The sequence below is a fragment of the Cornus florida genome, unplaced genomic scaffold, assembly GCF_030987335.1.
Source record: "Cornus florida cultivar Cherokee Brave unplaced genomic scaffold, ASM3098733v1 CherokeeBrave_3.0.0_Hap2_Chr11, whole genome shotgun sequence".
In the NCBI taxonomy this organism is placed as follows: domain Eukaryota; kingdom Viridiplantae; phylum Streptophyta; class Magnoliopsida; order Cornales; family Cornaceae; genus Cornus; species Cornus florida.
The window spans coordinates 68362158-68434246 of NW_026775581.1; the positions used below are offsets into that span (position 1 = coordinate 68362158).

Sequence of the window (72089 nt, forward strand, 5' to 3'; positions counted from 1 at the left end):
CGGCGCCGGTCATAATGTTAACATCCTGGGGGCAAACCCTAACTTCGATGTTGTCAGGAAGTCTAAGTCTCATACGAAGAACATCCAGATCTACAACCATGGTGGAAGTGCTAGAAGAATCTAAAAGGGGGTAAATGGAAGCCTGCCGAAAGTAAAAAGAACGAAACTAACCTCGGAGGACTGCAAGATCGCTGGAAGAATGACTCTTGAAGGATTTCACCAGAAAAAGCTTAGCACTGTTCTAGAAAGAGAGAGACTTGGCTGATGATGGAGACGGTAAAGGGAAGTGAAGTGGAATTCTAGAGCATTATAAAGGCGAGGGGGCCCGAGGGCCGAAGCGTCGGGAAGGCGAGAAATTCCTCGAGCCCCGGAACATTGATTCTGGATCTGACCGTCCGCTCCCCCACGTGGTTATCTCGAGCCGTCAACATCATGATGAGACGCCATCAATAATTACCCCTTATTAAATAGGGGGCAATTATGGGGGCAGTTGAGGAGGCCACGGACGACATGGGCCGGATCCGACTCGCAAACACAACATTCAGTTCGTACAGCTGGGTCGGCCCATATAAAGACACTGCCATATGGGCCGAACGGGAGTAAGCCCATCAAAGGTGACCAGGGCTTATGGAGGAATAGGCCCAGATCCAGCAATCAGTAAATATCTTGTAAATATCTTGTAAATATCTATAAATAGGATATGGAATGGAAAGGAGAGGGATCTTTTTTGGTTGAGGTGTAAGAAAGTGTAAGAATTCTAGAGAGAGAAAGAGGAGAAGGAATTTCTTGCATCTTCAATATATATATTGATTATTTGTATGAATTAGAAAGGGAAGAAAAAAAATGGTTAGACACTTAACAATCTCAATTATTCTTCTCCTGACTTTTCTTTTTATAGGGAGTTTGAGAGTTGAACACATAAGATTAAATTTATGTAAGTAAAGAATGATGGTATGATAACATCATCATATTTAATGAGGTCATAATGACATTATCCCTCACTCATATAAATTAATGTGATACATCTTAAAGGTCGATCTATTTTATTATTTTGTACATAAAAAATGAACTACAAAAAAATATATACGATTATTTTATTATATTTTTTAATTTTGATTTTACATTACTAGTTTTGTCCCAGCCAAATTTTTTTTTCAGGATCCGCCCCTATTAATTGACTAGGACTCCCAATTCTTACCGCTTAGACCATAATCAGGGCATAGCCAAATTTATTTATTTATTTTTTGGGGTCAATTTATAAATCAATTGTAATATATTTTTTCTTTATGGTATTGTTCTTATTACAATATATATTGAGAAAAGACAATCCAAAAAAATATAAAAAAACAATTTAAATAAGTAGTGATCAAACCAATTATGAAAAAAAAAATAAAAAAAAAAAAATTGAGAGGAAAAGGCAAGTTAAAAGGAAAAAAAAAATATTGTTCTAGATTAAATTTTATCCAACAATTGGTTTAATTTTTCAAAAATTCAAGTTTTAGTTTTTTACTTATTTATTACTTTGATTCTACCTTGCAAAAACTATTACCATGTTAAAATATTAAGAATAAAATGTAACATTTTAGCTAAATAGAATGCCACGAATTTAACTAAGAGGTTGGCTCAGGTGGATAAGTTGTTTGGCCTTAATGTCTTAGGAAGCATCATATTTAAGTTTTGACTTTTCTTGGCCGCAAACAATTTCTTAAAGAGGGTGTGTGAGTACATTAGCATGATAATAATATTTAAAGAAAATGATTGACAAAGAGGTTAATACATTTTTTTCTTTTCTTTCTTAAATATGTAGAGCCGCTTATGTTTTTGTGACATATAAATATTTATTTTTATTTGGGTTGTTTGAGTTTTGAGGGTAGAAAAATATTTATATCTAAACTTATAATATTAGGGACAATCAAGAATTATGAATTAAAATTTTTGGTAAGTTTTAAACGGCCCACCTACACCTCTATCTCCACACTAACCATAATACAAATCAGCAGTTTTTTGTCAATTGAGTTAATGTGTATATATATTAAGGTAATTGATACCAGAGCTCAGTATTTTCTTTTCTTGTTTCTTATTCTTCCTCAAATCATAATCCCATTCATTCTCTTCATTAAACTTAATCATTTTTTCCTCTTCAGTCCACTTCTCCATGACTCGTACCTTAATATATATAGGCCTCTCTTCCAAGACGGACTATGATAAATTACAGTAGATAATTAAGGAACTCTCCACCCAAATATTCTAGATTTTCTCTTTAATGTTTTAGAATCCCTTATTCCTCGTTATAATCTTCATGCAGATGGAGAAGACTCCAGAACTCAATTCTACAACAAATAGACACTGATATATACTACTATTAGAAGTTTGTGGACTTTTTAACTTTTATATACATTTTAATACCTTTTTAAAACGGTTAACTGTTGCACTATTCCACTCCAAAATCATATATTTTGCTTTTTATTATTATTATTTTCTTGCAATAAAGGCACCCACCCACATGCCCTCGTTAATTTGAATCCTCAACCTTTCACTTAGTGCCTTTTTAAATTCAAACACCTCTTCAAATATATTCTTTTTTTACTAACCAGACTTTCAAATAATTAGTTGAAACTCTCTAATTATGGTTGGATGTTCTTATTATTTATCACTGAAATTCTGATTAATAAAAAAAAAAAAAAAAACTTTTGATTCAATCCAGTCACCTCCTAGTATAGCAAAAATACTCTTCAAATTCTAAAATGATATTTTTAACTAACCATTTATTTTTTCAAACTAGCAATATTTTTTTTTTTACTAAACATGTTTTCATATTTTTTTTTTCTAAAAATCTTGTATTACTAACCGGACTCAAATAGTATTGAACACAGTTCAATGCTGCAACGACTCAAAACAAAAGTAAAAACACAAAACAATTGTAGAATGAGCCCTACTTAGACCAAAACCCTATTTGGAATCTTCATTTTGTGTGTTAACTGTTTACGAGGAAGAAAGAGTAAAAAGCTTTTCTCAAAGATGATTAATTATTGTGTGCAACCTCTTTTAAATTTACCCCATATTTCTGCATTTCATTTTCTTCGACTTCCTGGCAAAATGTTAAAACAAACAAAGCCTTACAGGTGTATTGCAAAAATAGAAAACTTTTGTGAGAACAGAGCAGGGATCGTGTGTGGCACCCACCATTGATGCACAGAGCATAGCTTTACAGCTATTTGCAGTTCCTCTCTTCCCTTAATATTGGTATCTTGTATTTCACTCACAATTTGTAAGTTTCTTTCAAAATTTCCCTTTTCCTTTGTTTTCCTTCTCTTGGAAGGAATTGGGGTTCTGTTAATTTATATTGCTTAAACAAAGATGCATAATTTATTTTCCTGTTTGTGAAGTAAATCTCTCTTTACTGTTCTTCTGTATGGACATTGGATTGGTTACAGAGAGCTTTCCGTCTGGTGTAGCTCTCAACATTTTTTTTCCCGGGAAGATAACTTATTATCTCAAAAAGGTTTCAGATTGCTTGAGAAATTTGAGAACTAACTTGGGGGAAAGAAGCAACATGAGTAGTCAAAAGAGACACTGGAAAAAAAAATGTTGAGAGCTATACCAGACGGACAGTAGTAGCATTATCATTACTTATAGGAAAAATGAGATGAAGATCAGAAGCAGACTCTTCCATCTCACCAAGTTTCATCTCCATTGAATTTTAAGAAAGTTGTAATCCCTTCTTCAGCTTTGCCTTGGTGAATTTAGCCATTACCCCAAATTGATGGAAGTCGTATATGTATGTAGCAGAAAATTTTCTTCAACTTACATGTTTTTCATTAGCATGACCTAAGGATATAACATCTGCAATTTAAAGAGAGCTGCAGAACTTGTTTATTTAACCCTATTTCTAGGCTAGCATCTAGAAACTTGATTCTACAAAATCTTACACGAATTTATACAAACATGCTTTCCTCTCTCATTCTATGGTGAAGAATTAGTTGAAAAATCCAGGGGTGTCAAATGGGAAATTCGGATCAAGGTCGAGCTGTGGATCAATGGAGAAATCCAAGTCCACAATCGGAGAATTGGTAGCTGAAGTGGTGGCTGAGATTATCTCAGTCAGATCAGACTCTGATCTATGCTGCTGCAGATTATGCACCCATCGGTTGCTGTTCATCTGGCACGGAGACACCGAGAAGAAGTTTGATCCGGATGTGGCCGGAGACACAAACGACGAAGAGTAATTCTCTAGGACTACATTGTCACCATGGTGAACAAGTGTTGGAAATGGGAAGTTTTGGTTTTCGCTGTTCATGAATCCGAATGTTGAAGGAAAGCTGAAGGTGGAAGCCTTCTCCTTGTTGTTTTCCAAGTCCTTTGTATTGACTCTCAAGTTTGTTTGTAAGTTCAAGAGCATCTCATTAGGTTGGTTTTGGTGTTGCTGCTGATGATGACTAATGTAATGTTTGATTTGCCTAGGTTCCTGTTTTTCGGGTGATGGTGGTTGGGGAGCTGTGTGGCGGTTCTGGTTGCAGGTATGCCTCCCTCGGTATGTGATCTCGAAAATGGTGGGATCATCGTCGGAACGTTGCACTTGCTTTGTAGCCCAACAGTTTTGAACACTTCGGTATGTGCATCTGTAATAGCTCCTGCAAAAATGAACAACTCTGAATTAGGTTTGTTTCAAAGTCTTTAGAGCTCTTTAAAAAGTTGATAATCCCCTTTCACTATTCAGACAATCCATGAATGGGGATACTATGTGACTATGTGTAGTGGGAATAGACTCACTTTAATGCTATGCCAAGGAGAAATGTGACACCTTTTAGATGCTTTGTTGACATTGTGGGAATAGACACGCTTTAATGCTATGACAATTGATGACAAACAAAAATGTGTCTCCTTTTAGGTGGCTTTGTTAAGTACTATGATGTATATATTATACAACTTTTGTATCAGGCACTCCAAGCAGGACTACTTTTGTATCAGGCACTCCAATTGAGTGGTGCTTGTGACTTTCATGCAGGATAAGAGAACAGACTTCTCACCTGGGATAATTGGCACCTAGAATGTCTTTTTGCCCATACTTTCTCCAACTGTATCCATCATCATTGGGACCTTCCAGTCCATTCTCAGAGCAAATTCTCACTTGCTCACTCCAGGTAGGCATTCCCTTTCTGCAACACCAATTCAAAGAGAAGGTTTAGCAAAAAGTATAAGATTTATTTGTTTATTATTTATTTTTTGCCGCTAATGGCAGTGTCAGGTCTCTAAGAGCACCTCATAATTCACCATCAGACACATATAGTTCCCATCCCAAATGGAGTTTGGGAGTTTGAATTTTGTTGGGGCCACCTCTAGAGAAATTTCCCGATGATTATTCGGTGCATGTGGAACTGGGGACTACATGTATCTGGTGGTCGGGTGCTCTAAGAATCCTAGCACACCATCCTTGACAAAATAAAAAATTCCTCTGCAGCAAAGTCCTAGATTAAGATAGACAAAAATTAACTACAAAACCATGGTTTTAGTATTCAAATTCACCTCTTCTTCGAAACGTCTTTGAGTTCCTGCTGATCCTTGAAACCCCTATCGAAGTCCTCGCTTCCCGGACTTCCGTCTACAGAAATGGAAGACTCCGGCAATCCGGTGGTAGTCGGTGCTGCTGCTGTCTGAGGTTCTCCCACTGACCCACTCCACTTGAGAATCAACAGAGCCTTCTCAAATGAAGATACCATCCTCTGCAGCAACAATTCTCGAGTTTCGACAGAAGAAGTCGAATTCAGATGAAACTTTAGCTGCTTGGCCAGCTCCATTCCTTCAGTCAGCTCATTGATCAGTGTCATATGTTCACAACTCCAACCACTCTCCATCTTGTACAAGAATGATGACAAACTTTAGAGTTGAAGCATATATCTATATATATGTGTGTGTGTTATTAAGCTAGACAATTAGCAACAAATTTAGAAGCCAAAAGGGTATATTGAACACTCAATTGCTTGAAAATTCAGAAACTACAAAGGGGATTTGTGCATAAATTTAGAAGCCAACAAATGAATTGAACCGAGAAGTGTGGATCATGTATGTGATGTTAAAATGAGAATGAGACAGAGATGATGAGAAATGTGAGTGATGTGTGAAGCTCTGAGGAAGCAGAGAGTGAAGCATTTGAATTTAAAGGGAGAGCCTTTTTTGGGTTGGAAAGAGAAAAAGTGGGATGTGGAAAGGGTATGAGAGAGTTGAAGTTTGACTGAGAAACCGAGTTTTTCTGCATAGACCGGTCATTGGTCATATGGGTAGTATAGGAAGAGAAGAGAGACTAATGAGTGTGTGGATGTCCGATTGCTGACCAATTCCAAGTCCAAAATAGTCTTTCTCTCTCTCTCTCGCGCGCGCTCGCACACACATATAAGAAGCAGAGAGAAAAAGAGAGATGCTGACCAATTCAAAGATACCCAAAAGGTCTAATATATATATATATATATATAATTATATCTTCTGATTTGGCATTCATGAATCATGAGGAGAATAATAATTGAAATTAAGAGAGAAGAAAAGATGGTCAGAGAGATTGAGATTAGGGGGTATCGAGTAGACCAAAGAATTTTCAAAGTTTACTACGCGTTCCTCCCTTATTAAACAAGCTATTACTATTGTTTGTTGGAGAGAGAGTGTGGATTGCTGACGTGCACGTGTTGCGTCACCATCAATCTTCATACATTGCACAACACTCGTAGAAAATAAGAATGTGTCTTATTTGCTTTTTTAATAATTATCATTATTTCAAAATATTAGTTAAAAAAATGTATTATCTTTCAACATAAGAACACCACTATAAATTACACTGATTTGCTATAATTACATTAACCTCATTTCTAGTTTGCGAAATTACACAAATCTTTCTTAAAAATAAAACTAACTTACACGGACCTCCTTCTATAACAGTCAATGACAAATTTTGCTAATGTCATGTACTTAATAAATTATCATATTACCCTTTATCTATTTCCTCTCTTTCACTCTTTCTCTATATTATTCACCTACTGGCCAACGACCACCCCCAGCACCCAAGGACGGATTCAAAAAATTATGTGAGTGGAAGTGACCTTTAAAAGCAATAAGAAAAAAAAAAAAATTCAAACCATTTTAATGACCTTCTGTGTAACTTATTTGATAGTTAGATTGATACTTTCAGTGGTTTGGGCCATTAACCCTTTTTCTTTAAAGAAGCCTAATGTGGATTTGTGGGGGCAATAGTGCTAATTTTCAAACTCTCTTACTCTTTTTCATTACTCAATTTCTCTCTTTATATAACACGTATATACACAGAATGTAGCCAACCACCACCGCCATCACAATCACCATCACCACAAGCACCATATCCTCTCTTCCACTCTCTTTACTCACTTTCTCCCTATATAAGATGTATATACACATGATGTAGCGTATAAAACCCATATGGATTTGGGTTTTTAGTATCTATTTTTTTCGACGAGCCAAACCCAAGAACACCCACATCAATCTCTCCTCACCACTCTAACCCTCTTTCTTTCTATATATTATTAACTTATTAGCCGACCACCACCACCATCACTATCACCACCACACCACCACCATCTCTTCTCTCTCACTTTCTTAACTCACATTCTTTTTATATATAACATGTATATACATAGAATGTAACATATAAACCCAAATGGATTTAGGTTATAATTAGTACCCATTTTTTTCGACGAGCCAAACCCAAGAATACCCACATCAATCTCTCATCACCACTTTAAGCCTCTTTCTCTTTCTCTTAAATCGATGGCATTACCGATCGCGTACAAGGCTAGGGGATTCGCTGGCTAACGAGTAGCGGTGGTGAGATGTCGGTACAATGACAGCAACGAGATCATGGAGATTAAGGCTCTTCACCAGAAATCATGGAGCTTGAGGCTTTCTGAATACTGGTTTGGTTGGTTGTTGATGTTTAGAGCTTCTCGCCGGTGGTCATAAAGTTCAAAGCTCGCCGGAGTTCTTGATGATTACGTTCGGTACCTTCGTCGAAACTATTTGGTGATTGAGTAAAGTTCGCCGAAATTGTTAAGGTCTTTTCTAAAGCCCACTTCTTATACTTTAAAGCTTCGATTGTCTCGTCAATTGAATTTCTGGTCAGAGCTTTTTTTTCAGGGCCATAGTTAGAACTTATTTCTTCGCCGAAATCTTCATTGGTACAATTTTCTCCTCCGAAGCCTTCAACAAATGCTTGAGTTTGGTTGACCTTAAGGTTTCAACCTAAGGGCAATCTAGTAATTTTGATTATTATAAACCATTAACAGTGTTTTAAGGACTAATGTCTACATTGAGTATTTGTGAGAAGTATGACAAATTCCAAGACTTAACTCAATTGGGAAATCAAATGTAAGTCAAAGTCAAGCCATACTCACATGATATATCCCAAAGCTCGAAGAAAAACTTAAAGGAGCAAAGGATAAGTCAAGGAGCATTTCAAGGGACTTGGGCTTCAAAATGAAGAAGTCAATCCAATACTCAAAGAAGAATCCCTAAGAAGCTAATGATCAATGTTGATGCTTCAACAAAAGGGTAGATAGGTTTGGGAAGTATATAGAATTCAATGTCAAAGTAATTTATGAATCCATTTGAAACTTATCTCTATTTAGATCATGCATCATCATCATACCACCATATTTGATCCTTAGAATAGGTCATAGACTTCATATATATTTCATTCTTTGACTTATGATGTAAAGGAATGATCAATGCACTTAAAAGACATTTATATGGCCATTAGAGGAGGATCAACAGACTGATGAAATAGATATGAGATGTGCCAACCGACTGATGGCCCAAACAAAAAGTTGGGTTCCTCAAAACATTGTTTTAGCCGGCCGAAGAAGGTTTATTAGCCGACTGATCAAGGACTTTCGGCCAACAAAAAGTACTTCATCAGTCGACCGACACTCGGCTAGTTTTGAATCTAACGGTTACATCAACATTTATTGCTTCTTTGAGAAATAATAAAGTATTGTAAATCTGCATGTCCCCTAGTTGGACATATTTACCCTTAAATATGTAAAAAGATAATGTCACCTTTCCAAAAAAAATCACAAGAAATGGAAACTGAGCATGTGAATGTGTCTAACCTAAACCATGTAAAAATCTAATATAGCCTTCCCATATAAATTCACATGCCTATGACCATAATTTTTACAACACAATACTTTTTGGGTGCAAATCCTCTAAAGTGATTTTCCCTTCGGTCACATGCGATGCACCCTTAAGGGTGTGTTTGCCTTGGAACAAAAAAAAAAAAGAAAAAGAAAAAGAAAAAAAAGAAAACATGGCCCAAAAATGACCACCTCATTTAATATTAAAACCAAATCTGTGGCCTCGAATAGTAGTGAAATAATGTGAACCATAACCCTAGTTAAAATGCATATACCCATTTAATACTATTATACCATGATTAACCCTAGTTGTATAATAATATATATTTCATATACATGATTTAAACCCACCTGTATAATACACCAAACCTAGTTTGAAATTCGAAAAAATAAAACCTTTTAATTTCCCTTTGTTCTAAAATCATATGTATTACAAAATTATCTGAAATCCTATGGGCTAAGGCAGCCATTGCTTAGTACTTAAAGCTCTTCTTCGTGAATTAGCTACTTGTTTCTCCACCTTTTCGGCACCTAAAAACGCTAATGAAATCGAGAACGAAATTCAAGGGTTTTCGAATAGACATAGCAGAGAGGGAAAAAAGAAAAAACACAATCTTCAAGTTACCAATAACAGGATTTTCCAAGTTTTTCAGAATTTTGTCAATTGGGAACCGGTACCACATTTGGGAACCGGTTCAAGAACCTTAGCTTCGAAGATTTCATTTTGTCCTTTGGGAACTAATTCCACATATGGCTACTGGTACCAACTGCAATACAGTTTAGGATTCCAGTTTCTTGTTCTGTTTAAAACTTCCTAGTTGGTTTAGAATACTATCAAAAGTCCTATGCACGAAAATCCCCTTTTCTTATGCATAATTAGGTCTTTGAATATTCTATATAAACCTTGATTTTCATCTAGGTTTGTACGGCTTTTGCATTACAATTTCAAATTTCATAAAAGCCTTAGAGAGATATTTTTGCAGAAAATCAAAGTTGATTTTTCTGTGATTCTTTCTAGAACACACACATAAACACAAGAGTGAGTTTAGAGTATTGTTCAAATCCTAATCATGATTAAAGTCTTGCATCTACAACGATAAAAAAAGCCAATCTATTACTTCTTCTACAAATTCAGATATTAAAGAACAGAGGTAAAAATGATCCCACTTTGAAAGGGTCAAAGCATTCGAGGAGTATTATTTGATCTACCAGTAATCCTTCTACAGAGATCAAGAGTAAGCTTGAGGTCAAGTATTGTTGGACGGGACGTCGCAAAGCCAGATGATTGTCAGCGATTGGTGTTTAGTAAAATGATAGGGTGTGAGCCTGGGTTAAAATCCATTATACTTTATTTCAAACATAGTAGATCTGTTTACTTTGGACTGCACAGTCCATGAGGTTTTTTCTGCGCAAACAGTTGGTCTATTTTACCAATTGAGGTTTCCTCGCTAAAAATCCTGGTGTCATCTTTAACTCTATTACTTTGCTTTATTTTATCTTGCATGTAATTAATCGATTAATTGCTAAAATAAGTAAAGTTAGAAAGACACCAATCTGTTTCTAAAAATACAAAACTCTCTAAATCTTCCGTTGCATAAGTTCACATATAATACTATATACTACATATATATGATTTAAACCCACCTGTATAATACACCAAAACTAGTTTGAAATTCGGAAAACAAAACTTTTTAAATTCCTTTCGTTCTAAAATCCTCTGTATTACAAAATTATCTAAAATCCTATGGGCAGAGGCAGCCATGGCTTGGAATTCAAAGCCGTTCTTCGTGAATTAACTACTTGTTTCTCCACCTCTTCGGCACCTGGAAACACCAATAAAGTCGAGAACGAAATTCAAGTGTTTTCGAACAGACATAACAGAGAGGAAAAAAAGAGAGGAAAAAATAGAGCATTTGCACATCAATTGAGTTCATCATTCTAATAAAATCATAAGACACTCATTGCATATGCATAAGAACACAAATATTAAAATTTGTGAAGTATCATAAATTTTTTTTTGCAAAACTGCTAAAATGCGGGTGAAATTTTGTAAAAGTATTTCCTACTGTTAATTTAGAAATTTAGAAATGTCGAGATCTGATTCATCTCTTTGATCCATGTAAGTAGGGATAAAAATAATTTGTGATGGATATTTGTTATATGAAAACCATTGGAATAAAATTATAAGGCAATTCATAGAGATGTATAAGAATTCAAAATATAATAAATGTGTGAAGTAATATACTAAAAATTATGCAAAAGTACTATAATTCAGGTGAAAGTTTATAAAAACATTTCATATTATTTATTTAAAACAACCCTTTGCCAAAATAGATGATTTTATTTAGTACAAATGTAAAATTTGGGTTGAAGATACCAGTTCTATTATTGTCTCTTTGGCTAAGTAGTTGGTTTGGGTGGCCAACATTCATAGCTAGAGTTGGAGGATTAGTAATGAAAGAAGAGAGGAAAAAAAATAATTTGGGTTGAAAACTTGTTACATGAAAACCCATGTGCTAAACAGTTCAATTTTCTCTTTATATAGGTACCATGCTTAATGACTGACTTGTTAGTACCCATGTTTTGTGATTACAATTCCTTTTCTCTCATCTTCTAAGAATTTAATATGAATATTGCTCAGCCACAATTATATCCACACATAATAAAATTTAATATGAATTGAATTAACAATTACATAAAGTTGCCAACCCTAATTGAGAGTGGTTGCATATGCCTTCGTAATCCAATCCAGTGGTCAGGACGGAGCTAAAAACTTTTTTCAAGGGGGGACTTTCCATATTCTCATTAAAAAAACATCTATATTAATATAAAATATATATAGAATATAAGAAAGGGAGAAAATCTAGGGGGGCACGTGCCCCTTATCCTTAATAGGCTTCGTCCCTACCAGTGGTTGGGTTGTCTCTCGTTATCCTTGGGAGTCCGGTTTCGAACCTCCGTGCCTCTAACTTCTAACATAACATTCTTGCCTTACCAAAAAAAAAAAAAACCGTTGAAAGTATATTAACAATTACAATTGTAATTTAATTAACTATTACAGAATGTTGCTTTATGAGTAACTTTATATGATCTACAAGTCCAACCAGCAACAAAAGTTAAATAAATTAGATATGCATCATATAACTACTGATTGTGTAATATAGATATATCTGAGAGTGATTGGAAGTAAATTAATAATGATGAATCTCATGTTTTGTTCTGTTAGAAAGAGAATTGGGCCAGTATATATGGAAGCCAACTTGATTTTCCGATCAAAGTTCATCAGGTATTGTTTTACATAACTTATGTATATAATATATATACACACATATAAATGGATACTTCAGTATTGAGAGCATTTCAATAAATTAAACAGGTCCGTTAGTACATTTGAGGGTCTATCTCTAAGTGGGAGGTCCGTGTAGGTTAGTTTCATTTTCAGGGAAGTTGCTTATAATTTCGCAAATCATAGAAAAAGTCCATTTAATTTTGACAAATCATAAAGGAAATTTGTCTAATTTACACTTATTTATATATAAAAGAAAAATGATTTTCAAAGCGAATAGCTAGACCAAATTATTTTTAACTCTTAGATATATTTTTAAAAACCAATTATTTTTACTTTAAGACATGTAATTAATTAAGTTAGATTATTGGGTTAATTTCATTGACACCCCATTAGACTTGGCCAAATATCATATTGAATCATCTTTAAAAAATAACTATCACTTGCATTACAAATGTTTGCTCCATTTTTCACTTACACTCCCAAAGTTAATTTAAAAGTGTGTTAGATACATTTTTGTATGTAAAATGATATTGCTATTTTTCTAACTATCTGATGATTTGAATAATGGTTGAAATGACTTGAATATCCTTTGACCTTCATTATATTAATTTAAAATTATTCTTTATATATATATATATATCCCATTTTTAAAACCAACCAAATTATAATTATTTTTTAAAACCAAATTTATAATAATTTTTTAAAACCAACTAAATTATAATTATAAATTTATAAATACTTTTTAAAAATATTCTTTATATATATATATTTCAGGAGAAAAGAGTGAGATGAAGAGTTTTGGGGGTGACAGAGTAACAAATGAGGGCAATTTGATTATTTCAGGCTTTTGATATTTTGAATTAAATAGATTAAAAATTGTCATTTTGTACATTTTTAACGGAAAAAATAAAAAAGAGATTAGTGTCTAAGTGATAGTTAATTTTAAAAGATGTTTGAAGATAATATTTGGTCAAATAGAAAAAAATGTCAATAAAATTAACCCTAAATTATTTAATATATGAAATAGTCTTAAGTATCGTTACTCGTATTAAAATAACTAAAAGTAACATTATGTTTTAAGAATATATACTCAGTTCATGAAAATTCGCCAAACCCATTCCACCATCCTCATTTCTTATATAATTTAATTTAGATTCTAAGTTTTAGTCTAGAAGCACGGTGGCACCTTAAAAGTTTTAGTCTAGAAGCACGGTGGCACCTTAAAATTGACATTCGTCCGGTCAAATTTAACTTTGTTCACTTTTTCTTTTTTCTTACATTTTTCGAGTCTTACTCTTCTAATTTATCAGAACATAAAATAAAAAAGAAAAAAAAAAAATACTATTGAGAGCCTAACTCAATTTAACACATAATAAGATTTCAATACTATATGCATTTTCTCCATGATAAAGTTAGAGCACATAATAAGAGGGGAGGAGTTCGAGCGTCGATGTGGGCAAAGATGTGTGCGCGTGTTTGCTTAACTATCCAAAAAAGAAAAAAAAAGAAAGTAGACGATGTAGAGAAAGAATTGTTTAAGGAGACCGATGTAGAGAAAGAATTATTTTTCTGAAAAGAGAAGGTAGGCAAAAATTTATCGTAATTAAAAATGATTTTAAAAAATTAAATATTAAATAAAGAAGACCAACAATGCGTACGTATGTGACATGGATATTTATATTTTCAGTCCAAGTGAAGGGGGTTGTCTACTTCACACGGATCTGGAGAATCAGTAGCACAGCATCTCAATTGAAGTGACAAAATTGTTTAGATACGAAAAATGTTTACTTCTAAAAACTTGGACTTTTGAATCTTATTTATCTATTTATTTATTTATTTATTTTAATAAAAAACTTTAAAACAGTTAACAGGGAAGACTTCAGAAATAAAATATTTTCACACATCTATATTGTTCTAGTTAAAATGAGTTAGGTTAAGAATGAGGGAATAATATTTTTTTTAAGTGTTTGTGTGAGAATTAAGCGTTTACTTTTTTCTCATAATTTTCGATCAATCTAGGTCACACCGAGTAATTTTCGATTAATCTGGATCACATTGGATAATGACACTTTTTTTATATTTAAAGTTTATTAGTTGCATAATTTCCCGTTCGGCATGCGTTTTGTTTCTATTATTTTTGTTTTTGGGCTGTTATAGTGTCGATTTTGATAACAAAAGCATGTTTGATACGGCTTTGTTTTATTTTACACAGTGTTAAAACACTTCATGAACAGTGACTCAAAACTAAAATATCAAAAAAATATTTTTTCTTATTTTGACAACTGTTCATGATCCAAAATCATACACAGTGCTAAAACACTCCGATATTTTCACAGTAAAATATCGTTTCCAAACATACTTTTGATTTTTTTTTCAAGATATTTTTACAACAAAAACACTGTTTATATATTATTCAAAAATAAAACGGCTTACCAAACGTATTCCATGACAAGATCAAATAGTATAGAGATTGTAGTTTGAAAATTTCAAACCAAATCAGGACTTTTGATGATTTTTATTTTATTATTATTATCTATTTATTTATTTTTGGGTTCCTTCAAAACAGATGGGGACTGACATGATTTTTGTTGTTAATTGCAATGGTGACAAAATCAGAACGTCTCGCTCTTTTCAATAATCAATCAATGTGTAACCGTGTTTTTGTGGAAAATAAATTGGTTTTTGTTTGGGAGAGTGAAGAGGATGTGTGTGTTGTTGGCACTTTAATCTGATCCAAAGGAGCAAGTGGCCACCAAACCTACTTATCCTTCTAGATTTGTGACGACTATGTGATGTAATCATAGCCCTACCACATCTCTTTCACATTAATACATTTCTACCCTTTCTTGATCAAATTGTCTTGATAGGTCAGTGTTCCGAGTCCCCCTCTTTCTAGTTTACTTTAATTTTTTTACTTTATTTTTTTTTAAATCATGGATAAAGAACCAATACATATAATATTTACGAATTTAAAACAGAAACAATTTTTCTGCTTTAGAGTGTGTTTAATATTATTTCGAAACTTGTTTGGTAACGTAAATTTGTTACAAAATTTTTGAAAACAAAAGCGTGAAAGCATATTTGGTAAAAAGTATTACAAGTTTAAAAAATTGAATAACTAGTTAAAAATGCTAATTTAAAAAGATTTTTTATTTTTTATTTATTTTTATTGAACAGTGCAGAAACAAACAAAAATATCATTTTGATACTTTCGATTTTGACCTCAATTTTAGAAGCGTTTCGGTACTATTCAAATGATAACAAACATTGCTAAACATGCTTCGTACTTTTAGTTTGCTACAGTACACTAACAAAAGTAAAAAACACAAAACAAAATCATTAGTCAAACAGGCCATTAAAAAAGAAATTACATACTATTAGGTGAGTGATATGCTAGAAAACAAGTATTAGGGCAATATGAAAAAATAAAAAATAAAAATAATAGTTCAAAGGAAAATATTTTTTTTCCAATTAACCCAAAAAATTAATAGAAATTCAATTTGGGCCAAAGGCCTAAAACCAACCCAAGGCTTGGCCTGGCCCATCAAGGCTTGCAAAAATTATAGGTCATATGTTATATATCTTTATTAAGTTACACTTATTTAAGTTATAATATGAGTAATGTCTTTTCAAAAAAAATAAAACAAACCCGAGCACTGTGATTACTAAACATTTACCCAAAATCAGCCTTTTGAAGGCCCAATTGAGGGCTAAATAGAGACCCAAAATTTGGCCCACTCGCTACCAAAATCAGCATCATCCTACATTAATTTTGACTTAGTATTTGACTTCTCAAAGGCCAGCGAGCTTGGACCTGGGCACTTAAATCATGGGCCGTCTGGGATACTTTTTTAGTGTAACCATTCACAAATGAATTTCAAATGTTCCCACCACTCTATTTTCGACACATTTACATTTGTCAATTGTAATGTGTTAAAAAACAGATATAATATATTGAAAGTAAATATAATGGGTTGAAAAGTATACAACACCTATACAACGGGGGATTACAGCATAGGATTCGAGTTCGAATGGAAATAATAAATAAAACTACTTTTTTGTGAAACGGACTTTTTCTGAGGGTACAGGAAGCCCCTCTAAACAGCCCCAAGTGGACGGTCATAATCCAAAAGAAAGAAAGAAGGAACAATTGCGCACCATGATCGGTTGAAAATCAACATAAAAAAATTCCATCAGAAAGAATGCAAAAGGTACTTTATAGCTGGAAAAGGAGATTCTTATGCAATGGAAGTGTAAGGAGATGCACTAACTCCTTTGTGTATAAATTTTCCAGACAATTCTTTCCACTCCCAAACAATCCCCAAAACCAAAAGAATCACTTGTAGTTTCAACTCCATGGCCTCAATGCAGTGTCAAAAACCAGCCAATCAAACCAACCATCATCCCAAACCCTCCAGTGAGACCCTTCATGGGGATAATGAACACAAGCTCTGCAACAAAGTGAAAGAGATGGCGAACTCGGCACGCAAGCTGTTCACTGAGCATAAACACCAAGAACATCACACACACCATACTTCCACTACTGAGAAGAAAAAGAAGGAAGGGAATTGCATTCCCAGGCTGTCTGATCATAAGAAGAAGGAGAAACACAAGAAGAACAAAAAGAGCAAGGAAGGCAAAAGTAGCGATGGCAGCAGCAGCAGTAGTGACGGCGAATGCTGTCCGTGAGAAGGCAAAGACATGTCTTATGAACTTATAATTCTAAAAACAAGTAGGACACGAATACAAAGTAATTAATCTTCTGTACAGTATATGAGGCTCTCTTAACATCTTTTTGACAAAGTTTCTCACATGGCCTAATAAGCTTCTAAAAGACACAACTCTTGTCTTGCAAATTACTGTGTTCTGAATTTCATGTTTTGTGTATGCAGGACTGAGGAGAAGCATTGTGAAGGTTCAGCTACATGGAAATGAGAGGAATAAAGCTGCCAACCAAGACTATAAGTAAAAATAAGCTATAATTATCTATGACATATGGCTATTGTTTAGTAGAAAATTGATTGATTCTACAAATATGTTGTATACCATATAAGAATAAATGATAATCCTCTTTTGTACCACCTGTGTTATGAACAAAATAGTATAAGTTTGGCATTGAGAAGGCCAGAAGGGAGTGATCATGCATGACAGACAGACAAACTATATATCGATAGTCCCTTCCCTGCATTTAAAGGAAATTTCCTATTGTTTATAATTAATTTGAATTGTTGTTACCACAAAGACACCTGGAGAAAGTTAACAGTCATAAGGCACATCATAAGAGAGTTTTGGAGGGAAAAAACTAGGGCAAACAAATGTTATAGGGAAGGCCACAATTAGATGATCTAAAACCACACTTATTTGGTACAAAATTTTAACCAAGCATAGTGATCTAATGCTCCATCCTCAATGACTAAGATGTTTCAGATTACAAACTTGAGCAATCTTTACAAGACATATGCAACACAAAAGGCACAGAAGGCAGAAAGATGTTAGCCCAGAAACACCAAAATAAGACAAAATATACACATTAAGACCCGTTTGATACAACATGCAAAAGCACTTGTGCAGTAGAGGTGTCACCTTTTTGCTATAGACCTGGAAACAAACCCTGCAATGGCCTTAACAGCGTGATCTTCAGCTTCTTCTTGGGTGGACCCCTTTGACTGCAGATGCTTCTTCCCAATCTTAAATGAGTGGTCGCCACCTTCAATCACATGCAATGCATTAATAATTTTCATCCTCTTCTGAACAGCTTCCAGCTTATCTAGTGGACACAGCCCATCTTTGCTACCCTTCATGAAACAAGATCATCACATGATAATCAGCACAAGCAAAAGAAAAGGATAACTTAAGAGTGCAATTAATACATAGTGCACTTATGAGTACTACGAAGCCAGAAAAACACAAAATGACCATTGCACTTGAAGTAAAATGAAATCAGAATGGTAAACCAAATGTAAAACCTCAGGTCAAAAATTCCTGAAACCATTATCATATCTTCAAACTTAAATTTGCATGAATGCTTGAACTCTATGATCAAAGTGCCATCAGACTACCCAATTGGTATTAAGTAATGTCAAAGCATGCTTAGCCATTGTGTTCATACCTGTTGGTATATTGTCTAATTTACTTAGTTTCTTAATGAATAATATAAGTAGGTGTTTTTACCTGAACAAACATAATAGGTACAGTAAGCTGCAACAATGTCTCATCTCGCACTGTTCCATTCATGCCCTGAAATAGTATGCAACTGGGTCAAGAAAGATAGTTTTGTTAATAGAAGCAATGAATCGTAATTGCCATTTCCTTTATACAACTTGTCAAACATATTGTACACCACCAATCTCACGGGGAGGCGAGGCGTTCTCAAGCCAAGAGACCTACCAGCCCATGAAGGCTTGGAGGCATGCCTTCAATGCCAACACAAATGCTGATTGGCATATAATAACAAGTTGTTTAGCACTATCATGGTACGTCATATTTCTAATCAGAAATGGTTGACTGTACCCCACCACAAATTTCTCATCATTAAGCAACATTTGGCAAAGCATAAAGAAGTTTTTTTAGTTACTAACTTCCTATACTCCGTGTATTACAGTTTTAATTAATTTTTCAACCTTGACCTGGGCATTATAAGGTAACAGGTATAAAAGAAAATTAAACCTGTCAGGGTTGCTCAGATGGTAGGGTCTCAGTTACTACCTTGAGATCTCAAGTCCAAGTCCTAGTTTAAGCGATATCCATGATTCTCGGTTGATTGCGGATATCCAAGGTTTATGTTGTAGACATGAGCCCAACGGGTGTTTCGTCGGAATAGTTCACTAACCAATATATATATATATATATATATATATATATATATATAAAAGAAAACTACCTTTACTAATCAAAGACCTGAGACAAAAATGTGCTAAGCAAAATTTGGAAGTAACCTCACTAGCTGTGGGTTTCCTTAGGACAAGCAAGCAGATGTAGCAAGAAATAATGCTACAAATATATATATATATATATATATATTTTACACACTGATTTATGCAATAATCAATATGGTATTGTCACCCATCTTGTTGCAAAGTTATCCAGACTATACTACCAACTTGAACAGCAATATGAAAACCAAAGATAATTGGAAACAGTTTAGATTTTTGTTTTGTTTTTTTGGAATCTACATCACAATATAGCCCAGCCAACATTATGCAAGCACTTTTAGTGAGCTAATTCTCACTTTTATTTACATGACCCAGATACGAGTTCTTATTAGTTATCATAGCACTTCTACAACAGAGTAGATATCAAATGCTGACAGGGATATCTAAGAAATACATGCAGACTAGGTGGAAAAAAAAAAAATGTGGATCCACCATCAAATCAATTCTTTGTAACATGCAACAAAATAAAAATCATTCTAAAGCATTTTATATGTACCGAAGGCCAAAACTTGGCGCAAAGACAGCAAAATCATTATAACATAAAGTGAGATCCCTGTATAATGGCAAACCTTTAGTGGATACCCCAAGCAAACTACCACTGAAGCATCAATGTCTTTCTCACCGGCCACCATGCAACTGACCCTACATACACAAAAAAAAGATAAATTAAAAATTAATAGAGAAGTAAACTTTTGCAAGGATTATTAATTTTTTTTGTTTGAAGCGTATCTTATATTTGTAATCCATTTTTTTTAATCTTTAATTTATTATTTATATTTTTGCAGGTATGCTCCAAAATTGTTAATATTGCTTCAGATGGATGCATAACTTATAACTGTGTATATAAGCCCATTTCATGTTGATTCCTTTCAGAGAAGTAACAACAGGCAATGGACTACTTCATCTGAAACAAAAATGGAAACCTATAAAAATTTAACCCAACAAAATAACACACACACACACACACACATATTAAAGAAACTAAATTTCACAAGGTTCCAAGTTCTGTCCAAATTTTGAGTTTGAGTATAGCAGGCCTTGACTTCCACAAAATTCCAAAACAATATTTTTTCTCATGAACCTTGACAGATATCATAAACACTATTTTAGGTTATGATCAATTCAACTTTCAATCAAAAGAAGAAGTATCATAGAAACAGAGACTCTTTAGTAAAGTATAAGCAGACTAAGCTCTTCCACAGCATGCATGCGTTCTTCCTTGGAAAAATATAGTGACTATCATTACCTTGAACCCATGGACTTTCCAACCAAAACAAGTGGATGACCAGGATAAGTAGCAGCAGTTTTTCTGACAATCTCTGAGTGAAACTCAACTAACTTTTCTGCCTTGGGAGGAGCCCTGCGCTTCCCACCAGAAATGTCTGCCAAAGAGAAATCCATTAAAATTTGTAGTCCACAGCAGTGACAAGCACTCCAAAGTCCGAAGAGGCTCATAAGTTTAATTTCATATATCATTCAGTCAGTCATATAGGGTCATTTCTAGGTGAAATGGTCAAACTTGAGCTGACTAGCATGGAAAGTACAAGTCAGAGAGCAGCCACTTTGTGTAAAATAATGTAAAAGGTTAACTTTGCCTATTTGTAGTCCACAGCAGTGACAAGAACTCCAAAGTCCGATGAGGCTCATAAGTTTAATTTTCATATATCATTCAGTCAGTCATATAGGGATCATTTCTAGGTGAAATGGTCAAACTCGAACTGACTAGCATGGAAAGTACATGTCAGAGAGCAGCCACTTTGTGTAAAATAATGTAAAAGGTTCACTTTGCCTCCACTCCACCCATCCCAGCACCTCACGTAGTGGGGACAAGCAATGGTAATGGCCTTTATTCAATCAGTCATATCAAAAATCAGATAACCCTTTGAATGAACGCATTATGTAAATCACAAACTTTAATGAGCGTCATAAATCATTAGAATATCAGTTCTCCAATCAGCTTCAGAAACCAATATTATACCAAAAGAAAGCAAAATAAAGCATTTGATTAACAAATAAACTCACATGGGTAATCAAAAGTTACTATTTCAACAGCGTCCAATGCCTTGGCCAACATTTCCTTCCATCTGAATAAAAAGTAGAAATGTGAGCTTTTATAGGAACTTTATGTAAATCATACCGCAGATGGTTTTTCATGTTCGAATTTTTTTATGACAGATGAACTTTTTCTGAATAGCTTCAGTTATTGTAGTTGTTTCTTTCCCTTTCCTGTGTTTCAAATCACCAATAATTACAATTCCACAAGTAGACAATCAACAATAACATCTACAAACATATAGTTTGACCATTTATCACTTCAATGCCCCACAACTAAAGAATAGAGGATCAAGAAGGGTGCTAATCATTTTTCAGTAGGAAACAAAATCATGTATATAATACACCAATGACCAATCCAGCCAAATCAAGTTTCATTACCAGAATCATGTATAGAAATTATTCGCCGATAATAAGTATAGACATTTACTTACTTATCAAAAAAAAAAAAAAAAAAAAAAAAGTATAGACATATACTTGCTTGTATACATGATTTCAGGGGGACTTTGTATCACCATACGGGCATATGATTTAATTAATTGGTGTATGTTAATGCTTGTTAAAAACTTAAGTTTTATAACACAATCTTTCTGTTACATTTACAGTTCTTTTTCCTCTTTCCCATTTTCTGCTTCTTAGCTTTATTTTCACAAGCCCATAACTCTATAGTTTGCTGTTAGTAACAGATGGCAGAAGAGTCTTTAGAGTGGATGGGTGAACATAAGCCCAAGAGGCCAGTCATGTTGTGTAGTTTTTAGGGAAAAACTTCAAATGGCCATAACTTTTGATTCAAAAAGTGTTTCAGGCCTTCTGGAAAGCTCCAAGACTAGCTATACGATGTGGCCAGTTTTCTTCAAGATATCTGAAGCCACTTTATGTGGTTGCAGTTTTTAGGTTTTCTTTTCTTTTTTCTTTTTTCTTTTCTTTTTTAAAAAAAAAAAAAAATTTATTTTTCACTTTTGGTAGCTTTTTTTTTAATTTTTATTTTTTTCAGGGTTGATTCCAACTCTGTTTTGTCTCCGATTTTAAGGAAAGTCAAAATTCATGATTTTTGGTCAGTTCTCAATATATATATATATATATATATATATATATAGAAGAATTTGTACTAATTTAGTAATTTGCTATAAGATAATCCTTTAGCAGTTATTGGGTTTTCCTTTCTTTGCAGTAAGGTTTGGTTCCCAATGTGTTCTTATCTTTGTCTCAATATTCTGCTACTTCATTTACCACAATATATACACACTGTTTAAGAAGGGATGCTCCACCAAGAATGAATCATAATGCTAAAGTGTGGTTGACTAGAACTTGTATGGGAAGAAAAAGAAACAAATACACACACATTTGTATAATGTTTGAGTTCTAAAGTTCTTATCACATTTAGAAGTCAAAATTGTCAGAAAACACTCCACCAAACTAAACAAATAATAGACCTTAACGCAGAACAAAACAGTATCAAACCAGTGGGGAAAAAAAAAAAAAAAAATTCTATGCTACTAAAAATTAGTCTAAAAAACCAATCTTTAAGCTCAAATTTGAAATTTATGCAATTCAGGTATCTATCTAGTTAGGTTATTTAATTAGAGGATATATGTATACATTTACACACACATATGTGTGTAGAGAGAGAGAGAGAGAGAGAGAAGAACAGGGTACCTAATCATCCAATCGGAAGATGAAGGGGCACCGGCACCGTGAGCGAAGACCACCACAGGTGAAGGCTTCTTCTTCTCTTTTGCTTCTTCAACTTCATCATCATGTTCGTTCTGGTTCTTACGTCTACGCTTCAAGGGACGTGAAGAGGCCATTCCTCACTGATCGATCAGAAACCCTAAAAAATGAGTCTTATTGAGTTGAAGCTTTTATCCATGTAATCCTCTAATTTCTTAATTCACTAGTTTACGCGCCAAATATTGAGAAAACCAATATATTCGCGCGCGTGGTAAATTGGTCTGGGCCGAATGCCTTTTGCGCATTTGGATTAGATTGAGCTGGACTTGGATTTAAGTGTCACTGTTGAGTTTGGGCTTTTTTCCCAGGGTAAAGCACAGGCTACAGGCCCAGCCCAAAATTTTCATTTTTTTATTTATTTTGGGAGAACCATATTCGAACTCTTTTATTATTATTATTATTATTATTATTATTATTACTTTTTTATATTTGCACTTCAAATGAATTTTTTAATAAATTAAACAAGAAAATGTTTCTCAAAAGTGGGGAGTGTATGCTTGAGTATTTTTTGAAGAAAAATAGTGTCAGTTTTTTTTAAAATAAGTATATTGTGAGTGCAAAAAGAAAAATGATGGAGAGTTGAATTCGGACTCTTTGCCACTTCTAGTGAGGCCTGCAGGGACTTGTGAGAGGTTTGGGAAGTTTGAATTGGATTTTTTTATAATATTAGGGAAGAAAATTGGATTGTGAAGATAACACCATATATCGATGAGTTGAGGGGTCAACCCAAGCCCAACTTGCACTATGGGCCCTATATATTATCCAAGTCAGTTTGGGCGGGTTGGTCTAGTTTGCACCAAGTTGGATGCGTTTTCAAATAATAAATAATATCAACGAAAAAAGTTTATGACTTTGGTTTCTTTATATGATAAGATTTTGGAGAGGCACTCGGAGTAATCAAAGAAATGCATAAACAAAAAACTAACTAGAAAATTTCTCTTTTCATATGTAATATTGAATTCCTTTTTGCTTATGTTTGCAATACTCAAGAAGATCAGTGAAATCTTCACATGATCACTGAAAATTGTACACTCAGAAAATCAGTAAATAGTAAGAGATAAATTAACAAATCTTAATATTTTTGGCAATAGGTTGAAGTCTGAAGATGGCAGTGATACATGAAGATGATTTTTGGCCAACGAAGATGATCGGCGGTGCCAGTGAGAGCTCTAGATGGCAACAAGATCTGTGGCCAGTGAAAATGATCAGTGGTGGTGGTGGCTGGTGAGAGCTCTAGACGGCATTGAGCTAGAGGCTAGGGTTCAAGTTGGACCGGGTTGAACCCGCCCGAGTTGCACAAGCACATCATTGTTTGATGGGTAGCTTAGAAGTAGATGAAGTATATTAGAGAAACAACTGCATTAATAAGGTTTAGACATCTAAATCAACTATAGACTGTAACATTATAATTTTGGGCGAATTGCAAAAAACTCCCCTCAACTTTCACCCGTTTGTAAAAAACTCCTTATGAATATTTTAAGTAATTAACCCCTCTCAATTATCATGAGGGGGGTCATTTTAACTAACTTCTGTTAAAGTGATTGTGTGATAAAATTTTCGGATGAAATTATCCTTAAAATCAAAACAATATATTAGTATTATTAAAGTACCAACTACTCACTTTATTTTTATTTTTTTAACTGCATAAAATACTAAAACGAGGCCTCTTATTATGAAACGAGGCCTTTGATTTTTTCTTTCGAAATGTTCTTGCATTTGGAATATATATAGTAATATGGTAGTTATTTATCAAATGTCAAACTTAAATTGATTTTGGTCAAAAAAAAAAAAAAAACTTGAACTATGATTTTTTTATAAAATAAGATAAAGAAAGAGACATATATACGAAGGATCGTAGAAATTTATACAATTATAAAAAATTATGAATATAGCATACCCAAAAAAAAATCCAGTGGTATCTACCATAATATCAAAACAACCCCCCCCCCACCCGACAAAAAAAAAAAAATTTCACGCTTGTTTTTTATTTTTATTTTTTTTAGTCAAAAGATATTTCACTTGAATAACAAATATTTTTTTGGACTATCTTCAATTATTTATTTATTCTATAGATATTTTTTTAGTGTTTTATGCAGTTAAAAAAGGGAAGAAAAATAAAAATAAAAAGTGAGTGGTGGGTACTTTAGTAATACTAATGTATTGTTTTGATTTTAAGAGTAATTTTGTCTAAAATTTTTATTACACAATTATGGATATTTTATGTTAAGGGTAATTTTGTCCGATTTTTTTTTTCTTCACACAATCACTCTAAAAGAAATTAATTAAAATGACCCACTCATGATAATTGAGAGGAGTTAATTGGTAAAGATATTCATAAGAGATTTTTTATAAATGGATGAAAGTCGAGGGATTTTTTTTTACAATTCGCCCTATAATTTTTTGTCCACTATTCCAACTATTTTGCAAATTTTAGGTTGACTCTAATGCACTGACAATACTCACAAAAGTTTCAAACTAGTATGACAGAATTTGAAAAAAGTAGGTAAATGAGGCATTTCCCAAATATAGGACTAATTTGGACATTGGCACTATGTCAGTGGAGACTTATTTGCTGGTCTCTCTCTTGGCACAAAAATTCATCACATAAGCAAGGAATACTCGTTATTCGAGTTCGAGTGCGGTGTACCCGTATTCAAATCTCCCTTCACTAGTTAGTCAAGAATCACCAAAATTGGAAGAGATTATTTTACATTCGATACAGCTGGAGAATAATGGATACACATTCATCCAGCTATACGACATGGATTTTGTTTGTTTTCATTCAATACCATTTGAGCACACGGGATAATCATGCATGAAGGAAAAGGTTAAAAATTAGTATGCCAAAAAATTGAAAGGTTGTGGAGATCCCATTATTCTATATTGGTAAGATATGCCATTTGCTTTTTGGTACAGATATAAAGTGAATTTTTTAAAGTTGGATTTGAGGAATGTCAAAGTGAAATTATTTCTGCATAAACATTCTTGTAGCATTGGATATGATTGAGATGCCTAAGCATCTAAGCCCCTTCCTTTTCTTTTCGTTAAATAATAATAAGGGTTACGTGTAAGAAACACACTCATTATACACAAAATGTGTAAAAAATCTCTATTTGTTTCTTTTTTTTTTTATTTGGTAAAAAAATCTCCTACTATTTTTTTGGGTGCAAATTGGCCCCCTAATCAGCCATTTTGACAATATATATATATATATATATCTAATAATAATAATAATAATAATAATAATATAAATCTTCTTCACCGGGGGCACCCTTGTGTATCTTCTTCACCGCCATTAGAGGAGAGGCATACAAGCTCTGAGAAAATAATTGACCAAACAAACTCAGATTGCTTAATCAATTATGAGTTCTATACAATCCCATGGTAAATTTAAGTTTTCACCTTCTTAAAATCCATATAAAATGTAAACATACAAATGATTGCACTTGTTCCACTGAAATGAAGAGCTTCACAATGCAGAGAGTTTAAATGTACTCCCTGGAAATGAGATCAAAACTTCAGGGCATGATTCTAACACCTTCAAATCAGCCTATTGATCACAAAATGAAGTAAAATCTTATTTAATCAGGAAAACAAAAGTTCAAATAGGAAGTCTAATTTTAAATTAGATATTGGAGAGAGACCACAATTATATATATAATTATATACATATACAGAGAGAGATTGTGGAAAGATAAATAGTATAAAACAATCAAGAATGTAATAACAAAATTGATACTAACCAGGTAAAGTTGAAGGGTGGTACTGGTAAGGATTTAGCTCTGTAAGAAAGACATCCTCATCAGTCCAATACTTAGAAGCGGTGGTTGATTATTTTCTCGGAGCTTGTATGCCTCTCCTCTAATGGCTTCTAATGGCCGTGAAGAAGATGAACAAGGGTGCCGGCGTGAAGAGGGCTTTTTCCATTAGGGGCAATTTGCACCCAAAAAAAAACAGTAAGGGATTTTTTGCTCAAAAAAAAAAAAAAAAGAACAGGAAGGGGTTTTCTGCACCTTTTGTATATAGTAAGAATGTTTCTTGCCTAACCCTAATAATAATAATAATAATAATAGCAGCAGCAGCAGTAGTAATAGTGTAAATTACCTCTTATGAGATTTGATCAAATTACGTAGATCGTTCAACTTATTACTTTAATCTCCCCTAAATATGTTGTCGAGAACCAAAAAGAGATTTGAGTGTGAAAAGTTAGTACGTAATGACCTTAATATATTATAATGTGTTTTATACGAATAAAATTGTCATTTTATCAAATTTGGTCATCAAATGTGTTGGAAAGAAAACATTAGAAGTGTTGTTGAACGGACACCAAATCTCAGGAGGCTAAAATAATAAACGCTGAACGATTTACTTGTATATAATTTATTTGTGTATAATTTGTACAAATTTTAAGAAAGGTGAATGTAATTTTTTCATTATATATATATATAAAGATAATTGCCTTGTCATGGTTCTCAAGGGCCAACCATATTGGCTTCAATAATACAGAGCAACTAAACAACTTGTGTTTGACTGTTTATGATCAACAGTACTCTTATCTTTATTCTAGGATATGACTTTTTTAGGAAGCATTAGGATCTGGTTTGGCACAAAATGTCAAGTGCCAAAGATATGTAGACCCCACCAAATGGCCTAATGTTTTCTCCACATCCGTCGTTACCTCCTTTTTTGGGGCTTATATAAAGGACTTATTGTCCAATACTATCTACCAAGCAAGTCAATACCAATGAGAGAACTGGAGTATCTTCAAGGCATTGGTTGCTCACTCTCCCTCAAGGGCTTCTGAGCTGGGACCATCTCAAGTCCCCCAATATGGGATGCTTGAAGTCAGCTTAGGAGCACTTGAGGGGGGGTTGAACAAGCCAAGTCTTGCTTGCTAGGAGTGTGTGTGTGTTTTGTGTGTGTCAATGTGTTCTGGATTTGAGCTCCCAAGACACTTCAGTTGCCCACTCTCCCTCATTGGCTTCCGGCGGTGCTGTGCAGCTACAGCTAGCAAGCCTGAAGCCTTTGAGAAGGGTGGGTGAAAGTTGTCTTGGTGATCGTGGAATTATGGGAATGGCAGTACAAATATATGGCCTCCATTGTTCTCTCTCCCTCAAGGGCTTCCGAATTCGCCTCCCAGAAGGCCAATGCTGAAGCTCTCGAGGAGAGTGAATAATGCATGCCATGTTCTCATGGATTGAGCTTGAAGACCACACCTTTTTATCTCAGGTTAGTGCAATCGTTTTGTTTCAATACCCTACATATATGGTTGTATATATGCAAAGGACTATCTTTATTTTTCAACATTATCATCATACTACATGAACCTACAAAATTAAATAAGAGAGTATGATAATAATTGTCTGCAACAACTTTTCTACATTCATGGTTGTGGTCCTTCACCTTGATCTGTCACATGGGGAAAATGATATAGAATATATATTTGTCACACATCAAGCTAATTTCAGTGCTGGCTTGCAACCTATTTTATGCTTATCTTTTTGTAAAGTCTTTCTTTTTAATTTTAGTATGTTTAGGATAAGATAAGCAGAAAAGGAAAATAAGTAAAAGTTGACACTGATCGAAAACCGTGGTCCATTCTATGAGATTGCAGGTACGGGTACTCATGTTCGAGTCCCCCTCCCCCTAATTTGTCAAGATAAATAAATAAATAAATATATATATATATTATCTAAATTCTATCAGTTGTGTACATGTCACACAATTTTCTTCACTAATTGACATATTTTCACATCCAAACACTACACAAGCACCAAATTCAAGCAGATGACTAAGTCCCTGCATGTGGTTTCCATATGTACATGTGTGGCTTACCCCACACACACACATATGGCACATCCATGTGTGTGTGTGTGTGTTGTGTGTTGTGTGTTTGTCTGTTTGTAGGTCCCATGGGGCATTGGAGACTATGGAAGAAGAATAGAGCAGATAGTGGGAAGTGGAATAACTTGCAGATTCCTTTGATAGGGATCAGTACAATCAATGCAAACTGATAGAGAAGATCTAGCCTAATATTCCCTTTAATTGAAAAGCAAAATTGACTTCAGAATTCACTTTTCTTTGTAACCAAACAAGTTTTAGCAATAAGCCATGAGTAAGGTCTAAGCTATCCTAAGCCACTAAAGAGAAGGAACATCTGTTAAGAGGGCCTTGTATAAAAAAAAAGGGTGTATCAGATAGCAGACAACAAAGACAAGCTTGACAGTCAATTTTAAACCATCTGCACCAGCTGGGATTAGAAAACATCCTCCAATCTGTCTCCAATGGGGGAAAATTTTCTAAATTCATTGTAGTTTCAGTAATTTTTATGTATCGAATTTATGTTGCACAATGTTGATCAGGAGTACCCTGTTGTGCATATATATATATACTTGTGTATGTTACATATACACACATTAATAAAATTCAATAGCTAGGCAAAAAACAAGAATTGAGTTTCAACCATATAAAATGAGAGTAACACATGATTTACATTGTCAGCCTCCCTTTTGGACTTTGCTGAGAAATGTAAACAGCAATTCACTCTATTATGTGTGGGTGTTTTTTTGAAAGGTAATTCCCTCTATGGTGTTGCTTCTTTGTAACCTTAGCTAAAATTAGTTAACTGAGAAGCTTATCAAAATGTATCAAATCACTTTGCATATATATATATATATATATATGAACACAACATTAATTGAAGAAAAGCCCATCAACATATATATGCCATTGAACACAAAATCAAATGAAAAACCAGTCTTCTTTTATTTCACCTTATAGCTTACTGTTTCATTAGGCACGAATAGGACCACAAGGTAGCAAAACTTTCAAGACTAACAAAGTTCATACCATCTAAAACTTCATCAAAATATTAAATTTTGGATATATATATATATCCAATTGTGGAACAGTTGGATCAACTGGACAACAAGGTACAAAAAGGCATATGAATATATTTCTAATACCAATTTGTTGGACAGTCCATTCAATTTTTCATGGTTCGCAACTAGAATTGCTGCCATTATATATATATATATATAGATATAGATATAGATATATAAGAATACATTGTATATAATGAAGTTATTATGCATGCAACATACTTATCTGCCGCTAAGAACATCTCCTAAGTACAACAGTACCTTTTCCATTGAAGGCCTTGGGTCGGGCGACATATTTGTACATGCCAATGCAATGTCCAAAACCTGCATAGCTTGCTTTCTTGCTTTCCCTTCTACAGAAAACTCGAAAAACTCAATGTCCCCATTTTTGATCTCTTCTTTCTTCTGAGTTATGCACTTCATCTGACCTAGAGCCTCAGGCCCTGCTAAAATGTCCAACACTACGATCCCAAAATTGTAGACATCACTTTTCTGGCATAAATTGTCACAGTATGAGCCTACTGGTGGTGGTGGGGGTGGCTTATGCGGCCATGTATCTGAAACTTCTATCCGCCGTGCCAGTTGAGTAAAGCCATAATCTGTCAAGCAAGCACTGAAATCGATATTGATCATGACGTTGGAGGCTTTGATGTTACCGTGCACGTTCAGCTGCAAGTTTCTGTCCTTTGGAGGGGAATGTGAATGGATGAAAGCGATGGCTCGCGCAATGTGAAGTACTATTATGAGCCGATGATTCCATTCTAAAGCTGTGTGACCATATTCCCTTGCACCTAATGTATCAGGAAAACAAGAAGAGTACATTTCACAAATATTTACATTATTTAGAGTGATCTTCAATGAATATTCAAAGTGCTTGCAAACTAAAAGAAAAAAACAAATGAACCACAACACTATTAATTATGATACTAAAGCTATGTTTGGCAGCACTGAATTGGCGTCCTGTAATTGGAAATAGAGAAAATTTTGAACTTTCTTCTAATTCCTGTGTGACAAAAATGTCCATTATTAGATGATGTAGATCTGTCTCACAGTGAGACCCATCTCACACTAAACATGAACAGTCCTCGTATGGCACGCAAACGTGTCCCTAGCATTTTACGCAAGGGGGCCAAAATTAAAGAAAATTGCTTTGAAGACACACAATTGCTCTTTAACAACCATTTTAGGGTTCGTCAAAGTTATTTATTTGCTTATTCGCCAACAAGCCAATTTAGATCATGTTTTCAGCTTTAATGATTTGGTTTTCCACCTTTGAACGAATACCATGAGTCATAAAAGCAGCTAAAATTTGGAGATTCCATGTGTAGTCTTCAGGTGCTTTGGGCCATCTTGAATAGACTTAATTCTTCGTTTAAGGAATTTTATGTATTTATTTATTATTGTTTTTCTTTACTATTCATTTTGAGAGATGAAAAAAGATATCACTGGTTACTGGGTCAATATAAGTTTTAGAATTCATGTCATGTTTTTGTAATTTTAAGATCTTTTTACAGTTATTAGGTAGTATTTTTTATTTTAACTAATATGATTCTCCTTAATTGGGACACTGTCCAATCAATTGTGGTGGTTTATGACAAACATCAGAAACCATGAACAAATAAAAAAATCCACGCTTCAGGTATGTAGATCCACGTGACACAAAAAAATATAAATATTTATGTAATTTGGTAAGTCTGAAGATTCAACAAAAAAATTTTAATACGTGAAAAATAAAATATTACAAGTTTCAATCCTCAAACCTCCTTTCTCATACCACACATCTTAAACCCTAAATGTCCTTATATATTAGAGAGTTACAAAAAAATTCAAAAATTAGATCCGTAATACATAAGAGAGAACAAAAATTGGATCCATAATCCGCAAGAGAAATATAGGTACGAATCAAAATCAGATAACAAATCAAAACAAAATTCAAACCACAACTTCACAATATATGTCATATTTATATATAGATATACTATATATATATATTGATCATGAAAATGAAAAGTAAATAAATATTATAAATGAGAAGAAGTAAATAAAAGTAAAAACATATATACCAGCAAGCAAGTCAGCCAGGCTTCCCATGGGATGGTAATCAGAAACAACAAACTTGATCCTTTTGGAATACAAGAAAGCATTGACAGGCACAAGATACTCACACCTCCTGCTAACCTGCGCCAGCAGCTGAATCCTTCTCCCGAACTCCCCCCTCCCAACACTCACCTTCGTAAACCTCTTCACCGTACACACTTTCCCCACCCACAGCACCACTTTCTCCGTCATCCCCAACCTGCTCTCGCCCAACACCCCTACCGACGCCCTCAACAACCCCTTCAAGGTCAAGTAAGCCCCTCCTCCGCCGTGGCCACCGGGACCCACACAGTACTCCCCTCCATTATTGCTGCCGCCGCAGAAGATCAGAGGCATGTCCTCCATGAACCCTATCACGCAGTCCCCATATTCGTCGATGGACCGGCAACTGTTTTCGGCTTCACCGGAGCTCCTCCTGGGCTTTGTGAAGGCTCTTGACAGCATGTTTGATGATCTGCTAGCTTCAAGGTTGGTTAATGGCTGGCATTGGTAATGGTGGTGGTCCTTTTTGTTCAAGTTCTTGATGTTTGGTTTTTGGCTACAGGGGTACGTACGTATAGCTCATGGTTATCATCGAATTATTATAATGCTGGTTGTTGATGAATTTTGTTTTTTAAGAGAGAATTTCACAAGATCCAAACTATGTAGTCATTGAAATACTCCTCAAACTGGATTGGTTATTCAAGTTATTATATATCAATTGTTTAATTAATATTCATTCATTGGGTGCATATTTACTATGTATATACAATGGATATTCAGCTGAAGCAATATTCACTGAATCACTGTCTATATATACCGTCAGATGAGAGCTATGAATCTGGTGGAATATCATGACTGTTGGACAAATTTTGATAGGATAGATCAAAGGTCAGTGACGAAGAAAACTACTGGGTCATTGTTTTACAATTCTTTAATTGATTGGTTTTGCTCTTTTTCATTTCATTTTTTTTTCTTCTTCTTTTGTTCTATATAATATTATAACCTTTTCACGTTGCAAAATGCCAAATTTCAGCACCACATAGCCAGGATTGTAAAGTTGAAGTTAAAGAAAAGAAAATTTGTAGATGGACACAATTGAAATATTAAAAAAATTTCTTGTAGAACTAAGATATGGTAAGGGTATATTGTGTTCAATATGGTTTTATTTTCATGTCCAAGTAATTAGATCATGAAATTGATCATTTTTTTATTGAAGATCCGATCCGAGAGGACCTAGAAACTTAATTTACCAAGTTTAAATCAACTTAAAATCAGGTATAAAAACATATTTGTTATCCACCATCAAGTACCCATTAGAATTCGTTTTCCGGGTAAAAATAAAATAAAAAATTATCCAATTAAACCTTGAACATCCATTCAACTATTAATGGATAAAGTTCTTAAATTTTGAAATAAGACTGCCCATGTTATAGGGAATATGGGTTTATGTCCTAATATTAATGAAATGTTGGATGTTTCCTTACTTTCTAGTAGTTGTAAACTTTTTGAATTGAGATTTCTAATTAACATAATTTATGCTGGAAAAAATAAAAGATAAACACATGAACACTTCGAAAAAGAAGGATAGTAGCAAATATAGCCCAGGTAAACACATACAGTTGGGCTGATATGAAGATAAATTGGTTACATATGCATTGGACTTATATGAATAGTAGTATTTTTTTTTTTTAGTTCGACCTGGGGTATAACCCAGATTAGCCCATTAATAATTTCTCCCTTGTATATATATATACACACATGTACACCAAAGCAATGCCCCGTCGTCAATAGTATTTTAGTTTTAGTTTTAGTTTTTTTATTTTTATTTTTATTTTTTACCAATAAAGAGAGAGTTAAATGTGTGCAATTGTATCTTCTTTTTATTTATTTATTATTATTATTATTTTTTTGTAGGTACCTTATATTTATGCAAAAAGTACCCATAAGTTTTACCAAGTAATGGTGTACATGATAATTCTCCAATTTTATTTTTTAAATATATAATTCATTGGGAGAGAAGTTAGAGCATCTCCAATGAGGTTGCCATATGAGATGCCAATTCAAAATATAACAGGTGAGTTAAAACTGAGCTCTCCAATTGGTTGTTATATTAGCTGCTAAAATTTGCCTTTGCTATTTTTTGTGCCAAATCTAGCAAAACAAATATCAATAGCTATTTCTATATTTTGTGCCAAATCTAACAGAAATATATGAGTTTTGAACTTTTGATTATAAAACAAGAATTACAGACCTTGATATATATATATGCATACACAAAATCAAGAATTACAGATATCGATTAGTTGATTTAGAAAAAAAATTAAAACAAAACCCATACATACAAGTTAGCAGTTGTCCTGGGGGGGGGGGGGGGGGGGGAAGCTTGCGAACGGCGAACCCGATCTGGAACAGCGGGCGATGGAAACTGAAAGATATGGGTTTTGATTTTTTGAACAATCTGAAATGATACGCCGATATGGGTTTTGATATAGGTAATAGGTTTTGAACTTTAGATTCTTGCAGATAGATAGATAAACTGAAATACATGGGTTTTGAACTTCTGATTCTTGTAGATTTTGTAGTTTGTAGTTGCAGAGAGAAAGGGCAAGTTCTCAGAGTTGAGAACGAGAATAGAGATGGAGGCGATTGGGGAGGCTGAAATGATTTGCCCTAAAAATATATATATTTTTAATAATAATATAATCAAATATATATAATATACTTATATATATATAATATATATATAAATTTCTGAAAAAGAAAAAAATATATTATATAAAAAAATTAATTCCCAAATAATGGTAAAAAAATAATAATAAATTTGTTTTTTTTTTTTTGACCAGATATTTTAAATTTTTGCTTCTTTTTAATTATATTTAATTTTAGTTTCCTTCTAATGTCTACAACTTGACTTAAAATGTGCCTAATATTAATATTACTGATGCAAATATGAATGGTGAAAATAGTAGTTGAAAAATAATAGTGGTTGTGTCAAAAAATAGTATTTTGCATGAAATGCACCATTAATTAGAACAGAATTGCCAAAATGTAGCATTTTGACATTGTAACACTTGTCAAAATATAGATTTGACATGTGTAAATGACTTTTAGCATTGAGATGGTCTTATTCAATTTTTTTCTACTCCTATATTTTATGATTCAAAACAAGTTGTGCGAGGTCAAATTACAGGATCAAGCAATCTCAACCGTCGGACTTAACTGATATATATATATATATATATATATACACACACACACATGTACTGCAAAACAATTGCCCAGTCATCAATAGTATGTCAGATTTTGTTCTTGTTTTGTTTTTTTTAAAAATTTTTTGGCAATAAAGACTCCAAAGAGAGTTAGATGTGAGCAGTTTTTTTTTTTTTTTTTGGTACCTTATATTTAGGGTAATATCAGTTTTGTGTACAAATAATCCTTTCTTTTTTAAAATATGTATTTCAGTCTATAAAATTAAAAAAAAAATACAAATAAGCCCCTCACACCACTCATTGACAAAAAGTAAATATAAAAACTCCTTATTACCCCCCTTTTTTATTTTTTATTTTTTTACCCCTAACTTAATTTGCATAAAAGCCCCCTAACACATTTCCTATTTCATTTCTCTCTCTCCCTCTGCATAAAACCCTAACAAGCCGTCGCTGCCGCTGCCGCTGCCGCCGAAGACGCCACCCACCCCCACTCTCTCTCTCTAAAATTCTCACCTTTCTCTCTCTAGTGTATGAGCGGAGAGAGCGACTAAAGGAATAGGGCTTTTTTATGGAGGGTTCTTTGTTCCAAAATTCGAAGAAAGAAGTGAACCTGGCCGAGCTGCTTAAGAAACTGCACTTGACCTCGCCGCCGGATCAACCTAGCTTGGAGGAAACTGTAGAATTCTTCATTGCATGTCCATGTTTCAGAGGAGCTTGAGTGCAGATTTGATGATTCTCATTGAGTCGTTATGTCGGGTAGCGGGTCGGATAAGAAAAAAAAAAATGTGTGAAGGAAGTGTGTGAGGTGTCGTGTTGTAGAGAGAGAAATTCAAACAGGGGAGGGAAAATGTGTGAAGAGTTGGGTCTTCGACTGATCTTCCACGCAAGAGAGCGGTAATTACAATTTCGTCCCTGTTAATTAAATACTAATTCATTGAAAAAAGGGCATTTTAGGCAAAATGTTTACCTTCAAAAAAAGGCGGGAAAAAAAACGAAGAGTTTTTCAATATCAAATTTGCATAAAAAAGGAAAACATATAACAAATATGATGTAAAAAGGGAAAGGAATGAAGAAAAAAAAAAAAAAAGAGAAAGAAAGAAGGGGGATTTATGGTGTGAAATCCTTTAATTGAATAGAAAATTCAGGAAGTTTACAGAATTTTTTAGGCCCATTTCATGTTTTTTTTTTTTTTAGTTGAAGGTAAGCTTGTATTGAAGATAAAATAGATACATGAAGCCCTCAAAAAAGAGGGGAAAACAAAATCACATGGAGGCCAAGGCCAATAGCAGAGACAAAAAGACAACAAAAGGTTAAAGGACCTATACAATACACAGCAACCATTGAAACATGGCAAAAACCAAGTCTTGTTTCTTGTGAACAAAGAAGGGAGACACTGCTATCTTCCAATCCCATTTCATGTTGTAATACGCTATACAAATGCATTGCTAAGCTCATTGCAGGGAACATCAAGCTTGTCCTTCCATCCATTATTGACTCGTGCCAAAAAGCCTTTGTTCAAAGAAGGCATATTGGGGATAATGTCATGCTTGCGCAGGAGCTCATGCAGGGGTATCATAGACATCTTAAGCCTCCAAGATGCGCAATTAAGGTGGACCTTAAGAAGGCATTTGACTCTGTGGGTTGGGAGTTTATACTGGACACTCTCTCACTGTTTGGATTTCCCTCTCTATTTGTTGAATGGGTTAAAGCTTGCATCACATCCCCATCATTCACCATCTCAATAAATGGTGAATTCCATGGACATGCACTTTCAAGGGGTGAAGGGACTTAGACAGGGAGACCCGCTCTCTCCTCTACTCTTTGTGCTAGCTATGGAGGTCTTCTCCTCTATCACCAACACATACATCTCAAACAACCTTTCCTTCAAATTCCATTCAAGATGCAAGAATCTATCAATATCCCACCTCATCTTTGCTGACGATTTGCTTCTCTTCTCATATGGGGATCTCAACTCTATTTATACATTAAAGAGCTCACTTGATCATTTCTCTTCCCTCTCTGGATTAAGCATCAATTGCTCTAAAAGTACCTTCTTTACTTCTGGACTGGACATTGGCATGTTAAATGACATCAAAGCTCTGCTAGGGTTTGAGTGTGGTTCTTTACCTATTAAGTACCTGGGAGTGCCCTTATTATCTACGAGACTCCGAGCATCCGATTGTAGAGAGCTTGTGGAAAAGATTACCAGGAGGATTAGCCATTGGTCCTCCAACTTTCTATCCCATGTTGGTAGAATTCAGCTCATTCAGTCAGTGCTGTATAGCATGATGAACTTATTTATTCTACTTTTTATGAACTGGAACTGAGTTCAAGCATTCAGGAGCTAAGGTTACATGGGGAGCTGTATGTAGTATGTAAACCTAAGGAGTGTGGAGGACTTGGATTTAGGAACCTTAGTGTAACAAACATTGCAGCCTGCCTTAAGCACATATGGAGACTGTTATCTAATCGCAGGGATAGCCCGTGGGCTAAATGGGTAAAGGTTCAGCTAATTCGGGATCGTTGTTTCTGGACTATTCCTATCCCTCAGTCAAGCTCATGCATATGGAAGAAGCTTCTTCAACTCAGAAGGGTTGTGAGGTCCATGTGTAGAAAAGTGGTGGGTGATGGCAACCTTACTTATTTCTGGGAAGATAACTGGCTACAAGGAGGCCCTCTATGCCGACGAGTCCCACTGGATACTATAATGAATGCACCTATTCAAAGGGAATAGAAGCTCTCTTCATTTATCGTTGATGGGGAATGCTCATTTCTTGAGGAGATACCTGTGCTTATTCCTGAGATCGCACTGATCGTCCCTCTGAGCACCAATCTGGATACCATATTTTTGATCCCTTCCCCAACTGGTTCCTTCTCTACAAGTCACACCATCAATTGGCTCTCACCACACTTCCTACCTTGTCATTGGCATCACCTTGTCTGGAGCTCCTTCTCGATTCCACGATGTAAATTCACACTTTGGCTGGCTGTACAAGGGCGCCTTCCTACACTGGATCGGAACTGCACCCAATCAATCCAAGGCCCTAGATTATGCCACCTCTGTCAAAGGCAGGATGAATCTCATAACCATTTACTCTTTGACTGCCCGTTCGTGAGACCAATTTGGATCCACCTGCAGGACAAATGCCAATCCCATATTCCGGCGACGAAATGGCCGGAACTGATTTCGTGGGCATCGAATAATTGGCGAGGCCGGAACTTGAAGAACTTGATCAATAAGTTGTTTCTCTCCACATTTGTCAACCGAATTTGGACCGAGAGGAACAATAGGGCCTTCAAGCGACTGAGTTGCAATCAATCGTCACTGCTGAAACAAACAAATGATTTGATAAGAAACAGGCTTTTTTCAATGACGGTAAAAGATTCTTCCTTTGCATAATCAGTGATCCTCACCTGGGACCGTCCTGGTTCCTTCATACGTCCTCCGGCGGAACCTCCAGACTAGATGGAAAGGGGTGGGCAGATGTTCTGTAGGGATTCTGTATTGACCTACTCACGCACCGGATGTTTGGAGAACGCAGGGTAAGTTTAGGAACCCTAGACTTTACTGAGTTGGACCAATTGTTGGGGTGATGTATCCTTGTTGATTATGTTTGGGCTCGGGCTAGTGGGGTGTTCACTGGCCTGCTGGTTTTGTTTGGGCTTCCGCCATTGTACATTCTCTCTTATATAATTCAGATTTACCTTCCAAAAAAAATAAAAAAACTTTGGTGGATGGTCCGATATAAAAGTGGAAGTTTTCCTCCAATCACGTGGATGATAATGCCTATTACTCGCTGATTTTCACTCCACTTGTGGAAAATCACACAAACTGCCCCAATTTTACCATATATATACCAACCCAACCCCACTGATCTTTTCCATTCCAAATATTCTTCCTTTCCACAACAATGTCAATGTCCACACTCGCCGTTACCGTCACCGTCCTTCTCTCCCATTTTTTCACCTTCTCTCATGCCCGTACTCCGTTAATCCTCCCGGCAAATGACGTCATCCAACGCCATCCCTCACATTCCTCACCGGAATCTGACACCAAGTCCACCATTCTCCTCCCCAGCCAGAAACCGCCCTCCAAACCAGTCAGCATCCCCGATCAGTTCTTAGAACCCGAACCCATCAACACCGATACTCAGCCCATCGAATCCGCCGTGGACCTACCGGAATCTGACGCGGCCACGCTGTCCCGACCAACGAACGTCGTCAGTTTCCGTCCGATCAACCGTCAGTTCCGGTTGAAACGTCCGTATCCTGTCCGATTCTCTCACCACCACCGCTGCCGCCACAGATCCAAGACGACGAGCCCCAGCGACGTGGTATTTCCCGGCGAGAAAAGTGATCTCCAACCGGTGATGTTCCGCGGCGGCGGTGGCGTGCGTCAGATTCCAGCGAGGTGGGTCACATTTCACCACCACCACCGTCAGCATCATGACGCGAGGCCGAGGTTCTCCTTCAAGCACCACCGCATGTTCGAGAAAGAGCGTTTCAAGACGGGGGAGAAGAACAAAAAGAATAAGAGAGAAGGTAAGAAAGGTCGTGATGAGAGAGAAAATGGTTTCATGAAGCGCATTCGCAAGTTTCTAATCACTCCCACTTTTTGATACTACATATATATATATATATATATATATATATATATATATATATATATGAGTTAATTGCATAAAATCTATAATTACATTTTAGGATTTCAGTGCTAAATTTTTTTAAAAAAATTAGAAAATAAATGGATCAAAGCACATAATTTTTTATTTGAAAATCTTAATTTATGCTTTGGATCAACTGCTCTGAATTATAAATGTTTTGCATATTGTTCTCTTTTCAGAGTAATGTGTAAACTTATTATAATTCATGGATTTTGTGCAATTAATGTAAAAATTTTCAGTACTAGCTTAGAAGGATTTATTTTGGATTTATTTTATCTCCGGATCGTAACATCCACACTTTTTTTATAATTTAGGAGGTTTTGTGCAATTAACTATATATATCTATAGTTCTGTAGAATTGATACTGATGTACACGCCTATATGTGATTTCTATTTCCAATTTTGATTTGTTAGACTTAGCGTCCAGTTCTGTAAATAAGTTTGCATCCATACGAGATGTAGAAGTATATACAGATTTTTAATATATATGTGACTCGTTCAAAAATGATTGTGTTCATGCATTAGCCATATTATTGATTTTTTTTTTTGTTTTTCTTTTAAAAAAATTGAGTGGTTGTGATATTTGCATGCGTGGCATAATCTGAGGCTACATGATCTGGTAAAAAAAAAAATTCCCACCGAGGAAGCCTATTAAGGGTAAAAGAATTGAATGCTTAGGAACGGAGAAGGCAAGGTCCATTTGATTCTCCCTCCCCCTCCACTACAATTTCAGGAGCCTGAAAGGTATTGGTTGGGTGGCTGAGTTCCAAGGATTGCCTAAGAGGAGATGGTCAGGAGATGGTCCTCAACGTGATATCGAGGGTGAACCTCATAAAGAATCAATTTGAAGCTCATTGATAATCGACGATCAGTTTCCTTTTATAGTATCCTATATCCTAATCCGGGGGGAAAAGTTGAATCCTAGCTCGCTACCTCCTAAGAAAGAGAGATTTTGAACCACTAGACGAGGCATACTTGCCTAACTACCATATGAGAGAAAATCAAACCGCGCATTAAATGTGCCGTTCCTCTAACAAGACTAACGTTTAATTACAATTCACATTCAACATTGGCTTACTAAATTGTGAATGCATCAACTTGAAGCTAGAAATCATTCAAATCTATAATAGGCTGCTCTCAACCTATGGAATAATAGATCAAGGAGACAAGTAAAACATCATTCTTATCGGAAGGAGCTACATTTGAATTTTTTTTTTTTTTTTTTTTTTTTTTCACTAAAAGAAATTAATTACACTCCAATTAAATAGTAAATAATTTCTAAGTCAATGTTGTACTTTGACCCCTCTATGCATAATTATTTATCGGATTATAAAACCATCAATCCGATAACATAATTAATATAATTATTTTGTTACCTTTGATTATTTCCGGTTTGATCACAATAAAAGTTTGTTTGACAAAAAATAATAATTTACTAAATAAATATATAGAAAACATTTTATCTAAAACATACGAAGGCCTTCGAATTTAATTTGTGATTAACCATAATCAATATAAAATAAATACAAGTAGCATTGATACAAATATTGAGAATATAACCATCTAACTTTTAATTACATAACTACTCAAAGTGTCGGTCTAAAGATCCCGAAGTATTCGCCGAACAAATCCAAGTAATTATTAATTAATAAAAGAGTCTATACTTCTCTTATGCTTGGGAGTCAAAAGCCATGACTGTGATAGAGACCAATTGTATACGACGGCTCTCGCAATATATCTCAACTTATCATGGACTCGAGTCAAGTCTTCTTTAATTAAATGTTCATCCATAATTACCGACTATGAACAATTTATGATTACTATTTATATTCATGTATCGATCACTATCACATACATATATAAATATCTCTTGTAATCAAGTGGACACTATCAATTCCATAATGAATCGAAACATAATACATTGAATTCACCAATTATATAAATCATAAATATTTCAGATATGTCAGGAACAAATGTCACTATAATCCAAACAGGAATTTACTATGCTAGGGCATATGAATCCCAACAGCTCCCACTTGTCCTCATAGCCAATTCAAATTGCATCCAACTCCGGTGTTATCTAGGTGATAATCAAAACTATTGATCAATGACACCTTTGTTAATGGATCAATAAAGTTGTGTTCCAATGCAATGTTCTAGTCATAAGTACATTTTCTTGCCGAACAATATCATGTAAGATATGATATTTCCTTTCAATGTACCTTATTCCTTTATGGATCCTTGGGTCATTGGTTTGAACTATTTCTGCACTATTATCGCAATATAGCTTGATAGGCAAGCTAGTATGCTCCACAACCTCTAAATCAGTAATATCAAACCAAAAGGTTTCCTCTGCTACCTTTAAGGCTGCAATTTACTCCACCTTCAGGTTTGAGTTAGCAGTTGAAATCTGCTTAACAATTTACAAACTGATTTCCTTTCCATTGAGTGAATATACACCAAGTCATGAACCCTACAATATCTACATTTGATTTAAAAATAGAACTAGCATACCCGACTAGAACCATATCATCACATCCATAAATGAGTATGAGATTATTGGTTCTCCTAAGGTACTTTATGATATTTTTCACAACAGACCAGTTATCAAGTCCGGGATTGGACTGATATCTACTGACAATCCCTACAATGTAGTGGATGTCCTGTTTGGTATAGATTGTGGCATATATGAGGATCCCACATGCCGAAGCATATTATTCCACTCTCATTTGCTCAATCTCTTCTGCTAGTCTTGGAAAATTACTTACTAGAGAGAGCAATCCATATTAATAAAGTAAGAACTCATTCTTTGAGTTTTGCATACTAAACCTGGTCAAAACTTTAATTAATGTAGGATTGTTAAGATAATCATATTTTTCTTTTAACCTGATCTTGCAAAAGCTTGATCCTAGGAATATATCTTACATCTTGAAAATCCTTCATTCCAAAGTAATTGAACAACTACCTCTTTACTAATGACTAAACTTCCACGATATTCTAAATGAGTAGGATGTCATCAATATATAGAATTAGGAAAAATAATGACATTACCCTGCACACACATGGTTCATTCACTAAGAAATCTTCTGGTATCTTTTTGTAGATTAACTTGCCTTCCATAGGTATCACCTTACTAAAAAGTTCTACAAGATCCCAGATTTTATTAGAATACATAGATTCCAACTTTGATTTCATATCAACTTGCCAAAATGATCTATATCCATATTGGTTCACGCTTCTGTGTAGCTTACTGGGTCCAACTCATGTTTAACAGGGATGTCCATAACTGTCTCACCTAAAAACATGATTTTGTCGCATTGGATGATAATCCTCCCATTACATCAATGTACCGATGCTGGAATCTGTGTACTAGATGATGTTGACGCATCAATAGAGAATTCATTTATAATTCTTAATTTCTATAATAAGTATGTTCATTTGTCATACATCTGGTACTCATACCATATTCTCTAACATTATGCTACTAGGTATATGATTCATAATATGATCTTCTTCTAGATAAGTAGTGAGTGTTAACAATCAACTTTTATCATTGAGATCATAAAATAATCCAACCTAGTGCCTTTAGAGTAGCTATAAAATCTATCATACATATGATCTGTTTCCAACTTACTTGTCCATATCAAACGCACATGTGCAAGACTACCCCATATGTGCATATGATTCAAACTAAGATTTAGTTAAAAACACAGCTCAAAAAGTATACTTGAGACAGACTAAGATGGAATGCAGTTCATAATGTGCATTGATATCATCAAGGCTAAACTCTAAAATGAAAGAGATAATGTAGCATAATTGATCATAGATCTAACCATGTTAAGCAGATTTCTATTATTCCTATTTAACACCTCATTTCATTGAGCGTTAACTGCGGAAAACTGGTACAATACACCCTCATTGACCATATAGCCTTTGCACTATCCCAAGAAATACTCATATCCACGATTAGATCGAAGTGTTTTGATAAGTTTACCTAATATGTACTCCACATTCTTAGAATATTCCAAAAGTTTAAGACTTGTTTCGCATCAGGTAAATGTATCCAAAAAGTGAGTAATCTTGCTTGGATGTTCATAAGACCACACATGTCAGTGTGTACCGACTCCTATAGTTCTTTATGTCTATTTCATTTGGCAGATTAAAGCCCTTAGGGTTATCTATCCTTCAAAACAGGATTCACAAGTTGATTTAGGCTCCCTTGCCTCACTAAGTAAAAAATTTTGTTTGACCAATCTTTAAATCTCATTTTGACTGATTGTAACCCAATAATAGGCACTAAAAATACAATGAGTCGGGAATAACAAATTTTCTCTTAACATTCAATCTAGAAGATGCAACATTAGGTTCTACATTATGCAAATATTAAGAGCTAGTGGTTATAGTATATTAACCATCTTTTAATGCACTAGAAGCAATCGCACATCTATTCAATTTTATAAAAGCAGTTTGACCAAAAGTAACAGTACAGTTTTTATAAACCAAAAGTAAAACAAGAATGAAATTGCGTCTAACATCTGTGCATAAAGATAGTTCTCTAATACTAATATCTTCATACTCTTTAATTTCATATGTAATACTCCCACTGACTTAACTATAACCTTAGCATCAGGTCAAAAGACAAATATATATCCATATCGTCAAGGCTTCTAGATTCTTGAAATCCTTACAATGAATTGCAAACATGTTTAGTGACTCCAGAATCTATCCATTAGGAATTAATAGATACAACCACATAATATGGCTCAATGATTAAATATATATTTTCCTATGCCACGTCGTTACTTAGACAATTCGTCCTTTAGTGTCTTAGTTAGCCGTAAAAGAAACAGTTTCCTTCGCCCTCGACTTACATTGCCTTACTTCCTTTAACCTTTTGGATACCCATGTTTTGTGCTAGCCTAGTCTTATTATCATCCTTTTTCTTTCCTTTGCCCTTCCACTTGGACCTAGAAGAAAATGGTATAGACTAGGTTAGATTGATAGGAACGCCCATATTTTTTATTATCCCTTTATATGTTACCAATTATATAAGAATATCAGCGAGTGTGAACTCAAACTGATTCCTTATTTAGTTCACTCTAAAAGAGTTAAACGAGTTTGGTAACAAGGCAATAATTATGTCAACTTGAAACTTACCATCCAAGTCAGCCCTATTGACCTCCAGTTTAATTTTTAAATACTAAACAATCATTTTCCAAAATTTGATGTTTTATTGGATATCCTTAGGCTATCTTGATGGTATTTAAATCTGATATAGTACTTAGGCATACGATCTATCTAATCTCACCAAAACATCTCATTGAGATTTAACATGATGCTTAAAGTAAATAAAATAATACAAATGTTAGTTTTAGAGCGTATTCGAGATAAACTCTATAATATTATACCGAGCCATTTCATTTGTCTTATTTCATTTATTAAAAGCGTTAATACCTTCTTATCTTAAAGTAAAAGGGAATTAGGTATAAGAATAGTAAATACATTTGTACCCTTACGTTGTGAATACAATATCTAAGTTCATTTTCAGCCCGTATAAATGAGGTCTAGTTGCATTGAATATGTTAGCAAGCGGATTAAATGGATTAGACATAAATAATCTGAATATAAATGTATTCATACAATATGCAAGGTGAATTATTAATACTATCATGCATATTTAAAATTAAAATGAGTTTGTCAACCACATAGTATATTAAATCTCAATAGAATAAGAGTTCATTATCACTATTGGTGAACAATCTCTTTTAATTAATGTGAGTCTCTCAACTTTGTAGCATAGTAAATCATATAATCAATACGTCAATAATTTATCCTGATGGAAGACTTCATTATTACTATTGTTAAGATTCATTTGCTATTAGGCAAGCACTTCCATTAAAATAATAATATGTGGGTCTTTTAACCACTTTGCATGAAAAATCGGATAACTAATACGCCAATAACTTATTCGGTTGGTGAAGTTCATTATTACTATTGGCAGACAAATCCCATCATTTCCATATCTCTTAAGGCAATGCCTTTTCTATATATATGAAATGATTCCCGATTATGTTTAGCCTTTCTAAAATCACCTAGTGTAGACCACTCCATTAGGGAGCTAACACTATTGATTTTAGATTGAGTGTATAACGTTATTAATACTCCAAAATGTGGAAGCTAAACATAAATAAGTCTATAGAGATGTACATCATCCCTAAGACACGAGAGTGACCTTCCGAGGAGTCCCTTGACTCAATGGAGTAAGACCAAAGTTAGAGTTTTAAAACCCTTTAAGGAATGGACCAAGGCAAAATGGTCATTCTAAACTGAAATAGGTAACACCGTCCACACCATTGGAAAGACAACGAAAAATTAACAAAGATGGACTCAAGAATCACTTGATTCGGAGTCCGGATGGTAAAGATATCAAGTCCTGAAATTGAAGGAAAGGAAACTCATCCCAGTTCGAACCAAATCTTGACACTACCTTACTAAAACTTAAATATCTTGAGCTACAAGTGGAATCTAATATTATAATTGCTACCATTGGAAAGCTTATTTCGATGTGGTCAATTTAGACTCAAGAACGGACCAATTCATAGTTAAAACGAAAGAGATACGATAACTTGAAGTCGGAGGTACAACGCTGAAACAAAACACACACACACACACACAAACAAGACGGACGAGCGCTCGTCCAAGGGCGACGAGCATTCTTAAATGGGCACGCTAAGGCAGTGCCCATTGCCCTAACTACGAGCGTTTGTCCCCCATGAACAAGCGCTCGTCCAATGCTCAATGCATCAGACCAACTAACTTGAAATGTGATTTTGAGGACTTTTTGTGCCTTTTTGAAGAAAAAAAACACAAAGAAGAAACCCCCCCCCCCCTAAAAATCATGTTTTCTAACTAACCATGCCAAAAGAAAACTTTATTTTTCATATGAAAACTCCAAAATGCCCTTATACTCAGTTTTTGCAAAAGAAATGTGAAATGAGTCCATAGGAGGCTCATTTCACCAAGGAAAGGACGTAACTTAACTATTTGGACGTGCTACAATGATTCATGGCTTAAAAATATTGCCGATGCAAAATATGACCTACCCAAATCCCAATGCGGGAAAAATACCCTTCAAAAGGCAAAAATTGTGAGAACCGTACCTATATGCAATCAAAAGACCGTTTAGCCATTGGCCACACTTCATGCATAATATATGAGTGCTAGTGGAGGTGCTCATGCACACTTTACACCACCCGATTTGAAAATGAACCCTTAAAGATTCGGATTTTCCTATTTTAGCCCAAAAATGCAATATATGAAACTAAAATATAAAACCTAAAACAAAATGGTGTTTGGCCCTTGGCCATACCTCATACATGGTAAATGAATGTCAAAGAATGAATTTCATACACAATGCACACTCCGGTGCAAAAATGACATATTAAACCCTAATTTTTCATATATTATTCTCATTAAAGGCAAAATTCAACATTCTTCAATATACATGGATTTCAAATAAATTTTGGCCCTTGACTACATATCATATACATAAAATGAATGTCAAAATATGTGTTTAGGCACACATTACAAGTCCAAGGCAAAAAATGGCATTTTGACCTAATTATGTATTATAATTTTAAAAGTAAATATCAAACATATTAACACTTGCATGTGAACAAGAATGCGCTTAAAAGAACTTCAATCCATCGAAACGACCTAGGGATGTTGTGCATCCCAAACCAAGACATCCGTACCTGAAAACAACCCGATAACTTTGGGGTGAGTAAACAAGTTACTCGTATGGAATGAGTATGCATTGACCTAACTTTTTACAAGGTTATTACATTTACATGAAGCAATTCGAAAGGATCATGTTACTTAACGTCTATGTCATAAGTGAGACGAATGGATCATCCTAAACTACTCATGCAATTGAAATGAACTTGGGCATATAAGTATACATACTCAAGTATACAAAATGATGCTCAAATACAATATACAACATATAAGCATATATTTACAAATATACTAAACTATATTGAACAAGTTATGCAATGTCTAGGCATACCTACACAAGTATACATTTAATACGAAAAATTCGTAAATCAAGTATACAAACACAAGTATACTAAGTTAGGCGAAGTAAGCGTAAAACAAGTATACACAGCACAAGTATACTAAAATGAAATCTGACTCCACACAACAAACACACAAGGCGTAAGTATACGAATTCAAGCACACTAAAGAAGATTATAATACACAAATAAGAATACAGGTTCAAGTATGCTGAATAAGATATAAATACACGAAGCAAGTATACGGTTTAAAGTATACTAAATGAGATCCAAATACACAAGGCAAGCACTAATTCACAAGCTATAAGTAATCCATGATTAGTTACTTGGAATTAAATACGAAATCAAGTCAAATGGTGGAAGGACTAGGATACTTGGTTACATACCAAGACAGTTATTCTGGGTAATTACGACTCACAAGATACTACTTAGTGCGCACGAGTATAAGTGATTTCGGATAATTATGACCCACAAGGTACTACCTATTGCACACTTCATATAACTAAGGAAACTCTTATCGCCGTATTAGAGCCAAACTCTAGCCATCACATGTACATTATCTTTACAAGCCTTCCAAAATAAATAAGTTCAAAACTTATATAAAAGTCAATAAGTTAAACCAAACTTATATAAACTCAAATGATGTCTAGGAATCAATTTACAAACACAAGTAAGGTTGAATCCATACAAACCATGTCCTAGAGTTTCGAGTCTACAATGACCTCCACAATGTCGAATCTTCAGTGTGCGATTCGTTACACGCTATCACAATATTATTTCAATATCATAAATGGAATTTCATCCAAATGATCCCTAATTAGCATATGTTAAACAACGTAGTATAGTCATTACACAAACCAACTCAAAAACTAAATTAAGTCATTGGAACAACAAAATAGAGTTTAATTAAAATACGGCAATTAAATCTCTAGATTCTAAAGTATCTCCAAATGGCTCCAAATTGGTATACACTAGTGAACAAGTCCTAGGCATTGCAATTATCTTATTAAAAGCTTAATCGAATCAATGGAATCATTAAATAGATTTTAATTAATTCATTTAATTTTAAATTTCTAGATTTCTAAACTTATCCAAATGCTCTCAATTTAACATAGGTTAAAGAACTCACTAAGGCTTACTTTAATATCACATTACAAGTTGATTTCATACTTATTACAATTATGTGAATTAAACTTTCATAAAAGATAATTATTAAATAAAACTTGCAATTCTTATTCAAATGCTCTCAATTTAATATATGTTGATAAACATACTAAGGCCTAATTTACTAGCATGCCACAATTTAATTCTAAGTTGTATACTATCATGAGAATTAAATTTTAAATATAGAAAATAATTAAATTAAATTCTAAAACTTGCACAAAAACATGCATACAAGTTGTATAAGCTATCAAAACAATCAATACAATATTAATATGAACCTAGGACATCCCCTACCTCACTTTGATATGAAATCTCAAATTCCCCACTGAAATGAAACCGCTCCGAATCCTATGAAACTCCGGGGTTTTATTGGGGAAAACAAGGTAATCATTAAACCCCAAGGAAGACACACCAAAATCCCAACTTGGCTTCAAACCCGATGGAATCCGGCCAAGAGAGGGTAGAAAGATGGAGAAATCTGATTTTTTCATTTTAAACCCCCTATTTATAGAAAAACTCAAAAAGTGCCCCGAATGGACCCCGCCGGGTCCGGAAAAGTATAATTTGAGTAGACGCGCTCAAACAGCAAAACTCTGTGAACGAAAAAGAACCGAAATGAAAAAAAATATGAACAACGAAAGAAACAACGTCAAAAATCGAATCCCGAGCAGAGAGAGATGCCCCAAACAAGTTTGGCGCGAACCGGGGTCGAAATCCCAAAAACTGTAGGGTTTAACCGCAAGACAATTCTAAGAGTACACAACTCGACGAAATATGAAAATGAATTCCGTATGGGGATTTAAGCCCTAAAGCGACACTTAGCAATTAACTTTCATTAATTGCACAAATGCCCCTACACAAAAGGATAACTGTGCAAGTGACTCCAAATGAAAATATCTTCCAAAATATCTTCAAAATATATTTATGAAAAACACTCAAAGAAACAAAAATGTTTCTGAAAAATCTCTCCATCCACGCTCCTGCGGGAAAATAAAATAAAATAAAATACCGGCGAGCTTTTCTTCAAAAGTAAAGTCAAGCCTTTCAAAGAAACCAACAAGAATGGAAGTACGTGAAGTCAAAAAATCAACTCTGACCATGAAGAGTGAGGTTACGCAAAGGAAAATTTCAACGAAAAAAATTAACCCGTAAAATTGAAAAAAAATGAAAGGAAGAAAAATAACCAGGTCATTACAACAGGTTTGTCCATACATCACAGGTAGTAAAAAAAGGTGAAACCACCATCTCTTGCCATTTCTTGGCACGGTTTGATGTTTCATCACAGGTATATCTCCTCATCCTCCTCTCCTTCTTATTTTTTTTTCTTGCATAGATTGCTAAAATGAAATATTTCATACAGAAAGTGAAATATTCTTGTTGATTTATTGCTACGGGTTCTGTTCACAGATGTACCTCTCTCCCTGCTCTCTATTGATAATTTCTTAGTGAATAAGAATACCTAAATAATTTATTTATAAATATATATATATATACATATGTTTGTATGTATATATATACTAGAAATGTGCACGAGCATTGTACGTGCAATAATATTATAAGTTTTACATTTAATCTTACAATAATATAATAATAGTATTAAAGTAGTGTAGTGGTTACTATGGGGTATTTTTGTAATCTTACAATAACATTATAAGTTTTAAATTTAACAATTAAATTATAAGGACAGTTTTGTCATTTTATACCGATTTGGGGGCAACTTAATGAGCTTTTATAGTTCAGACGAGTGTTTAATTTTCATGAGGGTTTTTTGGATGAAAATGATAGTATAGGGGGTTATGTGATTTTTTTCATAAAATAAATTTCATGCACGTGCACATTTCTAGACTCATAGGTATATATAAGCAGCAGACAACCCTTCATAATAGGCGTCTCTTTTAAATATAAAAGGAGAAATGTATTTTAACTGTTAATGCCTTTTAAAAATTACATTGCAGGAATTTATTATTTTTTTCAAGGTAAGGTATATAATTAAAGTTGCTTTTTTAATAAAAAAATCCAGAATCAAAAGTGTAAGATTTATTTAAATTAAATTTTAAAAATTGTTTAAAACAAGAACTCCTAAATTAAAGATATTATTTTAAAATGTACATAAAAAAATAAAATTGAATACACTTTTATAGGGTATATAGATATATACAAATATACACATATGTTTATTTGTTTATAAACACATATGTTTTTATAAGGCATTTGTTACATATATAAACAAATAAACATATGTGTATATAAATATACACATATGTTGTTATAAAACATAAATAAACATATATGTTATAAATTTATTTATATATATGAATAATAAATTTATAAACATATTTATAAATTTATTATTTACATATATAAATAAATTTATATATATAAATGTATATATATACACATATGTTTATTTGTAAGTAAATATGTATATATACACATATGTTTATTTCAAAATATATATATATATATATATATATATACACACACACACACATATATGTACTTCTAGAATGTAGTAGTAGTGCATATAGAATCAGAATATAAATGTTGCAATAATTGGAGTATTAATTCACGATTTTGTGTTGATTTTTTACACTAATTGTATCAGTTAATGATTATGAATTTAAATGTTAATATATGTGTAAAGAGTCCTTGTTTTTGTACACTAACCTCTATTTTTATGCATATAGAGTATGAAATTGTATATTTAAGAAATTATTTATTTCAATATTGACTATTGGACTTCGATTCCTTGTGATTCATGAAGGAAGGGATGGCGAGTCTGAGTGGAAAACCATTCTTTACCGATTTTGTGGTATGTATATGATTCAATGTAGTGTGCTTCATTATTTGTAAGTGTTTTTAACAAATTTTTGTTACCACCCCTCCCTATTCCCCCTCCATTTAACGAATCATAATAAATAAATAAATATATATATATATATATATATATATATATATATATATAAAGAGAAATGGTATATACAGCTGTTACCTTAAGGTTAGTCCGTACATTCTAATCTAACGAATACAGGTTTGTCCGTACATAACAGGTAGTAAAGAAAAAGTGAAACCACCATCTCTTACCATTTCTTGGCACGGTTTGATGTTTCATCATAGGTATATCTCCTCCTCCTCCTCCTCCTCTCGTCCTTTTTTTTTTTTTGTATAAACTGCTAAAATGAAATATTTCATACAAAGAGTGAAATCTTCTTGTTGATTTATTGCTACGGGCTTTATTCACAGATGTACCTCTCCCCCTACTCTCTGTATAACTTTGATTGGTAATTTATAAGTGAATAAGAATACCTAAATAATTTATTTGTAAATATATATATATATATATACACATATATTTGTACGTATATATATACTAGAAATGTGCACGTGCATTACACGTGCAATAATATTATATGTTTTAAATTTAATCTTACAATAATATTATAATAGTATTAGAGTAGTGTAAAGGTTACTCCGGGGTATTTTTGTAATCTTAAAATAACATTATAAGTTTTAAATTTAACAATTAAATTATAAGGACAATTTTATCATTTTATACCGATTTAGGAAGAACTTAAGGAGCTTTTATAGTTTGGGGGGCTGTTTAATTTTCATGAGGGTATTTTGGACGAAAATAGGGGGTTATGTGATTTTCCCCTAAAATAAATTTCAAACACGTACATATTTCTAGACTCATAGGTATATATAAACAGCAGACAATATTTCACAATAGATGTCTCTTTTAAATATAAAAGTAGAAATGCATATTAACTGTTAATGCCTTTTAAAAATTACATTGTAGGAAGTTACAATTTTTTTCAAGGTATGGTGTATAATTAATGTTACTTTTTTAATAAAGAAATCCAGAATCTAGTGTGTAAGATTGATTTAAATTAAAATTTAAAAATTGTTTAAAATAAGAACTCTTAAATTAAAGATATTTATTTTAAAATGTATATAAAAAATCAAAATTAAATACACTTTTATAAGGTATATAAATGTATACAAATATACATATATGTTTATTTGTTTATAAATTTATAAACAAATAAACACATATGTTTTTATAAGGCATTTGTTATAAATATATATATATATATATATATATATATATATATATATTGTTTTATATATGTTATAAAACATAAATAAACATATATGTTATAAATTTATTTTTATATATAAATTTATAAACATATGTATAAATTTATTATTTATATATATATATATATAAAAATTTTTATATAAATGTATATATATACATATGTTTATTTGTATGTAAATATGTATATATACACATATGTTTATTTGTAAATATATATATATACACATATGTACTTCTAGAACAAAGTTGTAGCACATATAGAACTAGAATACAAATGTTACAACAATTAGTGTATTAATTCACTATTTTGTGTTGATTTTTTACAGTAAATGCATCAGTTTTTTTTATTATAAATTTAAATTTTAATATATGTGTAAAGAGTTCCTGTTTTTGCACACTGACCTTTGTTTTTATGCATATAGAGCATGAAATTGTATATTTAAGAAATTATTTATTTCAATATTGATTATTGAACTTCGATTCCTTGTGATTCAGAACGGAAGGGATGGCGGGTCCGAGTGGGAAACCATTCTTTACTGATTTTGTGGTAAGTATATGATTTAATGTAGTGTGCTTTCATTATTTGTAAGTGTTATTAACAAATTTTTGGTACCTCCCCTTCCCATTTCCCCTCTATCTAACGAATCCTAATAAATAAATAAAAAGAGAAATGATATATACAGCTGTTAACTTAGGGTTAGTCCGTGCATTCTAATTCAACGAACACAGGTTTGTCCATACATCACAGGTAGTAAAGAAAAAGTGAAATGACCGTCTCTTGCTATTTCTTGGCACGGTTTGATGTTTCATCACAGGTATATCTCCTCCTCCTCCTCCTCTCCTTCTTGTTCTTTTTCTTATATAGACTGCTAAAATGAAATATTTTGTACAGAAAGTGAAATTTTCTTGTTGATTTATTGTTATGGGCTCTGTTCACAAATGTACCTCTTTCCTTGCTTTTTGTATAACTTTGATTGATAATTTCTTAGTGAATAAGAATACCTAAATAATTTATTTGTAAATATATATATATACGCACATAAGTTTGTATGTATATATATGGGGTAAGTGCAAAAAACACCCCTCTATTTTTAAAAATGTGCAAATAACACTCCTGTTGTTCAAACTTGACCCCTCTAGTTTCAAAAAGTTGCAAATAAGGATTTCTGATCAAGAAAATTGGCATGTGCCGTGCATGTGACCAAAAGTCAGTCTTTAATACCAAAACTACCCAAAATGCCCAAATGGGGTTTTTTTGCAAACTTTTGAAAATACAGGGGGGTTATTTGGAAATATGAAAATAATTTTTAAATTTTGTTATTCTCTCCTCTCTAAATAATTAATTTCTAAATATATAAGATATATAATAACCAAACTACCCTTTACTCATTTTCTCTCTCATTTCTATATATAATAACCTTATTTAATTAATTTTATTTCTATAAATACTCCGTATTTAATACACATACTATATATATATATATATATATATATATATAGCAATAAGGGATATAAAATAAATAGGAGAGAGAAATATGAATATAAATAGGAGAGAGAAATATGAATATAATGAGTAATATATATATATATATATATATATATATATATATATTCTTTCTCTACGTTTTTTTTTCTTTCTTATTTGTATTGATTAATTTTCTTTCTATAAATAATCTATATATAATACACATTATATATCTATAATACTCATTATATTTATATTTCTCTCTCCTATTTATATTATATCCCTCATTTCTATATATATAATACTCATATATATATATATACATATATATATATATATATATATATATATATATATATTCTTTCTTTACGTTTTTTCTTCTTTTTTCTATTAATTAATTTTCTTTCTTTTTTCTATTAATTAATTTTCTTTCTATAAATAATCTATATTTAATACACATTATATATATATATATATATATATATATATATATACATATATAATACTTATTATATTTATATTTCTCTCTCTTATTTATATTATATCATTCATTTCTATATGTAATACTCATATTTATGTATTTTATTTATTTTTTCTTTCCCTGTAATGCTTTTCTTTTCATATTTGTATTCTTTATTTATTTTTTTCTCTCAATATAATAAAATTTTTCTTTTCTTATTTTTATTCTTTAATTTTTTTTTCTCTCTCTCTAAAGATTATTTATCTCTCTATTTAACTGTTTAGCGCCGTCGTCTCCACCGGTGGCATCGCCCTCTTTCACTAACGCTTACACAATTCCCCCCACCTCTGCCAAAATTCCACCGTCGAGCTCAGTTCCATTGCCGCCATCCTCCACTACTGATGCCCCACACCTTGTAACTTTTTATTTTTGTTCTGACCGACAAAACCCTCCTCTAAAATTCCTCAATCAGAATGGCCAAACGGTCTTCGTTGACGAAAAACTCATATTTGGTCTACAAAATTGAAGAGAAACATTCGAAAATCGAAACCTACTCAATTCACCACTAAAGTGAGCGATTTATACCACCTTCTCTACCACGCGAGAGAGCAAATTCAGAAGGAGTGTAGGCTCTTCTCAGACTACAAATTGGGGATTATATTCTACTTCCCAATCATGAGTACGAAATGGGTTGGGATGCGATTTTGGTTGTAACGACCCTAAACTAATCACATTTATAAAAAAAAATTCGACATGACCTTCCCTAAAAAGGGGACTACCACAACCTACTCAAATAAAAAAATGCAATGGCCCTTCCTGGCCTTTCAAAACACCTCCAACCTGTCTCAACACATAAAACAAATAATATACTCCAATATCCCATTCATCCGTTCATTATACCTCAACATAGTTCATCTGATGGTGGAACATCTACATACCGTTTAATCCAAATTATCATAATTACAGTCCCAAAGTATAGTTACAATAACAAGAGTTCACAAATCTCTATACCAAATGTAACGACCCAAGTTTTTCAACCCGGTGCGTCAGTGATAAACCGAAAGATGACCCGATAACGGATCTGAAATGCTGAAGCAAAAGACAAAACAACGGTCTCTAAAGATACATCATGGCTCTAAGACACCATTATGACCCTCAACAAGGTCACGGAACCCAAAGGAATTAAATGGGGAAGCAATGTTTCAAAAACGAACAAGATTGAACCTAGGGGCAAAATTGTCATTTCTAACTTAAAAGTGGGTGCCACCGAGCACACCATTGGAAAGACAACAAAAAATTAATGAATTTAGACTCAAGAATCACTTGATTCGGAGTCCGGATGAAGAAGATATGGCTTACGGAAGAAGAAGGGGCAAAACGGTCAAAAAGTGCAAACCCTAGATCATCTAACCGGTTACCAAGCCTTCCTAACCGGTTAGGAGACAAAAAAAATTCAACCAAAACACTGCCCAAGCACATGTAACCGGTTACGAAACCCCTCGTAACCGTTTATATGTGAAGGAGGCAGAATAGGCAGCTCAAAAACCTGGCAGCAGGGGTTTTTTCAGGAAAAATGAAAATTTGAGGACCTAGATGACATTTTCTGGAAAAACTCAAAGAATAAACCCCCCTCAAAATCGAGTTTTCTACGTGACTTGAGAGGAAAATTGAAAAATATATAATGTAAAATGCCCAAAATGCCCCTCCATGAAAACTGGTCTAGAGGGTCCAAAAAGCTGCTAAATTTAAAAACTGAGAGCTGAACTTTGGATGCGATTTCCGATACCAAGATGGCATTTTCTGGAGAAACACGAAAAAGAAACCCCCCCTAAAATCACATTTTCTAAGTGACGACATGAAGAACAAAATTTATTTCCCAAAGAAAATTTTCAAAATACCCTTAGGTCAGAATATGCAACAAAAGTGTAAAATGAGTCCGTTGGAGGCTCATTTCACCAAAGAAGAAGCTTTGCCTGGAAACGACCATGCACGCAAACGTAACTTACCTAGAAAGATGTGCTACAATGGTCCATGGCCCAAAAATATGGCCGATACAAAATATGACCCCCCAACGGCCAAAATGACAAAATGAAGTTTGGAATGAAAACTTGAAACCTAAAATCATGAAATGATTTCGAAATGCCGTTTGGCCCTTCGCCACACTTCATGCATGTTAAATGAATATTAATGGAAGAAGTTCATACACAATGCATGCTCTGGTGCAAAATAGCATACTAAAACGCATGGTTTTCCATATGTTCTCATTGAAAGCAAAAATTAACATCCATGACATAAATGTAATTTCAAAAGGAGTTTGGCCATTGGCCTCATGTCATATACATAAAAATGAGAATCAAAAAGTGTGCTTAGGCACACATTACAAGTCTAGAAGCAAATATACACATTTGACATATAAGGTTACAAATGGTTTTTCAAGCCAACCTTCACAAGAATTGAACCCTTCAAGTTCCCAAATCATCCAAGCATAGTGAGAATCTCTAACCTTGAATCCTGTACCTGAAATATGCCCCAGTATCGTAGGGGTAAGTAACATAAAGCTACTCGTAGGAAATGAGCATGCATGATTAATTATTGTGGTTCATTCCACCTAACGTCTATGTCAAAGGTGAGACTCAAGGAGCATCCTAGCTACCTAAGATCATTTATAGCATCAATCACCTCATTCATGCAATTTTAGCAACATAGGGTCATGCTTACACATAGCAACAACATTGGAGCATGCTTACACAAAGCAACTAACATAGATTCTCAAAGTCATCAATTTAAAATCTAAAGAACGAAAATGACATAAGTGATCATGCCACCTAATGTCTATGTTCCAAATGAATCTATAGGATCATTCCTACTTTACATTTGAACAACGCAACATGAACGTACTTGACAACATCAAAAGCTTATAATGATTCATTAAAATCATAAAACAAGAATGTACTTGTAACGATCCCAAAACTAATGCCAAGAATTTTTTTTTTTTTTAAAAAAATTCGGCATAACCTCCCCTAAAAATGGACCTACCGCAACCTGTTTAAATTCATTTTTTAACCTATCATGGCTCAAATTCCGAATTCACGGCAATAGAAGATGATGATACACAATCAAATGACCTCAATAATACTTCAAACTAGTATTACTCTCCCCATTCATCAATAAGGTTTACATGTTATCAAATTCACATCCAAAATATCATCAAATACCTTAATTACATTACATGACAAAGTTTTTGCAAAATATACATATACACCTTCACACTTTTAGTGCTTTGCAAAAATAATGGGAGATATACAAAAGACACAAAAGTGAGCTTCTAGTATCGCTCAAGCTTGAGGTGGGTTGTCGTTCACCGGTTCTTTTCCAAGACTTGAAAAAAATGTATAAATAGTGGGGTGAGCTATATGCTCAGTAGGTGACACTTAAGACACAAATCTTGTGTCCTTGTGAATTCAAGCAAAGCATAGGCCAATGGGAGATAGGGATCATACAACGTAGGGGATCAAATACAACATACAATTCAATTCCAATTATAAACAATGCAATGCAATGCAATGAAATGCAATGCATGTTAATGACACTCCCCATTTTCATTCTCAAAACCATCACTTTCAAACGTTAATACAGCCCGCCCTTTGGTAACCCCGCCGCGACACGAGAGGAGGATTGGCTAGTGTCCCTGACCCTTGGTAAACCCACGGCGTCATTATGGGGCCCAGCTAGCTCAACCATACTAGGCCGACTCCCTAGTCCCCTCTAGGCTATATTAACCTCCGGCCCGTTGGTAATCCCGCAGCGACCGGGTTTCGCATAAAATCATTTCATCAAAAACACTTTCCCGAAATTTCCCCTTTTTGAAGTAAATCAATTCTTTCCCTTTTACTGCCCAATGTTAATGCATGAATACCTCAATGACATACACAAGTTCATCATTCCATACTTTATCCAATTTAAGCAACATGGCATAATTCGCAATAATAATCAAGAAAGTCATAACATGCTTATACATAACAAGTTCTAGCACAATGAACATATATAATCAAGTCCTAAACATGCTTCACATAGAACAATCAACAAATATAGTCACACAACTAACATATATGCATACATATCAACAATTCTCTAGATTTTAAACAACTAATCAAATTAAACAACAATTAGAGGCAATTAACTCACTAAGGTACAAGATTTCATGAATTAAGGGCCCCTACCTCAAGATTGCACCAAAACCCTAGAAAATGGGTCCTCAAATTCGAGCTCTAAGGAAGACTCAAAACTGGAAATTGATGGTATGGATGTATAGAGCTTGACACGAGCTTCGTTTTGCCTCAAACGGCACCCAAATCTACCAAAAGATGATGAATTAATCAAAGATTCAAGTTACAAAGGAAAAAGAAAAAGAAAAATGCAGAGAGATAGAGCACTGGCCGAGAGAGAAGATTCAGCAGGGAGAGAGAATGAGCATAAAAAAAGTCTCTAAACCATATGTTTGAGTGGGTGGTGGGTCCCGCCGATTTTCTTTTCTTTTCCCTTTTCTTTTTGTTTCAAAATACTCCACATACATATATAAGACACAAACATTACATTCTCCCCAACTTTAAAAGATTTCGTCCCCGAAATCAAGACATACCTGAGGAAGAAAACAACGCTGGATACTTGGAGCGAACCTCCTGTTCAAGCTCCCAAGTAGCCTCCTCGACTCCGTGGTGTCTCCAAAGGACTTTCACCATTGGTATCGTCTTGCTCCTCAACACCTTCTGTTGTATGTCAAGAATCTGAACTGGTCCTTCATCGTAGGAAACATCCTCATCAATGTCCACATCTACCCAACTCAAAATGTGAGATGGATCCGGTTCGTACTTCCGTAACATCGATACATGGAAAACATTGTGGACCCTATCCAACTGTGGTGGCAAAGCAAGCCTGTAGGCAACCTCTCCTACTCGGACCAAAATCTCAAACGGTCCAATAAATCGTGGCGACAACTTGCCACTTTTTCCGAATCTCATCAATCCCTTCCGTGGAGAAACCCGTAGAAAAACGTGGTCTCCCACCTCAAAGGATAACGGTCGTCTCCGCTTATCCGCATAGCTCTTCTGTCGGCTCTGAGCTGTAAGTAACCTCTGTCTTATCAACTTAATCTTCTCAGTAGTCTCGAGTACAATGTCGGGTCCTAAGGCGGCTGTCTCACCTACCTCAGTCCAACAAACAGGAGACCTACAAGGTCTACTATACAACGCCTCAAATGGAGCCATCTGGATGCTCGCCTGATAACTGTTGTTGTAGGCGAACTCAATAAGTGGAAGGTGATCCTCCCAACTACCACCCAAGTCAAGCACACATGCCCGAAGTATATCCTCCAAAATCTGGATAGTACGCTCCGACTGACCGTCCGTCTGTGGATGGAATGCCGTACTAAGATGCAACGCTGAACCAAACGCTACTTGAAGTCCTTCCCAGAACTTCGAAGTGAACTTAGCATCCCTATCTGACACAATGGTTACAGGGACTCCATGTAACCTTACAATCTCTTTCACATAAAGTACACCAAGCGTCTCTGCATCGTCTGTTGCCTTAATAGGCAAAAAGTGAGCCGTCTTGGTCAATCTGTCAATGATGACCCATACGGACTCATTGCCCCTTCGTGACCTTGGAAAACCTGTCACAAAATCCATAGCGATATGTTCCCATTTCCATTGCGCTACAGGTAATGGTTGCAACAAACCTGTTGGCCTCTGATGCTCGGCCTTCACCTGCTGACAGGTAAGGCATCTAGCCACAAACTGTGCAACATCATTCTTCATTCCGCTCCACCAATACTAACGTCTCAAATTGTGCTACATTTTAGTACCACCTGGATGAACTGCAAAATGGGAAGTGTGAAACTCCCGTAGGACATCCTCACGACATACTGTGGGAACCACCAACAAACCCCTGAACCGTAGACCCCCATCTGCATACAAGGCCCAATCTTTCACTGTCTCACCACTAGAGATCAAAGCGTGGATGGCATCTAAGTCCGGGTCCTGTCTCTGTGACTCAATTACTCGTACAACAAGAGTAGGCTGAGCCACAAGACTAAATAAGAATGCCGACTCACTGTAACCATCATCATCAAAACACTGTAATCCCATCTCTGCCAGATCTTCAAGTATCTTCCACTTCCGAATAGCTAAACTGGCCAAAGTTCCATGAGATTTTCGGCTTAAGGCATCAGCTACAACATTTGCCTTGCCCGGATGATACTGCAAATCAAAGTTGTAATCTTCCAAGTACTCAACCCATCGTCTCTGTCTGTTGTTCAAGTCCTTTTGGGAAAAAAGGTACTTGAGACTTTTGTGATCTGAAAATACCTCGAATCTCTCACCATACAAGTAATGTCTCCAACATTTCAAGGCAAACACAACTGCCGCTAACTCCAGGTCATGAGTAGGGTAGTTGTACTCGTGAGTCTTCAATTGTCGAGACCCATAAGCCACTACTCTACCATCCTGCATCAACACACATCCCAACCCGTCACGTGAAGCATCACAATAGATCACATAACCCAAGCCACGCTCAGGTATCACCAACACTGGCGCTGTAGTCAATCTCGTCTTCAACTCCTGAAAAGATGAATCACAGGCCTCATTCCAGACAAACTTGACCCCTTTCCGGGTCAGACGGGTCATAGGAGCTGCCAAACGGGAGAAATCCTTCACAAATCTCCGATAGTAACCCGCTAAACCAAGGAAACTGCGGATCTCAAACACATTCTTGGGTCGCTCCCAAGTCAAAACTGCTTCAACCTTTGATGGATCAACTGATACTCCACCTTCTGAAACAACATGCCCCAAAAACTTCACCTCCTGTAACCAAAACTCACATTTCTCGTATTTGGCATACAATCAGTGCTCCCGCAAAATCTGTAAAACAATACTCAAATGGACCTCTTGATCTTCCCGGGTCCGTGAGTACACAAGAATGTTATCCACGAAAACTACCACAAACTGGTCCAAGTAATCGTGAAAGACGCGGTTCATCAAGTCCATGAATGCCGCTGGCGCATTAGTCAAGCCAAAAGGCATAACAAGGAACTCATAGTGTCCATACCGTGTATGGAATGCTGTCTTCGGGATATCCTCATCCCTAACCCGCAATTGATAATAGCCAGACCTCAAGTCAATCTTTGAGAAACAGCTGGCTCCCCTCAACTGATCAAATAAATCATCTATCCTTGGCAAAGGATACTTGTTCTTGATGGTGGCACGATTCAACTTCCGGTAATTAATGCACAACCTCAAAGATCCATCTTTCTTCTTAGCAAACAAGACCGGTGCGCCCTACGGTGACACACTCGGTCGGATGAAACCTTTCATCCTCAAATCATCAAGCTGCCTCTTCAATTCTTCCAATTCAACTGGTGCCATATGATACGGTGCCATAGAAATTGGCGCAGTACCATGCATCAAATCAATAGTGAACTCCACTTCTCGGTGTGGAGGCAACTCTGTCAAATCTTCTGGAAAAACATCCAAGAAGTCACAAACAATCGCCGGATAAACTTCTCCCACGACATCATCTTCTTCGGCTAGAAGACTAGCTAAGAAATAATCACCATGACTTCGTCCACGAACTCCATAAAACGATGAAATGTGGGAATCACTCCGATCTCCCACAAAAAAGAAACAGTCTCCCTCGGGAGTGCAAACTGTAACCCTTCCTCTGTAACAGTCGATCGTGGCATGAAATGAAGCCAACCAATCCATCCCGAGAATGACATCAAAGCTAGTCATCTCCAGGAGGATAAGGTCAAACACAAAGGTCCGCCCGGCTATCACAATGGAGTAATCCCGCACAACTCGGCTCAATGACATTGAAACCCCAACTGGCGTATCAACACATAACGCCCGATCCATGAAACTAACCTCTAACCCCGATGCAAGTGCAAATGATGATGAAATGAAAGAATGAGATGCACCAGAGTCAAACAAAACACGGGCCCAACAACCAAACACTGGAAATATACCTCGAAGAACTGACGGTCCAGAAGATGCATCGGTCTGTGCCAGTGCAAAAACACGTCCTTGTGGTACCTGTGCCTGAGGACTGCCAACCTGAACACCTGACTGCTGCACTGACATAGTAGGAGTATCCCTCCTAACTGATCGTGAACCCTGTGAAGACATAGTAGGCTGTGGTGGTGGTGGTCTGAAACCTAACTGAACTGTAGCCGATTGTGACGGCCTCTGCTGTGACCCTCTACCACTAATGGTGCCAGCTCTCTGACTCGGACAATCACGAATCAAGTGACCCTGCTGGCCACACCCATAACAAGCCTTCGGAGCTGACGAAACTGAAGACGATCTCATCGGACAACTGGACTTGTAATGTCCGGGCTGCTGACACTGATAACAAACAACTGCACTCCTGTCAGATCCAGCTGGCATAGGAGTGGTAGGAGCAGATCTTGTAGACTGTTGCCCCTGAAACTGGGATGGATTGCCCCTGTTCCTTTTCCAAGAAGATCCTTCTGAGGATGGCCCTGCACCCCTCTTTTGCTTCAATTGCTCTCTTCTTGCATCCTTCTTTCTATTGTCAGCCTCCAGCATCAAAGCCCTTTCCACTGCTTCCGAGTAAACCTTAATAAACTGTGCCGTGATCAACGGCCTTATTCGATCATTAAGACCCGAGACAAACTTCCGAGTCTTATTAGCTTCATCTCTCACCACTTCTGGAGCAAAACGGGAGAGTGAGGTGAACTTGTTCTCATACTCCGCCACTGACATGTTCCCTTGAATAAGATTATGAAACTGGTCTTGTAACTCCCATCTTTTGGAAAGTGGAAAATACTTCTCATAAAACAGCTCCTTGAACCTGTCCCAACTCATCTCTTCAATCTTGTACTGGTTGGTGATCGACTTCCACTAAACCTTGGCATCCATAGCAAACTTGTAAGTTGCTAGGATGATCTTCAAGTGATCCTCTGTCACATCCATTGAGGTTAGTTGGGTTTTAACTTGATCCAAGTAGTCATCTGCTACCATTGGATCCGCACTGCCCTCAAACATAACCGGCATCAGCTGAGAAAACCCCTTTATGATCTTGAGACGCTTTTGAGCTGGCGTCTCCTCAACTTGAACTGTAGGTTGTGGTGCCGACTGCGACTGAGCAGCAATCGTTGCCCTCACGACATTCTGCAACAAACGATTAAACTCCAGTGCCACAGAACCTTCACCCACTTCTACGGGTACGGGTGTTTCAACATTCTCTCTTCTTGGGGGAACAGCTCTTGGGGGAATCAAGTCCCTAAGAAGCATGTTCTCATCAACTGGCTCCGCCGGATTGGAGCTAGAGCTCTCACCAACATCGCCCCTTGTTGGCCTAAGGCCAACTTCTCTAGGTTCCTCACGCCGTGACATCGTGCTATAAAACGAGAAAACGATTCAGAACATGACACTAAGGTCCACTGTGGACGACTCAACAAGAATTAATACCGTACAACACTTAGCATGCAAGACTATGCAAGAAACATTTTAACATAAACAAGTAAGCAAGTAAGCACATAGGCAGTTAAGCATGCTCATTTAAATAAGATACCACATAGCAAGTAGTCAAGTAAACAATACAAACAACATCCCATGCGACTCTATGTAGGCCTCTACCCGTCGTCCTAAAGGTTTTCGAACCTTTGCTCTGATACCAAATTTGTAACGATCCCAAAACTAATGCCAAGAATTTTTTTTTTTTTTTAAAAAATTCGGCATAACCTCCCCTAAAAATGGACCTACCGCAACCTGTTTAAATTCATTTTTTAACCTATCATGGCTCAAATTCCGAATTCACGGCAATAGAAGATGATGATACACAATCAAATGACCTCAATAATACTTCAAACTAGTATTACTCTCCCTATTCATCAATAAGGTTTACATGTTATCAAATTCACATCCAAAATATCATCAAATACCTTAATTACATTACATGACAAAGTTTTTGCAAAATATACATATACACCTTCACATTTTTAGTGCTTTGCAAAAATAATGGGAGATATACAAAAGACACAAAAGTGAGCTTCTAGTATCGCTCAAGCTTGAGGTGGGTTGTCGTTCACCGGTTCTTTTCCAAGACCTGAAAAAAATGTATAAATAGTAGGGTGAGCAATATGCTCAGTAGGTGACACTTAAGACACAAATCTTGTGTCCTTGTGAATTCAAGCAAAGCATAGGCCAATGGGAGATAGGGATCATACAACGTAGGGGATCAAATACAACATACAATTCAATTCCAATTATAAACAATGCAATGCAATGCAATGAAATGCAATGCATGTCAATGACACTCCCCATTTTCATTCTCAAAACCATCACTTTCAAACGTTAATACAGCCCGCCCTTTGGTAACCCCGCCGCGACACGAGAGGAGGATTGGCTAGTGTCCCTGACCCTTGGTAACCCCGCGGCGTCATTATGGGGCCCAGCTAGCTCAACCACACTAGGGCGACTCCCTAGTCCCCTTTAGGCTATATTAACCTCCGGCCCGTTGGTAACCCCGCAGCGACCGGGTTTCGCATAAAATCATTTCATCAAAAACACTTTCCCGAAATTTCCCCTTTTTGAAGTAAATCAATTCTTTCCCTTTTACTGCCCAATGTTAATGCATGAATACCTCAATGACATACACAAGTTCATCATTCCATACTTTATCCAATTTAAGCAACATGGCATAATTCGCAAGAATAATCAAGAAAGTCATAACATGCTTATACATAACAAGTTCTAGCACAATGAACATATATAATCAAGTCCTAAACATGCTTCACATAGAACAATCAACAAATATAGTCACACAACTAACATATATGCATACATATCAACAATTCTCTAGATTTTAAACAACTAATCAAATTAAACAACAATTAGAGGCAATTAACTCACTAAGGTACAAGATTTCATGAATTAAGGGCCCCTACCTCAAGATTGCACCAAAACCCTAGAAAATGGGTCCTCAAATTCGAGCTCCAAGGAAGACTCAAAACTGGAAATTGATGGTATGGATGTATAGAGCTTGACACGAGCTTCGTTTTGCCTCAAACGGCACCCAAATCTACCAAGAGATGATGAATTAATCAAAGATTCAAGTTGCAAAGGAAAAAGAAAAAGAAAAATGCAGAGAGATAGAGCACTGGCCGAGAGAGAAGATTCAGCGGGGAGAGAGAATGAGCATAAAAAAAGTCTCTAAACCATATGTTTGAGTGGGTGGTGGATCCCGCCGATTTTCTTTTCTTTTCCCTTTTCTTTTTGTTTCAAAATACTCCACATACATATATAAGACACAAACATTACAGTACTTAACAACATTAAAAGCTCACAATGATTTATTAAAAACCATGAACATGAATGTACTTAACAACATTAAAATGATTTATTAAAATCATAAAACATGGATGTACTTGGCAACATCAAAATCTACAAAGATCATAAAGCCTGGATGTACTTAATAACATCAAAATCGCCGATAACCAAAACCACAAGTCACAATATAAACATGATTGCTAACTTGGAATTGAATGCGAAAATAAATAATAGAAGACTTAGACATCTAGACTCGGAATTCTACCGAGATCAATGGTTGTTCTGAGCACTAACCCGCAGGGAAAACCACCCTAAGTGCGCACTATCTCAATTGGGGAGAACTCATACCTCCCGCACTAAAGCCGAACTTTAGCCATATCATAGTAACCATGTCCCAAGTGACTCCAAAATAAATAAGTTAACAACTTATATATATACGAAACCACATCCCATGCACAAGTAGTTTGTAACCACACATTACATGCTCTAAATCCACAACTACTATAGGATGACAAATGTCGAATCTTCAGAGCGCGATTCATTACGCGCTATATAACATCACATGTCGAATCTTCAGTGTGCGATTCGTTACACGCTATGGCAATATAATCTAATATTGAAATCACAAATTCATGAATCCATTACAAGTCAAAAATCATATTTTAAACATACAACCATTGTCAAATACATGATCAAATCATTAATGCAATAGAAACGAAAATTTATCAAATAACCAAATTAATTTCCTTAAGCTTCATACCTCAACCAAATGGTCCCTAATTAAAACATGTTATACAACATTTCATGGTATCCACATATATTCACTAAAATCTCAAGTAGGATAATGGTACAACAAGGTAGAATTTAATTATATCATGATAATTAAACTTCTAAATTTTAAGCAACTTCAAATGGTCCCAATTTAATACATACTAGTACACAAGTCCCAGTCCTCATGATTATCAAGTTAAAAGCTTAACTAGGCCTAGGGAACCATTAAATAGATTTTAATTAATCATTTAAGTTAAAATCTCTAGATTTTCATACTTGTCCAAATGCTCTCAAATTAAAGTATATTAACAAACATGCTTAGACTTAATTTAAAAGCATACTACAAGTTCATTTCATGCAAGGTACGGCCATTGAAATTTATCTTTCACAAAAGAAAATTATTAAATAAAAAGCTCAACTCTTATTCAAATAATCCTTATTTAATATATGTTAACAAACATATTAAAACTTAATTTATCATCATGCCACAATTCAAATCTAAGCTATACACATCCTTGAAATTTAAATCTTACACAAAGAAATAAATAATACTAACTTTCTAGATTTGATACAAGGCATACATATGAGTTTTATAATCATGAAAAACACTTAATACAACACACAAACAATCCTAAAACATTTCCTACCTCCATTTGAGATGAAATCTCAAATCCCCACCGAAATGAAACGGCTCCGAATCCGACGAAACTTCAAGGTTTTGTCGGAGACAACACGATCTACATGAACCCCCAAGAAGCCCCATTAAAATCCAAACTAGACCTCAATCCCGAACTCAAAATTTGGTCAAAAATGGTTTCTAATAAGGGGGAAAGGTGCACGGCGTCAAGGCAAGCATTAAACGTTAAGGCCGAAGACTTTTCATCAAAGAAAAGTGGATCAAAAGAGGAGAGAGAAAGTGGCAGCCATGGGAGGGAGCTTGGCCGACCATGGGAGAGGAAGAAGAAGAAGATCCAATTTTTTTGTTCTTAAGTCCCATATTTATAGTAAGTCTCAAAAAGTGCACCGAAAGGGCCCCACCTGGTCCGGAAAAGTGAATTTTGAACAAACGCGATCAAACGGCAAAACTCTGTGAATGAAAAAAATGAGAAAATGAGAAAATATGAACAACAGAAGAAACGGCGTCAAAAACCGAGTCCCGAGCAGAGAGTTATGCCCCAAACAAGTTTGGCACAAATCGGGGCCAGAAACCCTGAAACTGGAGAAAAACGATCAGAAGGAAATTCTATGAATTTACGAGTCAACAAAAAGTGAAAATGAATCCCGTACGAGGATCCAGGCTCCAGACGAGATATTTTGCAATAACTTTTATTAATTGCACAATGGCCTTACAAAAGTGAAAACTGCAAAACTGCCCCAGAATGAAAATATCTTCCAAAAGATATTTTCTTAGATACCTCTGAAATAAAATATCTTCAAAATATATTTACGAAAAACACCCCAAGAAAGGGAAATGTTTCCAAAGAACTTTGCACTTATGCCCCTATGGGCACCGGGAGCAACCAGAGTACTTTCTCACGAAAGTAAAGATACGTATCTCATAGAAATCATTGAGAATGAAGATACGTGAAGTCAGAAACCAACTCCGAACACAAGAAGTGTGGTTACACAAACAAAGTGACAACGAGGAAAGGACGAAATAGGGAAAAAGACAAAATAAGGAAAAGACAGAAGGTGAATAGTGTCGAAAAATGAAAAATGCGGAACTGACTCGGTCTTCAAAGGAAATTGTCAATCCACAAAAAAGAGTCTCGGAAATCACTCCAGAGCACTCAAGACGACACTAATCAACAAGAAACCAAACTCAGAAGGGAAAAGACAACGGAAAAAAATTTATCCGAAAAATCCGGGTTATTACACCAAATATAACAAACTAAGATTTTACAAAAAATATGGGACTTAATACAAAAATAGCAAAAAGAAGTCTTCTAATCCAAATTAGTCCCGTGGTGGAAAGTCATCTGCCACTTATTTCCCGTTCCCTGAAAAAAATTATTAAATAATAAGGTGAGCATAAAGCTCAGTAGGTAGCACTTAAGACACGCTTCTTGTGTCCTCGTGAATCTATACAAATAATAGAGCAATGGGAAATGGGATCATACAATGCCGGGATAAAACCATATAACAATCAACTTTTAAGTATAAACAAGGAGGTGTTATGCAATGCAATGTATGACAATGTCTCTCCCCATTTTCACTTTCAAATCATCACTTTCAAACTGTTAATATAACCTGCCCTTTGGTGACCTCGTAGCGACACGAGAGAAGGATTGGCTAGTGTCCCTGACCCTTGGTACCCCCGCGGTGTCATTATGGGGCCCAACTAGCTCAACCACACTAGGGCGACTCCCTAGTTTCCTCTAGGTTATATTAACCTTTTGTCCCTTTGGTACCCCCGTGGCGACCGATTTTCATAAAACGGTTTTTTTTTTTTTTTTTTTTTTCAATCAAAACTCTTTCCCCAAATTTTTCCTTTTTATTTCAAAATCATTTCTTCCCTTTCATGCCCAATGTCAATGCATGGATGCTTCAAGGACATGCATATACTCATCATTCCACAACTAGTCCAATTTAAGCAACATGGCATAACTCACAAGAATATCAAGAAAATCAAAACATGCTTTCAAACAACAAGAATCTAGCAAGATGAATACATATAGTCAATTCTTACACATGCTCTTCACATAGAACCATTAACACACATAGTCACTTAATCAACATATATGCATACGTATCAACAATTCTCTAGATATCAAACAATTAATCAAATTAAGCAACAATTAGAGGGAATTAACTCACAAAGGTACAAAATTTCACGGATTAAGGGCCCCTACCTCTCAAATGCGAAAACCCTCAAAATAGGTCAAGAAATTCGAAGGCCAAAAGGAGGCTCAAAGCTAGAATTGCTGGTACTGATGCGTAGAGTTCGTCATGCGCTTCGTTTTGCCTCAAACGGCACTTAAATCTGGCAAGTAATGAGTGAGTAATCAAGCCTCAAAGATTGGAAGTAAAAGAAGAAGAAAAGATGATGTTTGAGAGAGTGAGAGAGCTATAAGCGGGGAAAGAGAAAGTAAAGGTGGAAATGTGGTTTCTAGACCACTTATGAATGGGTGGTAGGTCCCACCACCATTTTTTTTTTTTTCCTTTTATTTTCCTGTTCTTTTTGCACCACACAAATATGTCTATACAAAATATACAAACCCACATAAATTACATTAAATAAATTGCATAAGATGCCAATGGACCCAACCAAAATCCCCGTACGTGACAACACCAGTAGCGGGTCCCACACGGGACCGTCTGGCCCGAAAAACAGAAAAATGCGAAAATGATCAACCTTGCATTTCAAAGAGTGCCGAACTCAATGAAACGTCCTAAACGAATAACCGACATACCCGGCACACCCCACGGTGTCAGGTAAGCTAAACGTGAAATGACAAAAATGCCCTTACGACGATAAAATTTTTTAAAAAATGAAAAATGGTAAAAATCAGAAATGTCACAATCTACCATCCTTAAAGAGATTTCGTCCTTGAAATCTACCCTCCTTAAAGAAAAAGGCACAACCACACACCTTCTTAAGAAATACTTCACAAAACCCCAAGATAAAGGACTCAACAACCTTATTGCCTTTGACACCGGCACCAACAGGCAATCACACTCTGCCGCTAGAAAACCCAATGATCACCATCCTATGAGGGAACTCATCACTCACATCATCATACACAAAACCCATTGAATTCTATACTCGACTTAAGACCGATACTGGTCCCTCTACACCGCTACATAATAATTTGGAGCTCGAAAAGAATGGTCATAAGACCCCTGAACATAACAACATCCTATCACAACTCATCCTTCTAAAGGGCAACCCAGACCCTAAACGAGGAACCTTATCCACCACACAGTCGGACTCAAACTCCATCTACACATCTCTGTCCAACCAATACTCGTCATCCAACATACGACTATACTCCCACAAAATCATACAATGACCACCAACCACATTAATTGATAATTATCATACTGGTCAACCTCAAGATAACTGATTGATGAATCTCCCAACAATTATACCATCATGAGTCACCAAACCAATAAAGCGTATTATCCTGTGCCCAAGGCACAATTTCTCGAAACAAGATCTTTAAGAATCAATGATTGTACCACTAACCCGTTATTAAACACCCAATACCACCTAACACCTATTGTCACTCAAGATAAATCATGTAAGTCCACATTGTCACACCCACACAACGTACAATACCGTAATCTCACAATCACTAACAAGTCGAAACGATCATTAACCCTTGACCCGACATCGTGCCAAAGAAGGATTGATTCAGGAGAAATGGTTGGCCAGGCCATTTTCATCATCAATCCGATCTCAACAGAGATATTGTTCCTGTCCTCAGGTCTAAACCTCAAACACAACCCTATATAGTCCACAAAACAACTATAAGATCCACTTTCTAATCATCCATCGCTTTATACAACCTCAACAATTATACAGTCACATACCTATCCTCGTAATCTCAATCATACCTTAACTATATAACCATAATAAACAAAATGACATAGCACCGAATGTCTCAATCATCAATCAGCATCAAAGCTCTCCAATTTTCTCATAATACTCATACCAGGTAAACAATTCCATAACACAATTCGTTTTAATTCTTACCTCTTCAAAATGCTCAATACGA

The 72089-nt window shown here is 35.0% G+C and overlaps 4 protein-coding genes and 2 long non-coding RNA genes across 7 annotated transcripts; 2 read left to right on the forward strand and 4 right to left on the reverse strand.

The window, feature by feature from the left end:
• Positions 1-3574: 3574 nt before the first annotated feature.
• LOC132284719 (probable WRKY transcription factor 53) lies at positions 3575-6141 on the reverse strand. Its single transcript, XM_059786846.1, has 3 exons — positions 5524-6141; positions 5028-5156; positions 3575-4631 (listed from the first exon to the last, which is right to left on the reverse strand). The coding sequence occupies exons 1-3, from the start codon at positions 5850-5852 to the stop codon at positions 3977-3979; spliced, it is 1113 nt and encodes a 370-aa protein (XP_059642829.1). The 5' UTR covers positions 5853-6141; the 3' UTR covers positions 3575-3976.
• Positions 6142-17029: 10888 nt separating this feature from the next.
• Positions 17030-17516, forward strand: LOC132284352 (uncharacterized). Of its 2 annotated transcripts, none has more exons than XR_009472255.1 (2): positions 17030-17170; positions 17331-17516. It is a non-coding gene; the product is annotated as an uncharacterized LOC132284352 (long non-coding RNA). The 2 variants fall into 2 exon arrangements; XR_009472254.1 differs by having other exon boundaries at positions 17051-17188.
• A 258-nt stretch (positions 17517-17774) lies between these two features.
• LOC132284350 (uncharacterized) lies at positions 17775-23309 on the reverse strand. Its single transcript, XM_059786449.1, has 6 exons — positions 23079-23309; positions 21393-21454; positions 20617-20752; positions 19940-20012; positions 18610-18675; positions 17775-18233 (listed from the first exon to the last, which is right to left on the reverse strand). The coding sequence occupies exons 1-6, from the start codon at positions 23228-23230 to the stop codon at positions 18018-18020; spliced, it is 705 nt and encodes a 234-aa protein (XP_059642432.1). The 5' UTR covers positions 23231-23309; the 3' UTR covers positions 17775-18017.
• A 6947-nt stretch (positions 23310-30256) lies between these two features.
• LOC132281235 (probable inactive receptor kinase At2g26730) lies at positions 30257-32575 on the reverse strand. Its single transcript, XM_059782960.1, has 2 exons — positions 32098-32575; positions 30257-30825 (listed from the first exon to the last, which is right to left on the reverse strand). The coding sequence occupies exons 1-2, from the start codon at positions 32573-32575 to the stop codon at positions 30257-30259; spliced, it is 1047 nt and encodes a 348-aa protein (XP_059638943.1).
• Positions 32576-39211: 6636 nt separating this feature from the next.
• On the forward strand, positions 39212-40491 carry LOC132286614 (uncharacterized). The gene has a single exon (XM_059788974.1). It carries the CDS (start codon positions 39234-39236, stop codon positions 39939-39941), a length of 708 nt encoding a protein of 235 aa, XP_059644957.1. The 5' UTR covers positions 39212-39233; the 3' UTR covers positions 39942-40491.
• A 24625-nt stretch (positions 40492-65116) lies between these two features.
• LOC132283870 (uncharacterized) lies at positions 65117-66547 on the reverse strand. The gene is made up of 2 exons (XR_009472153.1): positions 66216-66547; positions 65117-65374 (listed from the first exon to the last, which is right to left on the reverse strand). It is a non-coding gene; the product is annotated as an uncharacterized LOC132283870 (long non-coding RNA).
• Positions 66548-72089: the final 5542 nt, after the last annotated feature.

Excerpts from the sequence above, each read along its gene's own strand:
- LOC132281235 (XM_059782960.1), bottom strand. The coding sequence starts at position 32,575 with ATGCTGTCAAGAGCCTTCACAAAGCCCAGGAGGAGCTCCGGTGAAGCC. Across the intron at positions 30,826-32,097 it reads CCTGGCTGACTTGCTTGCTG|GTGCAAGGGAATATGGTCAC; the intron begins GTATATATGTTT and ends CTGATACATTAG.
- LOC132284350 (XM_059786449.1), bottom strand. The coding sequence starts at position 23,230 with ATGGCCTCTTCACGTCCCTTGAAGCGTAGACGTAAGAACCAGAACGAA. Across the intron at positions 20,013-20,616 it reads GGAAAGTCCATGGGTTCAAG|GGTCAGTTGCATGGTGGCCG; the intron begins GTAATGATAGTC and ends TTGTGTATGTAG. Across the intron at positions 18,676-19,939 it reads GCTTGGGGTATCCACTAAAG|GGCATGAATGGAACAGTGCG; the intron begins GTTTGCCATTAT and ends ATACTATTTCAG.
- LOC132286614 (XM_059788974.1), top strand. The coding sequence starts at position 39,234 with ATGTCAATGTCCACACTCGCCGTTACCGTCACCGTCCTTCTCTCCCAT.
- LOC132284719 (XM_059786846.1), bottom strand. The coding sequence starts at position 5,852 with ATGGAGAGTGGTTGGAGTTGTGAACATATGACACTGATCAATGAGCTG. Across the intron at positions 5,157-5,523 it reads AAAGACGTTTCGAAGAAGAG|AAAGGGAATGCCTACCTGGA; the intron begins GTGAATTTGAAT and ends TTGGTGTTGCAG. Across the intron at positions 4,632-5,027 it reads CTAGGTGCCAATTATCCCAG|GAGCTATTACAGATGCACAT; the intron begins GTGAGAAGTCTG and ends TCATTTTTGCAG.